The sequence below is a fragment of the Rhinoderma darwinii genome, chromosome 4, assembly GCF_050947455.1.
Source record: "Rhinoderma darwinii isolate aRhiDar2 chromosome 4, aRhiDar2.hap1, whole genome shotgun sequence".
In the NCBI taxonomy this organism is placed as follows: Eukaryota; Metazoa; Chordata; class Amphibia; order Anura; family Rhinodermatidae; genus Rhinoderma; species Rhinoderma darwinii.
Window position 1 is genome coordinate 258733657 of NC_134690.1, and position 72089 is coordinate 258805745.

Consider the following 72089-nt stretch of genomic DNA (forward strand, 5'->3'; position numbering starts at 1 on the left):
TACTGCCGATCAGTTAACTGTTTCAGCACCCTGGACAGTGACTGACGTAGACTAGCCTCATCTCTATGATGGCGGCTGCGCGAAAATCACGCAGCCGCGCATCATACACTGATGACACACGGAGCTGTCAAGTGCCTTTTGCGCACGCAAAACGCTGCGTTTTTTTGCGTGCGCAAAACACACACGCTCGTGTAAATCAGGCCTAAAACATGGTGGAGGCAGTGTGATGGCATGGGAATGTATGGCTGCCAAAGGCACTGGGTCACTAGTGTTTATTGATGATGTGACTGAAGACAGAAGCAGCCGGATGAATTCTGAAGTGCTCAGGGATATACTTTCTGCTCAGATTCAACCAAATGCAGCAAGGTTGATTGGACGTCGCTTCACAGTACAGATGGACAATGACCCAAAACATACTGTGAAAGCAACCCAGGAGTTTTTTTAAGGCAAACGAGGAATAATCTGCAATGGCCAAGTCAATCTCCAGATCTCAACCCGATCGAGCATGCATTTCACTTGCTTAAGACAAAACTTAAGGCAGATAGACCCACAAAGAAACAACAACTGAAGACAGCTGCAGTAAAGGCCTGGCAAAGCATCACAAAGGAGGAAACCCAGCGTTTGGTGATGTCCATGGGTTTCAGACTTCAGGCAGTCATTGCCTGAAAAGGGTTCTCTACAAAGTATTAAAAAAAACCATTTTATTTATGGTAATGTTAATTTGTCCAATTACTTTTGAGCCCCTGAAATGAGGAGGCTGTGTAGAAAAATGGTTGCAATTCCTAAACGTTTCACAGGATATTTTTGTTCAACCCCTTGAATTAAACCTGACCTTTTGAAATTTTCTTGAAAATGTTAGAAATTTCTACTAAAGTTCTAAGCCTTGTAACGTCCTAGAATAATAAAAGGATGTTAAAAAAAGCAATGCAAACATAAAATAGACATATGGGAAATGTTAATTAGCGACTATTTTGAATGGTATTTCTATCATTTTTACAAGCAGATACATTTAAATTGATAAAAATGCTAATTTTTGCAATTTTTTGCAACATTTTTGTGTTTTTCATAATTAAATATTGAATGTATAAACCAAATTTTATCACTAACTTAAAGTACAATGTGTCACGAGAAAACAATCTCAGAATCGCTTTGATAGGTAAAAGCATTCCAAAGTTATTACCGCATAAAGTATCATGTCCGTGGAAGTTGGCCGTCAGGTTCACTCTCCTCCTGATAGCCACAGCCATGGGTCTGCGAGCGCTGGCCCCAGTCTCCTCCTCAGGAGATGCCAGCGCTCACTTCCAATCACCTTGGCCGGGTCCCGTAGGGTGCGCGCGCACGCTTGTGCCCGCTCTTAAAGGGGCAGCGTGCGCACCGGACTTTGACATGTAATCAGCCCATGAGTGCCCTGGACTATAAGAGTGGCCCAGCTCCTTGCTTAGATGCCTGAACGTTGTTTGTCGTATCCTAGTTTGTCTAAGCAAATGGTCTCCCAGTGTTATCCAGTTCCCAGTGTTTCCTGTATCCTGTATCCCGTGCTATCCTGGTCAACACATCGTTCTTTCCAATTATTATTATATTTTTTTTTTAATTACGTGGGGTCTCCCCCATTTTTCATAACCAGCCAGATGCAACACAGCAGCAGCAGACTAGCATTACCAGGGTGGGAAGGGCCACTATGTTTGGCCTTTCCCAGCCTTATAATACCAGTCTACGGCAGCCCCAGTAACCGACCATCACTGCAGAGGTAGGCTTAGATACAGGGTCCAGCAGACAGTAATCTTATATAGTATAAGATTACTGTCTGCTGGAGCCTTAAATCTAAGCCTATCATGTGGTAGTCTTAAATAGTCTTAAATACAGGGCCCAAGTGCATGTGTGATACTGCTTGTTGGACCCTGTATCTAAGCCTAAGAATTTTCACATAGACACAATAGAACTACACACAAACCAAAATGTCAGCATGGATCCAATAGCCCAGAACATATAATTAAATAAACAATATATATAGTATATAAGGGCTGATCCTAGGATGTGATCCCAAAAGCATCATAAATATAAAATGTAAACCTATAGAAAACAGATGCCATAAAAACAAGAAGTATACAAAACATAGAAAAAACCTTTATTGAATTACATGATTAAAACAAAATAGGTAGAATAAAAAATCCATAACCGACAGATAAAAAGATCGATGCGCTGTGCAACTCCAAAAATAAACAAAATACAAGATATACATATGGACCCAGATATAATGACCATATATAAATGCAAAAAGGTGCTATGCAAACACATAGAGTATAAAATAATAACAGCAATATAGCTTATAACAGGTCAATATAGAAATGGAGGAAGATAATAACAAAACTAGTACATATGCATATCTGGAGATATAACATGCCCATAATGGATGCAGGAGTGTTTACACAGCGGACGTCCGCCACAAAGCGCGTTTAGGTACTAATGCCTTCGTATGAGAGTGGCATTGAATAATGAACACATTATATTTGAATGGGCCCCGACCAATCACAAGGACATTCACTCTTGTGATTGGTCGGGGCCCATTTAAATATTGTTTGTTCATTATTCAACGCCACCCCCAGATTAAGACATTAGTGCTACTGTTCTGAAGACAGGAGTATGACGGCAATATACCAGAGTCCTGGTAGGAGACCTGACTTCCATCATCACTGAAGACATCAGCGAGGGAACTCAAAATCTTCACCCGAAGAGTAAAGTGAAGAACATGTGCCATGTTACAAAACAGTCTCCCTTCAATATAGTTCCCCACAGCAGAAGAAAATATGGAGCGATAGGAGTCAAAAAGTTGGAGTACCTGACGTAGATCAGAAATTTGGCACAGTTCTCAGTCCCCATCAGTCCTGAAATCTTTGGTGAAGAAAATCGAGAGCTTCAGCAAGGAGCAAAATCAAGAACATGTTTCATGTTGCAGAACAGTTTCCTCTGTGGTATGTCTCAGTCACATGAGGAGATACGAAAGTACAGGAGTACAGACACCAGAGTCCATGAAGTTCCAAACTAGCAAAGACCTCTTCCGGCTTCGATAGGAAAAGTGTAGAGCCGTTATGCACCATTCTCAATTTGTTTCTCCCATTTCTTTGCCTCCGTAAACCGCTGCCTGTTTTTGTACCTTCAACGAGTAGTCTGGAAAGACTCACACATCCTGATTGGTATGTTTGAAACGCTCTAGTTTCCTCACAAGTTCCAGCAACTTATCTCGGTCTTTGAAATTTAGAAACTTTGCAATGAAAGTGCGTGGTGGCGCTCCAGGTGGAGGAGCTCTAGTCGAGATACGATACTCTCGTTTCACACAGAACATAGGAGAAAAGGCAGTATCCCCAAAACAATGACTTGAGCCGATTTTCCAAGAATGCAGCAGAGTCAGGCTTTTCCACACCTTCAGGCAGGCCAACGAAGTCGATGTTGCACCTCCGCAAATTTTTCTCCATATCATCAACCTTAGCTAGCCATGTGGATTGCTGCGTTTCTAGTGTGTCAATCCTTGATCTCAAAGGAGCCACTACATCCTCCAAATCAGAGATGATACACCTCTCAGACTCAGTAGCTCTTTCACGCAGTGTGTGCAGGTCAGCTATGAGAAGACCAAAATCCGTCTGAAGAGCATCGTTCTTCTCTGTTATAACCGTTCAAGATTCTGTAATAGCCTTCAGTACATCCAACATTGACGGTTCAGAAGGAGAGTCAACAGGAGTGGAAGTAGAGGTGGAGGACTCAGAAGGCCGTGAGGCATGGGGCCCAGATGTAGGACTGGTGGATTTATCCATCTTGTCTGTAATTTTGGACTGTTTGGAGGGGGCCATTTGAGGAGTACCCCTAGTTGCAGGATAGAAAATCACCTCAGAATGGTGCACGGCTAAACACACTTAAAAAACGTAGAAACATAGGGAAGGGAGGGGATCATCCACGTGTCTCCTTATATACAGATTACATCTTTAGCAGTATAGGGAGGGACAGCAGGGAGGTCAGACCACATCCAAGTTACATTGGCAGCAAGTTTCTAAAGTCACTCACCACTCCACAATGGCTGCCGCATCCACAAGAGCTATCCTCTTCTTAGAGCGTCCTCCCTGTCACAACCAGAAGCCAGGGGTTAGGACAAACAGCGATGGGCTACATCCGGGGTCCAAGCTGAGGTACAAGGGGTCTGTGGTATGTCTAGTCCGGCCGGAATTAGCCTGAGTCCGACCTCTGTAACAAATTCAGGCTGGTTCTGAAAATTGGGGGGAACCCCACATCTATTTTTCCTATTTAAGAAGACAAATGACTTGGGGTTCCCCACATTTTTCATAACCAGCCAGATACAACACAGCAGCAGCAGGCTAGCATTACTAGGGTGGGAAGGGCCACAGTGTTTTGCCTTTCCCAGCCTGATAATAGCAGCCTGCGGCTGCCCTAGTACTCGACCATCGCTACAGATGATCGGGAACTGGATCATACCTGGCTCATCCCGGCACCCCTGATAGCGGTGGCTACTAGGGTAATAATGGGAGTTAGTGCTAGCCTCTACACTGGCTAACACTAAGCCACGCCTTAGTAATGGACACTGTCAATCAGCCAGCAGCCATTACTAAGGTGGTAGTACTGAAGTTTCTAAAAAATACAGAGATTTTTTAAAAAATGTTTGACATAAAAAGCCCCCTCACAACCCTCATTAACCCCTTGAGGACGCAGCCACTTTTGGACCAAATGACAGAGCCTCATTTTTTAAATCTACCTTAGGCTTAGATTCAGGGTCCAACAAGCAGTATCACACATGCACTTGGGCCCTGTATCTAAGCCTACCATATGTGTTAGGCTGTGTTCACATCAGTGTTGCCCTTCCGTTGAAAGGTTCCGTCTGAGGTTTCTGTCGGGTAACCCCTCAACGGAAAGGCAAACTGAAACCTCAGCTTCCGTTTCCCTCACCATTGATCTCCATGGTGAAGGAAACATTGCTAAAGGTTGCACTATTGATTCCGTCAAAATAACGGAACCCTGTCACAAAGGTGACAAACGGAAACCTTTAGCAACGTTTCCTTCATCATGGAGATCAATGGTGAGGGAAACGGAAGCTGAGGTTTCAGTTTCCCTTTGCGTTGAGGGGTTACCCGACAAAAACCTCAGACGGAAGGGCAGCGTTGATGTGAACAGGCCCTTACTAATGTTTTTGTGTTTGTGTTTCTTTAAAGGTCGGTCGTTGGACTACTTTGGATTCGAGGACTACTTCGATGACAGCTTTTTTTAAATTATCAATAAAATGGTTAATGAGGGTTGTGTGGGGGGTTTTTATTTCAATAAACCTGTTTTTTCTATGTCTTTTTATTTTTTTAAACTTTATTACTACCGCCTTATTAATAGCTACTGGCTGATTGACAGCGTCCATTACTAAGGCGGGGCTTAGTGTTAGCCGATTAAGAGGCTGACACTAACCCCCGTTATTATCCCAGTACCCACCACCACCAGGGGAGCCGGGTACGATCCAGTCCCCGACGATCTGCAGTGATGGTCGGTTACTGGGACGGCCGTAGACTGGTATTATAAGGCTGGGAAAGGCCAAACATAGTGTCCCTTCCCACCCTGGTAATGCTAGTCTGCTGCTGCTGTGTTGCATCTGGCTGGTTATGAAAAATGGGGGAGACCCCACGTAATTTAAAAAAATAAAATAATAATTGGAAAGAACGATGTGGGGTCCCCCCATTTGTATAACCAGCCAGATACAACATAGCAGCAGCAGGCTAGCATTACCAGGGTGGGAAAGGCTACTGTTTTTGGGTTTTCCCAGCCTAATAATATCAGCCTGCCACCGCCCCAGTACCTGCCACCGCCCTCACTACGGATGGTTGGGTACTGGATCACACCCGGCCCTTCTCGGTACCCCTGGTTGCGTTGGGTACAGGGCTAATAATGGGGGTTAGAGTTATCCTCTGCACCGGCTAACACTAACACTGTCAATCAGCCAGCAGCCATTACTAAGGTGGTAGTACTAAAGTTTCTAAAAAATACAGAGATTTTTATAAAAATGTTTATTGACATAAATTGCCCCCTCACAACCCTCATTAACCCCTTGAGGACGCAGCCACTTTTGGACCAAATGACAGAGCCTCATTTTTTAAATCTGACGTGTGTTACTATATATGGTAATAACTCGGGAATGTTTTTACCTATCCAAGCGATTCTGAGATTGTTTTCTCGTGACATATTGTACTTTATGTTAGTGAAAAAATTTGGTCGATATATTCAATATCTTTGTGTGGAAAACACCAAAAATTAGGAGAAAATTTGCAAAAAATGTGCATTTTCTCAGTGGAGGTCCTGACTCCATCCAGCGTTTTAATGTCATGACGCAATGAGACGTCTGGACCTCCACTGCGCTCAGGAACGAGAAGGCGAAGTTTAATGTCATTTACTATTGTAACAGGGGCCTGCCTAGTTTATTGCATAGACCCCAATTACTATATTTACTTATACAAGACGTGGTGCGCGGTGCCGTGGGCCCCCCTAGCTTCGGGGCCCGTCGCAGTTGCGACCCCTATAGTTATGCTGCATGCTTCTATACTGCGCATCCGTCCTGTGTGAAACTCAGTCTATCATGATTGCAGTTTTTTTCCATAAAAAAGTGGAAATTTGACATATGTAATGAGGTATTGGTATGTATTTCTGCACACAATACTTTAATCAATACCCACGTCAAGGGTCCTCATTGTCTTGCGAATCCCTAACTAATAACTAAATCTAGAAACAACTAACTAGCTAACAAAACAGTCTAGAACCAAGACAGAAATGACAACTGTCCATATCCAACTATCAACCTCCGTGGATTTTGCTTTCCATTTTTTGACAATTGACTTGGTGCGTGTCCTAAGAGAGGTGCCCCAGGATTGGATCATTACAGCTACCGTGACATCACTAATAAACCAGCCGTTAGGGGGACTACTACCCCCATCAGGTCCTCTCATAACATCTGCATCCTCTGGGATACAAGTCGATTTCTGGCATCACGAACAGGATGCACCTCAGTGTGCCTGCTACATAGACTTTTGCAAGTGTCATTAACCCTTTATTTGCCAGTAATATCTGGATTGAACTGTTTACTGTGTTTGGCTGCTGCTGACTCTGTGTGTGCTGTGCATTGTTACGGTCAGGCTGTCCGCCTGCTTCACACAACCTGCAACATCTTTTCTGCGCCATTTGGTCACAAGGCACCGCCAGAGCAGGCCGCAAGTGGTTAACTCCACCCACCTACATTTTGAGCCTGTCCAAGGCTGCTTCAGCTACCAGGAGGAACCAAAAGCCACCACCCTGTGTTGCACAGGGGGACAGAAAAGCCAGCCGGACCCACAGGAGGAAGTCTCTGGGTGCCGCCATCTTGCATAGGATTCAGGAACCTTCCAGCCCTATAACACTCCAGCTGTCTCCTCAGTATCCCTGCTCCTTCACCTGTCTCACCGCTGCTCCTACAGTGCCTGTTGCTGCTGCCAAGCATCTTTACCTGTCCTCCAGCAGTGAGTCCAGCTGCAGAGTGTGCATCAGCTACAGTGGTGAGTGCTCATCATAAAGAGGTGGAGCACTTCTGTCAGGTGTGCAGTCATCAGGGACTGAGTTATTACTTGCTGCACCCCCTTTCTTAAAGAGACAGTAACCTCATTTTTGCAGCCAAGCTTTTCTTAAAGGGACAGTGTCACTTATCTTCACATTGGTGCTCAACAACATGTTTGACCCTAGCAACAGTGACCAGCCTGGCACCGGCGCTATTCCACCAACCACAGCCTGTGCCATGCCCTTCAGTATGTCGTTTTACCTGGGATCACCATGGTTACCACGCTACAAAGGAGATCCGCACACCCTCAGGGACTTTAGGGAGAAAATGACTGCTTTATTCAAGTTTTATCCTCTCTCTGCAGAACAGCAGGTGCAATTGCTCTTGGGCCAGCTTGAGGGTGCTGCTACCAGGGAATCCCAGTCCTGGCCCCCATCTGACAAAAAGACTGTCGACCAGATCCTAGACAAGTTGCAGAACGACTTTGAAACCCAGTCCATCACCGCGGTCAAGATGAGATTCTTTGCAAGGCGACAAAAGCCAGGTGAGACTCTCAGGGACCATGCCTTAGCCCTCCAGGAGACTTTCAAAGCTGTGCTGCAAGTGGACCCGCATGATGCAGCGAAAGCTGATAAAATCCTTTGTGAACGCTTCATAGAGGGAGCAGGGTCCCAGCTGCTACAGACTCCGCTCCGCATGCTTGCAGTCCAACATCCTTGCATCACCTTTCCCGACTTCAAGACCTTAGCCATCCAAGTCCTGGGCACAGATCAGTCACCAGGGGGCACTTATCCCTACAGCCTCCTTCCAGAACCTGCTGCTGGTACCCCTTCAACTCAGGTAAGGCCATCAGTGGGTACCCCACAAGTCACCCAAGCGGCTCAAGCTCTAACCCCAGATGCAGTGACCCAACTGGAGAATCGAGTCGACAGCCTAACACGGAGCCTGGAACAGGTGTGTCAATAGCTCAAGAACCTGACTGCCCAGTCGCCACCGCCCAGCAAACAATCACGGAGCAGGGATCTCTCACCTGAACCTTGTCCTAACTGTCCAGGTCCTGGAAAGCCACCTCCGGACAGAGCTGCCCGCTGTGAGAGACCCATCTGTCAGCATTGCCGTAAATATGGACATACCAAGGCCCAGTGCCCAGTGCCATCAGTTAAACGGGCTACCCCCGAGGCAGAGGGCCGCCCCTCGGGAGGAAAAGAAGCAGGTCCAAACAAGTCATCAATGTGGGTGCCAAGGTACATCTCGCCCTGCCCACACATAACTGTTCAGCTGAATGGTGTCCCATTTGTAGCTCTAGTGGACACTGGTTCTCAGGTAACAACAAGGCTACTGGGAGCCCAATATTCAGATTGGTGACTGTAAATTTTCTCGTCAGGGTGTCATTGTAACAGATGTAGATGATCCAGGTTTTGCTACTGTGGTGTTAGGCATGAATGTCTTAAGAAATTGTTTTGCTGAAGTGCTAGATGCTTTGCAGTTTTCTCTTCCCACAGCTCCAGCAACAGAACAGCGGGTAATCCAGCATGCCATCCGGGTGCTCACTGCTCAGCAGAAGTTCGCCAACAGCAGAGGCGGAATCGGCTGCATCCGCATTAGAGATGCTCGACCAGTGATCTTGCAGCCTGAAACAGAAACCATGCTCTGGTGTCAAACTCGTCCTGGCGTGGAGAATCAAGACTACCAGGCCCTCGTGTAACCCATTGTACTGGATGGACATCCGCTAGTGAAAGCTGCTCACAGCATTGTGACTGTCTCCAATGGCAGAGTGCCTGTACGTCTGATCAACCTTGGTGACGCTCCTGTTGAACTTCACAAGTTCCATCCTGTGGCTCATTTGCTCCAGCTTGCCCCAGAAGACATCCTCACTGGTGAGACGACTGCTCGTCAGCAGACTACTCAAGCCACTCAGAAGAAAAGAAAAGCCTCTAAGGAGCTCTGGTGCACTGAACTTAACGTGGGGAATGTCAACATGCCCGTAAAGCAAATCAATGGAGTCCTGAACGTTGCTAAGAGGTGCCACCAAGCTTTCAGTAAGCATCCTCTGGACTTTGGCAAGACTACTCTGATCCAGAATACCATTCTAACAGATGACCACCCTCCAATTAAGGCGCGACATCGACCCATACCACCTGCGATGTACCAGCCGGTCAAGAAGCTTCTTCAGGACATGAAGGATACTGAGATACTGAGGTTATCCTGGAAAGTCAAAGCCCATGGTCTGCACCCTTGGTCCTTGTCAAAAAGAAAGATGGCTCCATCCGCTTCTGCGTGGACTACAGGAAGATTAACAGCATCACCCATAAGGATGCATATCCTCTGCCACGCATTGAGGAATCCTTGACTGCCTTAGGCTCTGCCGCCTACTTCTTTACCTTGGACTTGACCAGTGGGTACTGGCAGGTACCTATGGTGCCCGAAGATCGGGAGAAGACCGCCTTTACCACACCTATGGGGCTCTTCGAGTTTAACAGCATGCCCTTTGGGCTCTGCAACGCACCAACCACTTTCCAACGGCTAATGGAGAGATGCTTGGGCCACAAAAACTTCCAGAGCGTGCTCCTATACTTAGATGATGTCATTGTTTACTCAAGGACATATCAAGAGCACCTGCACCACCTGTCGGACGTCTTTCAAGTTCTCATCCAGCATGGCTTAAAGCTCAAGCCCTCCAAGTGTCACCTGCTCCAACTGCAAGGGAAATAACTCGGACACGTGGTCAGTGCAGAAGGTGTACAACCTGACCCAGTGAAGATAGCCGTGGTACGAAATTGGCCAACGCCAAATACCGTCAAGGAAGTAAGAAGCTTTCTAGGTTTTGCGGGCTACTACCACCGCTTCATACCTCATTTCGCTCAAGTGGCTGAACCACTGACTGAACTGTTAAGGGGATGTCCCAGAGAGCAGTACAACCGCAAGCTTCCCATTGATTGGAAAAAACGTCAAGAGAAGGCGTTTCAAAGCTTAAAGGACTTGCTCACCCAACCACCTATTCTGGGTTACCCAGATTACAGCCAGCCATTCAAACTATACACGGATGTAAGTAATTAAGGTCTGGGTGCTGTGCTATCCCAAGTACAGGACAATAAAGAACGTGTGATAGCCTACGCCAGTAGAAGCCTCAGTGGTGCTGAGAAAAATGACAAGAACTACAGCTCATTCAAGCTTGAAGTCCTCGCTCTCGTCTGGGCTGTAACGGAGAAATACAAGGACTATCTGGCGGCTACACCTTTCACTGTCTACACAGACAACAATCCCCTAGCACATCTGAATACCGCAAGGCTGGGAGCTATTGAACAAAGATGGGCTTCAAGACTGGCTAATTAAAAGTTTACGGTAAAATACCGAAGTGGCAAGTCAAATATTAACGCAGACGTGTTATCTAGACTACCCTCTGGAGAAGAACCACCTCAAGATGATGAGTGGGAAGAAGTAGAAATGCCACTGTAATGACGGGGAAGGGAGACAGATAGGTGGGCCCTAATCTACCCGCCACTCAGTCCCTGCCTACTTGCAACGGCCCGTCCTAGGCGACGGCGTACAACTGGGCGACGGTCCCTACACTCAATAAGTGCACGACAGACAAACAGACAAGGGTACACAGAAGCTAAGGGAAATGGGGCAGTTGCCCACGGCAACACCGTGAGCAACAAGACTAGTGAACGAACCAAGTCAAACCAGGAGTGTACGAGGTACCAAACGCAGAGCAGGAGAGTAGTCCGTAAGCCAGGGTCAATATGAAGCAGGGACAAATAGTTCAAGCAGCAGAGCCAGGAAACAGGAGAATCACAGGCAAAAGAGGGGCAGGAAGTGAAGGTATAAATAGACAGAGGGCGGGAGCTAGCTCCGTCTGGCCAGGCTGTGATAGGCTCTCCCACTCCTCAGCCTCCCAGCCTGATTGGTAGAAGCCCTCCAGGCTGGCGTACAACTGGGCGACGGTCCCTACACTCAATAAGTGCACGACAGACAAACAGACAAGGGTACACAGAAGCTAAGGGAAATGGGGCAGTTGCCCACGGCAACACCGTGAGCAACAAGACTAGTGAACGAACCAAGTCAAACCAGGAGTGTACGAGGTACCAAACGCAGAGCAGGAGAGTAGTCCGTAAGCCAGGGTCAATATGAAGCAGGGACAAATAGTTCAAGCAGCAGAGCCAGGAAACAGGAGAATCACAGGCAAAGGAGGAGCAGGAAGTGAAGGTATAAATAGACAGAGGGCGGGAGCTAGCTCCGTCTGGCCAGGCTGTGATAGGCTCTCCCACTCCTCAGCCTCCCAGCCTGATTGGTAGAAGGAGGGTTCACTCGATCAGACTTAGGAGCAGGTGCAGACTGACTAACCACGGGCATCGACACAGAAGCTGCGTCTGGCAGATCCTTTACAGTACCACCCTTTTATGAGGGGCCACTGGACCCTTTCTAGGTGGACCTGGCTTATTGGGGAACCGAAGATGGAACCTCCTGAGCAATACCCCAGCGTGAACATCCCGGGCGGGTACCCAAGTCCTCTCCTCAGGCCCGTATCCTCTCCAATGGACCAGGTACTGGAGAGAGCCTTGGACCATCCTGCTGTCCAAAATCTTGGCCACCTCGAATTCTACCCCTACAGGGGTGAGAACAGAGACCGGAGGTTTCCTCGAGGGAGCCAAGGACGGGGAGCAGCGTTTCAGGAGGGAGGCATGAAACAAGTCGTGTATTCGAAAAGACGGGGGTAACTCCAGTCAAAAGGAGACAGGGTTAAGGACTTCAGTGACCTTGTACGGCCCTATATACCGCGGAGCAAACTTTTTGGATGGGACTTTAAGTCGCAAATTTTTTGAAGACAGCCACACCAGATCCCCGACCACAAACAAGGGGTTAGCAGAACGTCTTCTATCTGCCTGAGTCTTCTGTATGCTCTGGGACGCCTCTAGGTTCTTCTGAACCTGGGCCCAGACTGTGCACAGTTCCCGATGAATGACATCTACCTCAGGATTGTTGGAACCACCAGGTGAAACGGAGGAGAACCGTGGATTAAACCCAAAATTACAGAAAAAGGGGGAGACCCCTGACGAGTTACTGACCCGGTTATTAAGGGAAAATTCGGCGAGGGAAATGAAGGAGACCCAATCATATTGACAGTCAGAGATAAAACACCTTAAATATTGTTCTAGAGACTGATTAGTCCTCTCCGTTTGGCCATTAGTTTCAGGATGGAAGGCTGAGGAGCTAAGGAGAAGGAGAGATCAATCTTCAACTTTTTACAGAAGGCTCTCCAAAACAATGAAACGGATTGTACCCCTCTGTCAGAAACAATATTGACAGGAACACCCATGGAGACGCAGGATGTGTTTGACAAACAAGGTAGCTAACGTCTTAGCATTGGGTAGCTTCTTGAGGTGCACAAAATGGCACATCTTACTGAAGCGGTCTACTACAACCCACACCACCGACTTGCCTTGAGATGGAGGCAAATCGGTGATAAAATCCATGGAGATATGGGTCCAAGGTCTCTGAGGAATGGGCAAAGAACATAGTAAGCCCGCTGCTCAGGACCTGGGAGTCTTGGACCTAGCACAAATTTCACAAGCGGCCACGTAGGCCTTAACGTCTCTAAGCAACCCAGGCCACCCATAGTTTCTGGCAATGAGATGCTTGGTACCCAGGATGCCTGGATGGCCAGATAGTGCAGAGTCATAATTTTCCCTGAGTACCCTTAGCCGGAATTGCAGGGGAACAAACAGCTTCTTCTCAGGAAGGTTCCCGGGAGCTGAACCTTGATCAGCCGCAATTTCGGAGACTAGGTCAGAATCAACAGAGGAAATGATTATACCTGGGGGCAAAACACAAGCAGGATCTTCCTCCGAAGGATGGCTGGACATGAACCTATGCGACAGTGCATCAGCCTTAATATTTTTAGACCCAGCCCTATAGGTGACCAAAAAGTTGAATCTAGTAAAAAACAACGCCCATCGAGCTTGTCTCGGGTTTAGCCTCCAGGCAGATTCTAGGAAAACCAGATTCTTGTGGTCAGTAAGGACCATTACCTGGTGCCTAGCCCCCTCCAGGAAGTGGCGCCACTCTTCAAATGCCCATTTAATGGCTAAGAGTTCGCGCTTGCCAATATCATAGTTACGCTCAGTGGGCGAGAACTTCCTGGAGAAGTAGGCACAGGGACGGAGATGGGTGAGGGACCTGGTACCCTGGGACAAGACAGCACCCACTCCCACCTCGGAGGTGTCAACCTCCACGATGAATGGCTCCATTTGGTTAGGCTGAATCAGCACTGGGGCCGAGATAAAGCACTTCTTAAGGACCTCAAAAGCCTGGACCGCCTCAGGAGGCCAGTGGAGGAGATCAGCACCTTTGCGAGTAAGATCCGTAAGAGGCTTAGCGATGACCGAGAAGTTAGCAATAAATCTCCTGTAAAATAGTTCAAGCAGCAGAGCCAGGAAACAGGAGAATCACAGGCAAAGGAGGAGCAGGAAGTGAAGGTATAAATAGACAGAGGGCGGGAGCTAGCTCCGTCTGGCCAGGCTGTGATAGGCTCTCCCACTCCTCAGCCTCCCAGCCTGATTGGTAGAAGGAGGGGTCACTCTCTCAGACTTAGGAGCAGGTGCAGACTGACTAACCACGGGCGTCGACACAGAAGCTGTCTGGCAGATCCTTTACAGCCACCCTTCTATTCCAGGTTCGCCCAGCCGAATAACATCACTGCTTCAACTGATGGCGAAAATCCTCCCTCAAGTCCTCCATCTGACCCACTGCAAGAGTCTTCGGTGTGGAAAGTCCTCCAGGAGGAGAGCCGAGTACTTGGTGAAATCCAAGACTACCTCGAGAGCGGAAGAGTTTCAACACGACTTCGGCGGAGTTAAACTGATCCAGAACTCACTCGCTTATGGAGGCAACGCAAGCGCCTGTTTATTCAAAAGGGCTTTCTGCTAAGGAATACCTTAGACCCTGTTACCGGAGATAGATTCCTTCTGATTTTCATCCCGAGAAGAGATGCTAGAGTGGTCCTAGAAGCATACCACGATCGCTCCGGCCATTTTGGAGTGCAAAAGACCGAAGCTACCATCCGAAGACGATTCTATTGGATTGGTACGCGAGGAGACATCGAGAATTGGTGTAGAGAGTGCCCAGCTTGTGATCTAAACCGAGACAGATGTTGTGAGCAAAAGGCTCCACTCCACCCTATCAAGTCTCACAAACCAGGAGACATTGTTGCCATGGACCATGTGAAGCTGGCCCCAACTCGTTCTGGACACACATATGCACTGACCATTGTGGATCACTATTCTAAATTTGCCATAGCGGTTCCAGTAAAGGACCTTTCGGTTAAGACAGCCGCCAAAGTGTTCTGGTCAGAATTCATTTATCATTATGGGTGTCCCAACCAGCTTCTCACAGACAGAAGATCTGCTTTTGAGTCCCAATTGTTCCAGAAACTCTGCAAATACCATGACTGCAGAAAACTGCGGACAACCGCCTACCATCCTCAGGGAAATGGACTCAGTGAGAGGATCAACCAGATCATAATTGGAATGCTACGAACAGCTTCCTTGGATCGGAAAACGGAATGGCCTGAACTGCTCAAAGAGTTGATGTTCTGGAAGCCATGAAGATGCCAGCATCCGAAGACATCCCATAGGCCCTTATATCAACAATAACAAACCGGTAGTCACTGTCAGCCAAGGCCAACAGCACCACCGAGAAAAACTGTTTGTAATTGAAATATAGGGCCCCTGAGTGAGGTGGCTTCTTTACACGAATGTGTTTCCCATCTAGCGCGCCCACACAGTTGGGAAGCTGTGAAGATGTGTAGAAGCCCCCAGCAATTCAAAGCCAGTCTTGTGCTTTGGGCTCTGGCACAACCGACCCATGCTCTCAGATGCTCCTAGATGGCTTTGCAGGTCAGACGGATTATCTGAGAAATTGTTGATGAGCCAAGCAGAAACTCAAAATGCAGGAATGCAATTGAGTTCCCAGTTAACAGGAATCTAAAATAAAAAAATAAAAATAGAGCTAGTTGTAGGTTGGGTGACCTGGCGGCAATGGGCACAAGGGGCAATTACGATTATGCTACTTGTAGCAGGCTGACATGGCGGCAATAAGCATAGGGGACAACTACGGTTATACTAGCTGTAGCAGGGTGACATGGCGGCAATGTGCACAAGGGCCAATTACAGTTATACTACTTGTAGTAGGGTGACATGGCGGCAATGGGCACAGGGGACAGGTTTTCTTACCTGAGGGTGACATTCAGCCGTTCCTCCGGAGAGATGCACCATCTAATGTTGGTGTCCTGGAAGGTGATTCCGAGATGGAGATCCGACAGCAGACGGTCAAAGTTTGAAATTGAAATGCGGCAGAAGTTGTGAAACTTCTCCGGGTGCTGCCGCAGGTCATCGTAAAGAGTATGGAAATGCCCCTTCCTGGGCCTTTGGGAAACAATGGGGTGAACACAATACCTCCTCTTCTTCCTCAACGGTTCTTCTTCCAGCATAGCTTGCTGTCTGAATCGCCGCGAGACAAGCCAGCACAGCAGAGCATCATCTGCACGAGTGTATGACATCCTTGCAATGAAAGAAACGCCAAAAACCAAAGCTATATCAGCAGAGGAATCCAACACAGCTCTCACAATACAGAAATGCCTGAGAAAATGGCGCCAGAGCGAACAAGTGACCGATTTAAGTGGTTGGGATATGTTTGTGACATAATTTGCAGCCTCCCTTTTTTTTACAGATCCGTAAATAGGGATCAAATACGGAAGCACTACCGTCCGTATTTACGGATACAGGTCTGGAAATACGGCTAATTTACTGATGACTAAGGATCCTGACAGTACTTACGAAAGGTTGAAAATACGGTCGTGTGCATGGAGCCTAGGGCCAAAAGTATGTGGACACCCTTTCTAATTATTGAAAAAAACAAACATGGCTAGTAGTATAAGGGTATGTGCACACGACAATGCCAAATACGTCTGAAATTACGGAGCTGTTTTCAGGAGAAAACAGCTCCTGAATTTCAGACGTTTTTACAGGTGCACGCTTTTTTCGCGGCGTCTTTTACGGACGTAATTGGAGCTGGTTTTCATTGGAGTCAATGAAAAACGGCTCCAATTACGTCCCAAGAAGTGTCCTGCACTTCTTTGCCGCGGGCGTAATTTTACGCGCCGTCTTTTGACAGCGACGCGTAAAATGACAGCTCATCGGCACAGTACATCGTAAGACCCATTGCAAGCAATGGGCAGATGTTTGCCGACGTATTGGAGCCGTCTTTTCAGGCAGAATTCGAGGCGTGAAACGCCTCCATTACGTCTGAAACAGGTCGTGTGCACATACCCTAAGTCGTACTGAAGAGCTTAGGCCTCGTGCAGACTTCCAACACCGTTTTCACGGCCGTGTGCACTCTGTTTCCGTTTCCGAGCGCCAAGCGTGGTACTGTCCAGGGTGCTGAAAGAGTTAATGGGCTGCACTGATCGGCGGTAACTCTTTCAGCACCCTGGACAGTACCATGCTCGGCGTTTGGAAAATAAAATTTTAATGAAATGAAAAAAAAATTATAAGTACATACTTACTTTCCTCCTGTCCGGCCTCCAGGGGTGACGTTTCATCCATGTCACCGCTGCAGCCAATCAAAGGCCGTAGTGGCGGTCACGCAAGTCAGGATGACGTCAGAAGGCCGGCCTCCAGCGATGACGCTTCATCCCACATGACCGCCTCTGCAGCCAATCACAGGCTGCAGCGGCCTCTGCAGCCAATCACAGGCTGCCGCGTCATACAGGAAGGTTGGACTGGAGGAAGAATAGGGACTCATCACCAAGACAACGAACGGGTACGTATGAACTGCTTTTTATTTTATTTCTAATCAGCAGCCTCTTTTCTCTATCAGTGATTGATAGAGACAAGTGGCTGCCAATTAGTGTAATATATCTGTAATGTATTCCTGCCCGCCCGGCCGTTGCTAGGCAACGGCTCCGTCACACACGGACGGCACACGGATGCCTTCCGTGTGCCTTCAGTTTTTTTGACGGCCCAATTGACTTGCATGGGCCGCACGGTCACGGAATCTCGAACCAAAGTAGGACATGCTCTACTTTGGATCGGAATGGAGCAACGGGACAGTCAAAAAAACTGAAGTGTGCATGGCCCATTGAAATGAATGGGTCAGGGTGCTAGCCGTCAGAAAAACGGCTAGCACCCTGAAGAAAAAGACTGAAGGGGGCATGAGGCCTTAGTGGGATGCCACAAGTCAGTTAATAAATGAATCTGCTAGATCTGTCCCGTTTAACTGTTAGGACCCATGCACACGGCCGTGCCCGTAATCACGGCCCGCGATTGCGAGCACGGACAACTGCTGACTGCCGTGGGCCGCATTTTCGGTCTGTGCTCCCATAAAAAGTATGGGAGCATGGCCAGTAAAAACGAAAAGTAGGACATGCTCAATAATTCACGGCACGGTTTGTTGGCAAGGACATCCTTCTGTAGTGATAAAGAAAGGTGCCTGCGACCAATAGAACCGGGCAGGTCCGTAATTGAGGACCTTATTGCGGTCCACAATTACGGAGATTTTTTTACGGTTATGTGTATGGGGCCTAAGTGCTATTATTGTTGTGTCCTGCATTGAGCCCTGACCTCAACCCCATCCAACACATTTAGGCTGGGTTCACATGAGCATGTTACGTCCGTAATGGATGGAACGTATTTTGGCCGCAAGCCCCGGACTGAACACACTGCAGGGAGCCGGGCTCCCAGCATCATAGTTATGTACGATGCTAGGAGTCCCTGCCTCTCCGTGGAACTACTGTCCCGTACTGAAAACATGATTACAGTACGGGACAGTTGTCCGGCAGAGAGGCAGGGACTCCTAGCGTCGTACATAACTATGATGCTAGGAGCCCGGCTCCCTGCAGTGTGTTTGGTCCGGGACTTGCGGCCGAAATACGTTCCGTCCATTACGGACGTAACATGCTCGTGTGAACCCAGCCTTAGGGTGAACTAGAACCGAGGTTGTGAGCCAGAGCTTCTTGTCCAGGAGCAGCACAGAAATAAAAAATCGTCATGTGTACGTATTCTCCTCGCTTTCCGCTCTTGTTCATTGCGCTGCTGCACTGGGTCCTCACATCGTCCAGCGCCAGAACAGTGTGTGGACTTCTGGGGTCTACGAACATATTTAGTGGCAGTGGTCTTAGGGTTTGAATATATTTAGGGGGTCTAATATTAACTTTTGAGTCAGATATTAATATAGCGGATCTTAATATATTGAGGGGGTCTGGTGTGTGGTCTGAAATTTATTTAGGGCTCTGATATTAATATAGGGGTCTGATATTAATATAGGGGGGCTGAATACATTTAGCCATGTCCTTTTATATAAACCACGCCACTCAAAAAGGCCACTCTTATTTTTGCTGTGACCAGCGGCTCCAGTATCACCCTGTGAAGGGCTCTACCAGGTTGACATATCTACGAATGCTCTTCCCATAGACACACTCCAAAATCTTGTAGGAAGTCTTCCGAGAAGACTGGAAGCTGTTTAAAGAGACTCTGTCACCACATTATAAGTGCCCTATCTCCTACATAAGGAGATGGGCGCTGTAATGTAGGTGACAGTAATGCTTTTTATTTAGAAAAACTATCTATTTTAAACCACTTTATGCCCAAGTGGGCGTGTTTTTACTTTAGACCAAGTGGGCGTTGTACAGAGGAGTGTATGACGCTGACCAATCAGCGTCATGCACTTCTCTCCATTCATTTACGCAGGACATAGCGATATAGCTATATCGCTATGTGCAGCCACATACACACACTATAACGTTACTGCAGAATCCGGATAATGAATATAAATTACCTCCAACCAGGACGTGATGTGTATTCAGAATCCTGACACTTCTGTGAGATTCCAGCAAGGCAACCGTAATCTCGTTTGAAATGACAGGTTACATCGTAATCTCGCGAGATTACGCTTGCCTTGCTGGAATCTCGCAGAGACGCTACATGCATGTCAGGATCAGGGGCGTAACTAGGAAAGACTGGGCCCCATAGCAAAGTTTTGACTGGGGCCCCCCTCCCCTGGGTGTCACACAACCCCCCCTTGTAGATAGTGCCTTTTTTACAACCCCCCCTTTTGATAACGCCATACAGCCCCCCTGTAGATAACGCCATACAGCCCCCTTTGTAGATATCTACAGAGGGGGCTGTATGGCGCTATCTACAGATGGGGCTGTATGGCGTTATCTACAGAGGGGGCTGTATGGCGTTATCTACAGAGGGGGCTGTATGGCGTTATCTACGGAGGGACTGTATAGCGTTCCCTACAGGGGGGGACTGTATGGCGTTCCCTACAGGGGGGGACTATATAGCGTTCCCTACAGGGGGGGACTGTATGGCGTTCCCTACAGGGGGGCTGTATGGCGCTATCTACAGGGGGGGCTGTATGGCGCTATCTACAGGGGGGGGCTGTATGGCGCTATCTACAGGGGGGGCTGTATGGCGCTATCTACAGGGGAGGCTGTATGGCGCTATCTACAGGGGGGCAGTATGGCGTTATCTACAGGGGGACTGTATGGCGTTATCTACAGGGGGACTGTATGGCGTTATCTACAGGGGGACTGTATGGCGCTATCTACAGGGGGGGCTGTATGGCGTTATCTAGAGGGGGTACTGTATGGCGTTATCTACGGGGGGCTGTCTGGCGTTATCTACAGGGAGTCTGTATGGCGTTCCCTACAGGGGGGGTCTGTAGGGAACGCCATACAGCCCCCCCCTGTAGGGAACGCCATACAGCCCCCCCCCCTGTAGGGAACGCCATACAGCGTCCCCCCCTGTAGGGAACGCCATACAGCGTCCCCCCCTGTAGGGAACGCCATACAGCGTTGTCCCCCCTGTAGGGAATGCCATACAGCGTCGTCCTACCTGTAAGGAACGCCATACAGCGTTGTCTTCCCTGTAGGGAATGCCATACAGCGTCGTCCCCCCTGTAGGGAACGCCATACAGCGTCCCCCCTCCCAAAAAAATGCGACCTACAGTGTGTCCTAATAAAAGACATGTATCCCCTATCCACAGGATAGGGGATACATGTGTGATCGCTTGCAGCGATAGGGAGAACGGGGGACTGAAACCTCTGACTTCCGGCGTCTGTGTCGGCAGCTCACTAAAAATGAAAGGAGCGATGGTCACGCATGCGCACAAGCGGGACCGGCGCTCCATTCATTTCTCCGGAGCTGCCGACACAGACCACGGAAGTCCGAGGTTTGTCATGGAGAACTTCAGGGAACTTTCAGTCCCCCATTCTCCCTATCGCTGCATGCGATCACACATGTATCCCCTATCCTGTGGATTGGGGATACATGTCTTTTGTTTAATGGCAGAGCGGGGAGATACCTCCCTGCTCTGCCGTACTGTTCAGTGGCGTCGCGCTGTAGCAGCCATAGCGGCTGCTAGCGGAGCCTGCGGCCATGGTGGGGGCCCGTGCAGGCGGGCGACACGGGCCCCCTCATGCCGCGGGCCTGTAGCAGCCGCTACTGCTGCTACGGCGGTAGTTACGCCACTGGTCAGGATTCTGTGTACACATGACGTCCAGGCTGGTAGTGATGTATATTCATTATCAGGACACTGTAGTAATGTTAGTGTTTGTGTATGTAGCTGCAAATAGTGATATAACTATATCGCTAGTGCAGTGTAAATGAATGGAGAGAAGTGTATGACGCTGATTGGTCAGCGTCATACACTCTTCTGTACAACGCCCACTTGGTCTAACGTAAAACACGCCTACTTGGGCATTAAGAAACTCATTAGCATAAAGCGAAAAATCGCTCATCAAGTGGTTTAAAATAGATTGTTTTTCTAAATAAAAAGCATTACTGTCACCTACATTACAGCGCCGATCTTCTTATATAGGAGACAGGGCACTTATAATGTGGTGACAGAGCCTCTTTAAGCAGCAAAGGGGGATCAACTGCGTATTAAAGTCTATAGTTTTGGCATGGGATGTCCGCCATGCTTTTACAGGTGTGACGGCCAGGTGCCCACATACTTTTGGCCGGATAGTTTATTTAAATGCAGTATGTCTATAGGATTTATTGTTTATATAACGCTAACATAGTCCACAGTGCTGTACAGAGATTGTCGCCATCCACATCATGTATTACATCATTATTGCAGCCTATATGGACACTGTATGTAAACAATTCTGTCATCCCCTCACCGAACATTCCCCACATGAGTTTCCAGTACTCTCCGACATTCCCACCCAGCAAGTCCTGTCACATTGTATATCAGTCCTCAGTGCGCATGTCCCCTCATACAAAATACAGGGGATGGATAGCCACGGTGTTTTGTATGAGGTGACATGCGCACTGGGGACTGATATAGAATATGACAGAACTAGCTGGGTGGAAATGTCTGAGAGTACTGGGAACTGATGTGGGCATCAACCCGGAGTACCCCTGTGGCACTGCAGGCTCACTATGTACTAGTGCCACACTCCTCAATGCTGCGGGGTGACTACCGCTAGACTCTATCTTCTGCAGCGCTTCCACCTCACTCCACAGCTCTGTGTTCCGTGTAAGCTCCTCCCCTCCAGTTAGGTCACATGACAGCTACTAGTGTACGGTGCTCAGGTTGCTATGGAGACGCGGTGTCCCTGGGAAACGTCGCACTACAGAACATAGTATAAGTTGTCGTTATCCGGAGACTGAATCCCAGCCGAAAGAACTCAGCGCTGAGGACCCTGACGCCGCATGTAAGGGCAGGTGAGAAATGTGAAGCACCCCAAAAACAGCCATCTTCTAAGCCCGGGTCCAACAAGCACCCGGAAGATTGGTCAGGGTGTTGATAAAGTAGGGGCACTGGACAGGCCAATTGTTGTACTACTACTCCCATGGTGGCATACATCATGCGAGCTGAGTAGTCTCCTCGATGTGACTGAGCAGTGTTGTACCTGATACTAATTCATAAACTAAAGAATACAAATAGTCACCAAGCTATTTTATTTGTTTTTTCCATCGTCGCATTCAAAGAGCTATAACTTTTTTATTTTTTCGTCTACATAGCTGTATGAGGACTTGTTTTTTTGCGGGATTAGTTGTACTTTTTAATAGCACCATTTTTGGGTACATATAATTTTTTTATTAACTTTTTTTGGGGGGATTATAAAAAAAACCTGAAATTCCGCCATTGTTCTATGCGTTTTTAAATTGACGCCGTTCACTATGCGACGTAAATAACATGTTACCTTTATTCTATGGGTCGGTACGATTACGGCGATACCACATATGTAGAGGTTTTTTTATGTTTTACGACTTTTGCACAATAAAAACACTTTTGAACTAAAATTATTTGTTTTTGCATCGTTGCTTTCAAAGAGCCGTAACTTTTTGATTTTTCCATCAATGTAGTGATTTTTTGGGCTTGTTTTCTGCGGGACGAGGCGTAGTTTTGATTGGTACTGTTTTGGGGTGCATGGGACTTATTGATTCATTTTTATTATGACTTTTTTGGGGGGCAATGGAAAAAAATTGCAATTTCGCCATTGTTTTTTGCGTTTTTTTAGTGTTCACAATGTGGTTTCAATTACATATTAACTTTATTAATGGAGTCATTACGGTCGCGGCGATACCATATATGTGTACTTTTATTTATTTTTTACACTTTTACTAAATAAAACCACTTTTTATGGAAAAAAATGGTTTTATTTATTTTTTTACTGTAATTTTTATTATTAATCTTTATTTCACATTTATTATTTATTTCATTAGTCCCACTAGGGGACTTTACTGTGCGATCTTCCGATCGCTGCTATAATGCTTTGGTATACTTCGTATACCAGAGCATTATTGCCTGTCAGTGTAAATCTGACAGGCAATCTGTTAGGACGTGCCTCCGGCGCGTCCTAACAGGCATATGTCCAGGGCAGACCTGGGGGCTTTTATCAAGCCCCCGGCTGCCATGACAACCCATCAGAGACTTGCAATTGCGGGCCGCCGATGGGTGACAGAGGGAGCTCACTCCCTCTGTAAACAAGTTAAATGCCGCCGTCGCTATTGACGGCTGCATTTAATGGGTTAAATGGCCGTGATCGAAGTAAACTTCGATCGCGGGCGTTGGAGCAGGAGCTCAGCTGTCATCAGACAGCTGAGCCCGGCTCCAGCCTGCACGGGAGACCCGTGCAGGACTTAGACTAGGCTCACGTGAAAAGGCGTCAGCCTAGCCTAAGGCCCCTTAGTGACGAACGTGAAAAGGCGTATTGTTGGTCACTAAGGGGTTAAACAGCCTCGGACCCTTTCTATCCGTGCTGGGCATATGACAGTGAAAATGCGGCGCTGTGTTATAAGTACCCTTAATGAACCATGTGGAAAGGCATTAGGGGTTAAGAAGGCCTTGTGTTCTAACTGAAGACAACCCCTATACACAGGCCCTTCTAGAGCATATGGGGAGTGAAGTGACCCGGTGGTCACCTGCAAATCACTTGGGAATGGTAAAGCCACTTGGTTTGAAGATAAACTACACAAGTACTTCAATTAATTTACTCTTTAGCGCGCACTCACTTCTCTTTTAGACCGGCCATATGGCTAAGCTTAACCCCTTAACGACCGCCAATACGCTTTTTCACGGCGGCCGTTAAGGGTACTTATGCTAGACCACCGCCTTTTCACAGCGCTTTGACATAAGCCCGGCACGGCTAAAGCGGGTGTCGGTCTAAAGACAGCCGGACACCTGCACTAACGGTGCCAATGGCTTCTATGGCAGCCGGGGGCCTAGCAAAGGCCCCCAGGTCTGCCTGTAGTATATGCCCGCTAGGCCATGCCTGAGGCTTGACCTAGCAGGTGCTTGTCAGTTTTACACTATTGCAGTGTATTATAAAAGCGATCAGAAGATCACACAGTGAAGTCCCCCAGTGGCACTAAAAATAAAGTTATAAAAAAGTTTAATAAAGTTAATAATAAATAAATAAAAATCCCAAATAAAAAAAATGAAAATCCCACTTTTTCCCTTTTAAAATTAAAACATTACACATATTTGGTATTGCCGCATCTGTAACGACCCCACCTATAAAGCGATTATGTTATTTAAACCGCACAGTGAACGCTGTAAAAAATAAAATAAAAAAAACTGCCAGAATTGCTGTTTTCTATTCATCCTGCCTTCAAAAAAATGTGATAAAAGGTGATCAAAAAGTCGCATGTACTCAAAAATGGTACCAATAAAAACTAGAAGTCGTCCCGCAAAAAATGATCCCTCATACAACCGCATCGGCGAAAAAATAAAACAATTATGGCTCTTAAAACATGGCGACACAAAAACAAATAATTTTGAAAAAAATTTGTTTTTACTGTGTAAAAGTAGTAAAAAATACAAAATCTATATAAATTAGGTATCGCCAGAATCGTAACAACCCGCTGAATAAAGTTATTGTTTTATTTTATACCACACTGTAAATCTAAGACGAAAAAAGAGTGGCAAAATTGATGGGTTTTCTTCATTACCCCCCCAAAAAAGTTAATAAAAATTAATCAATAAATAATATGTACCCCAAAATGGTGCTATTAAAAAATACAACTTGTCCCGCAAATAACAAGACCTTATACAGCTATGTCGACGCAAAAATAAAAAAGTTATACCTCTTGGAATGTGACGATGGAAAAACGCAAAAAATATCTTGGTCATTAAGGTTTAAAATAGGCTGGTAATTAAGGGGTTAAAAGGGTATTCCATATCGTTAGGGTAAGGCCCCACGGATCGGCATTGATGCGACCGACAGCTGCTCCGGCATCCTATTTGGCAAGGCTGTCAAATTGCTTGTTAATGGCCATCTGTTGTTGCAGGTAAAATGTCTGTTAACAGCGCTGCCTAACCCTTAGTTAAAGAGGCTCTGTCACCAGATTCTCAAACCCCTATCTCCTATTGCATGTGATCGGCGCTGCAATGTAGATAACAGTAACGTTTTTTTTTTTTTTTAAAAACGTTCATTTTTGGCCAAGTTATGAGCAATTTTATATATATACAAATGAGCTTTTCAATGGACAACTGGGCGTTTTTATTTCGTTATGTCCAACTGGGCGTGTATTGTGTTTTTAACTGGGCGTGTTTATGTGTATGACGCTGACCAATCAGTGACCAGTCAGCGTCATACACTCCTCTCCATTCATTTACAAGCAGCACAGCCTTCTTACTAGAACGATGTGCAGCCAGATACACAAGTGTCCTGATAATGAATACACATGAAATCCAGCCTGGACGTCTCATGTATTTAGAATCCTGACACTTCTGAATCTTTTCTGTGAGATTCCAGCAAGCCACGCGTAATCTCTTGCTAGAAATCTCAGAGAAAAGAGTCAGGATTCTCAATACACATGACGTCCAGGCTGGATGGTCATGTGTATTCATTATCAGGACACTTGATTAACGTTAATCTAGTGTCCTGATCATGAATACACATGACCATCCAGCCTGGACGTCATGTGTATTGAGAATCCTGACACTTCTGACTCGCAAGAGAAACAAAATCTCATTTAGCTCCGTAATCTCGCGAGATTTCGTTTCTCTTGCTGCAATCTCAGAGAAAAGATTCAGAAGTGTCAGGATTCTGAATACACATGACGTCCAGGCTGGATTTCATGTGTATTCATTATCAGGACACTTGTGTATCTGGCTGCACATCGTTCTAGTAAGAACGCTGTGCTGCTTGTAAATTAATGAAGATGAGTGTATGACGCTGACTGGTCACTGATTGGTCGGCATCATACACATAAACACGCCCAGTTAAAAACACAATACACGCCAAGTTGGACATAACGAAATAAAAACGCCCAGTTGTCCATTTCAAAGCTCGTTTGCATATATATAAAATAGCTCATAACTTGGCCAAAAATGAACGTTTTAAAAAAAACAAAAAACGTTCCTGTTATCTACATTGCAGCGCCAATCACATGCAATAGGAGATAGGGATTTGAGAATCTGGTGACAGAGCCTCTTTTAAGTCCAATAATACCTTAATTTTTGTAGTTTTTCCAGATCTTGCTCCATTTCCACCTTGAGTTCCCCTCTTTGTTTGTAGCTTGTTGTCTAGGGTTACGGCCACCACAGGGGTTTTGCAGTGGTGTCCGCAGTTTTGCAGTGTCCTCACATTCCTTTATTGTAAAGAATGGTTGGTGTCTCGGGATTGCACCTGTTGGCGCAAATGTTCCGCACCTGGCCCCGTTTCTGCATTTCTATAGAGATATATGCACAGCTCCAGGGCATGCACATTAGCCCTAGAACTGTTCAGTAATGTTGCACACTGTACGTTCAGCGCATCATTACATTACCGCTGGCCGGAACAGTCAATCATATAGAGGAGTACCGTCTACCACAGAGAGCAGCGAAGAGGGGAGTGGCAGACAGCGACGGTACTGGAGTGAATGTAAATGGGGAAATGGGAACACCCCTTGTGTAACTAAACGTTCGAAAAACCTCTTACATGTCATAGTGACATGTCAGAATATTTGATTGGTGGAGGTCCGAGCACTGAGACTCCCACCAATCGCTAAAACGAAGCTGCAGAAGTGTGAGTGCTCAGCCGCTACGTTTCTGTTCGGCTTTTTACGGAAATCAATGTATCGGAGTACGGGCTCAATAGAATGTCTATGAGCCCATACTCCGATACATCGGCTTTCCGGAAAAAGCCGAACAGAAACGAAGCGACTGAGCACTGACACGAGCACCTCTACCGCTTTGTTTTAGCTGTTGGTGGAGGTCTCAGTGCTCGGACCCCCACCGATCAAAACTTCTGACACGTCACTATGACATGTCAGAAGTTTGAACGTTTAGTTACGCTTTAAGGCTACGTTCAAACATCTGAAATGCTGCAGATTTTCTGTCCGGATTTGCGGATGGAGAATCCGCAATGGAATACAGTAGCAGCAAAGTGGATGAGATCTCAACCAAACGCTGCTAACATTTTCCGCGCAGAAGTTGTCCTGCGGTGCAGATATTTAAATCCACACAATGTCAATTCCTGTCACGTATTGGTTGCGGATTTGATCTTACATTTCCCCTGCAGCAGCCGGGTTAGAAAAGCTGGACACGCAGCGATCGGCTGAAAAACGGGTTGTCTGCATGAGACAATCCCTTTAAGTAAAAGGGGCGTTTTGGTTCCTCTTGGCTCTTCTCATCCTAACCTTGCTAGTCTAAAAACATGAACCGCTTAAAAGGAGTTTACATAGTTCACTAAGAGGGAAAATACCTCAAGAAGAGGGGCCAGGTACATGTAAATGGTCAACTCTGGATCCAAGGCCACTAGTGTTTTGTACAGACTGTCTGGAACTACAGTTGATTCAGGTTTTTGCCTTAATCTTGATAGGTACATATGTTGACATCCTGATGTTTTTGTTTTTTTCCGAAAATCACCTCTAGGTGCAGCTTACAATGGAATGGTTTTCTGTTACATGTACGACATACTTTGAAAGGATTTTCTACAACTTATATAAATATGATACTGACAACGTTTTCGCTGTTTTGTTCCTCGCCTTTCTAGCGGCACGAACTTCATATACTCTTCAAACCACTAAAAGGAAGACAAACTGCAGCCATGACGTCTGTATTACCCAGCCAGAAAGAAATGGGAAGTGGGACATATACTTTCTCCAGTCAACCTAGGGTGGTTCAGAACCGCAGGAAGTACAGAGGAACACAGCCACCTATGTGAGTATAATATACGTGTCTACACAGCCTATGTTTATTACAGATGGTGATAATAGGGAAACCTGTTAAAGCTAACCATTGATATAAACACGCACCTATCACCCCCATTTTGCAAGTTACATCTTACGGTGAGACACCACCAACACCTGCTGAGCATTTCAACAACCCCTTAAAAAAGCACTCCGGTGAACTTATTTTCCACCCCTCCACCCCCGTTATTAACATGCGTATTCTGTAGGAACTGGGGGTCAGACTCTCATTGCAAGTCTATAAGACTCACATTGAGACGCTCATAAACTTGCATTGAGAGCCTGACTTCCAGTCCATACAGCATATACTGTAGGATTCAGGGAGTCAGAATGGAGATCACGTGACCTCCGGAGCACCTATGGGTACAATAAAGAACCAGGTAAGCTTATACACAACATTACACCACATGTCAAGATGGGGGGTTGGGGGATTACTTCTTTAAGTCATCTTTTGTTTAATTTTTGCATGTTCCTTTTTTTTTTTTGTATTTAACCCCTTAACCCCTTCCCGACATTTGCCGTACATGTACGTCATGGAAAGTACTGACTTCCCGCATCTTGCCGTACATGTACGCCAAATGTTTGGGACCGGCTCAGAAGCTGAGCCGGTGCCATCATCACCGGATCTCAGCTGTATCTTACAGCTGACATCCGGCTGTAACGGCGGGGACCGAAATTAGCTTCGATCCCCGCCATTAACCCCTTAAGTGCAGCGCTCAAACGCGATCGCTGCACTTAAGGTGTTTGCAGCTCATCGGAACCCCAGTAATGAAATTGCCGGGGTTCCGGTGGCTGCAATGGCAACCGGAGTCCTAATACTGGCCTCCCGGTCTGCCTAGCACCGAAGCCGGTCAAGATCCGCCCGGCGGCGGAGCCTGATCGGCTTCCGTAGCTGCCGGCAAGATGGCGCCGGGTCAGGAGCTGATCCGGCGTCATCAGCGGTGGAAGTCAGCTGTACTGTACAGCTGACATCCACCTGTAACGGCAGGAACCGGAGCTAGCTCCGATCCCTGCCATTAACCCCTTCGATGCAGCAATCGAAAGCGATTGCTGCATCATAGCGGTTACTAGCAGATCGCCAGCCCTGACAGGCAATCGGGACTGGCGACTGCTGTTATGGCAACAGGAGACACAATGGTCTCCTGCTCTGCCATTACGGAAGCCGATTTAGGCCCCGCCGGGAGGCGAAGCCTAATCGGCTTGCTGTCAGTGAATGACTGACAGATCTAATACATTGCACTACATAGGTAGTGCAATGTATTAGAAAAAAAAAAATCTGACCGTTGGACCTTCAAGTCCCCTAGTGGGACTTGAGAAAAAGTGTAAAAAAAGTATAAAAAAGTGTAAAAAAAAGTGCACAAAATAAAAGTTTGAAAACAGTAAAAGTTTCAAGTATCAAATAAAAACACAATCCCCCTTTTACTCTTATCAAGTCCTTTATTATTGAAAAATAATAATAAACCATATGTATTTGGTATCGCCGCGACCGTAACGACCGGAGGTATCAAAATATTATATTATTTATTGCACGCGGTGAACAGCGTAAAAAAAAACGTAAAAAACGTTACCAGAGTTTCTGTTTTTTGGTCACTTTGCCCTACAAATATTAGAATAAAAAGTGATCAAAAAGTCGCACGTATCCAAAAATGGTACCTATAAAAACTATAGCTCGTCCCGCAAAAAACAAGCTCTCATACAGCTCCGTCGACAAAAAAATTAAAAAGTTATGGTTCTCACAACTTGGCGACAGAAAAAATACATTATTTTTACAAAAGTAATTTTATTGTGCAAAAAGTTGTAAAACATGAAAAAGTTCTATAAATTAGGTATCGCTGGAATCGTACTGACCCGTAGAATAAAGTTAACATGTTTATTATAACGCAAGGTGAACGCTGTATAAAAAAAACGAAAAAAGCTGTGCCAGAATTGCGTTTTTTTGTTTACCTGGCATCCCAAAAAATATGATAAAAGGTGATCAAAAAGTCACATGTACCCCAAAATGGTACCAATAATAACTACAGCTCGTCCCGCAACAAACCAGCCCTCATACCGCTACGTCTATGAAAAATAAAATTAGTTATGGCTCCAATAAGTCAGGAAATAAAAAAATATGCAGTTGTGCCCGAGGGGAACATTTCTTCTGTTTGAAGAGGCGATTTTTCAAGGACCTAAAATTAGGGAACCAGGAAAGGGAGGGCCCAAACATATCTGCTGGAAGCGACGGTGCCCGTATTATACCAGGACAACACTTCCCAGCAAAATTCCCCAAACTACAAAGGCGCGGAGTGTGGACCAAAAGGGGGATAAGAAATGACACCATTTATCAGTGCGACACCGGCCTGTGCAGAAAGGATTGCTTCACAGCGTAACACACATCTATGGATCATTTTATTGTTTTTTTTACCCCGTTATTATACCACCTGACTATGCCCCTTATATACTCCGCCCGGCTTACATGTACCCCCACATTATACACGGAAACACCAGTAAGACTCCAAACAAAACTACTACCAAGCAAAATCCACGCTCCAAAAGCCAAATGGCATTTCCTCCCATCTGAACCCTACAGCGTGCCCAAACAGCAGTTTCCTTCCACATATATGGCATCGTCATACCCGGGAGAACCCTTTTAGCAATTTTTGGGGTGTGTGTCTCCAGTGGCATATGCTGGGCACGACATATTTGCCACTGAATGGCATATCTAGGGAAAAATATAAATTTTTAATTTGCACCATCCACAGCGCATTCATTTATGGAAAAGATCTGTGGGGTGAAAATGCTCACTACACCACTTAATAAATGCCTTGAGGGGTGCAGTTTCCATAATGGGGTCACTTCCCAGGGGTTTATTTTTATTATTTCACATCTGAGCCTCTGCAGTTGTGAACCAATACTTTGTAAATCGCCAAATTAGGCCTCAATTTTACATGGTACGCTTTCACTCCTGAGCCTGGTCGACTGTCCAGGCAAGAGATTAGGGCCACATGTAGGGTGTTTCTAAAACCAGGAAACCCAGCATAATAATTAGAGAGCTGTCTTGTTATGGTGGCACAAGCTGGGCACCACATATTGTCCACATATCTGTGGAAAAAATCCCATTTTCACTCTGCAACATCGAGTTCACACTAATTTCTACAAAACACCTGCAGGGTTAACATGCTCACTACACCCGTAGGTAAATGCATTGAGGGGTGTAGTTTCCAAAATGGGGTCACTTCTGGGGGGTTTCCAGTGTTTTGGGCCCACAGGCGCCCAGAAACCAATCCAGAAACATCTGCACTCCAAATGGCGGTCCTTCCCTTCTGAGCCCTGCCGTGTGCCCAAACAGCAGTTTATGACCACATATGTGGTATTGCCGTACTCGGTAGAAATTGCTTTACAAATGTTGGGTTCTTTTTTTCCTTTATTTGTTGCGAAAATGAAAAAATTTGCGCTAAAGCTACGTCTTATTGAAGAAAAGGGATTGTTTTTATTTTCACTGCCCAATTCTAATAAATTCTATGAAACATCTGTGGGGTCAAAATGCTCACTACGCCCCTAGATGAATTCCTCAAGAGGTGTAGTTTCCTAAATGGTGTCACTTTTTGGGCGTTTTCATTGTTTTTTCCCCTCAGGGGCTTTGCAAATGTGACATGGCCGCCGCAAACCATTCCTGCTCAATGTGATCTCCAAAAGCCAAATAGCGCTCTCTCCCTTCTAAGCCCTGCCGTGTCTCCAAAAAGCCGTTTATTACCACATGTGGGGTATTGTTTTACTCGGGAGAAATTGCTTTACAAATTTTGTGGTGCTTTTTCTCCTTCAGTCCTTGTGGAAATGAGTAAAAATAAGCTAAACCTACATTTTCTTTGAAAAAATGTTGATTTTTATTTTCAGGGCCTACTTCCAATAATTTCTGCAAAAAACCTGTGGGGTCAAAGAGCTCACTATACCCCTAGATAATTTCCTCAATGGGTGTAGTCTCCAAAATGGGGTCACTTGTGGGGGGTTTCCACTGTTTTGTCTCCTCAGGGACTTCGTAAATGTGACATGGCCTCCGCAAACCATTCCTGCTAAACTTGAGCTCCAAAAGCCAAATAGCGCTCTTTCCCTTCTCAGCCCTGCCGTGTCTCCAAACAACCGTTTATTACCACATGTGGGGCATTGTTTTACTCGGGAGAGATTGGTTTACAAATTTTACGGTGCTTTTTCTCCTTCAGTCCTTGTGGAAATGAGAAAAAATTAGCTAAACCTACATTTTCTTTGAAAAAATTTAGATTGTCATTTTCAGGGCCTATTTCCAATAATTTATGCAAAAAACCTGTTGGGTCAAAACGCTCACTATACCCCTAGATAATTTCCTCAATGGGCGTAGTTTCCAAAATGGGGTCACTTGTGGGGGGTTTCCACTGTTTTGTCCACTCAGGGGCTTTGTAAATGTGACATGGCCTCCGCAAACCATTCCTGCTAAACTTGAGCTCCAAAAGCCAAATAGCGCTCTTTCCCTTCTCAGCCTCGCCGTGTCTCCAAACAACCGGTTATTACCACATGTGGGGTATTGTTTTACTCGGGAGAAATTGCTTTACAAATTTTACGGTGCTTTTTCTCCTTTAGTCCTTGTGAAAATGAGAAAAAAAATTGCTAAACCTACATTTTCTTTGAAGAAATGTTGATTTTAATTTTCACGGCCTACTTCTAATAATTTCTGTAAAAAAGCTGTGCGATCAAAATGCTCACTGTACCCCTAGATAATTTCCTTGAGGTGTGTAGTTTCCCAGATGGGGTCACTTTTGGGGGATTTTGACTGTTTTGGCACCGCAAGAGCCCTTCAAACCTGACATGGTGCCTAAAATTTATTCTAACAAAAATAAGGCCCCAAAATCCACCAGGTGCTCCTTTGCTTCTGAGGCCGATACTTCAGTCCAGTAGCACGCTACGGCCACATGTGGGATATTTCCTAAAACTGCAGAAACTGGGCAACAAATATTGAGTTGCATTTCTCTGGTAAAACCTTCTGTGTTATAAAAAAAATTGTACTAAAAATTTATTTCTGCAAAAAAATATGAAATTTGTAAAATTCACCTCTACATTGCTTTAATTCCTGTGACATGTGTAAAGGGTTAAGACATTTTCTAAATGCTGTTTTGAATACTTTGAGGGGTGAAGTTTTTAAAATGGGGTGACTTTTTTGGGGTTTCTAATATATAAGGCCCTCAAAGCCACTTCACAACTGAACTGGCCCCTGTAAAAATGGCCTTTTGAAATTTTCTTGAAAATGTGAGAAATTGCTGCTGAAGTTCTAAGCCTTGTGAGGTCATAGAAAAATAAAAGGATGTTCAAAAAACGATGCCAATCTAAAGTAGAAATATGGGGGATGTTAATTAGCAACAATTTTGGGTGGTATAACTGCCTGTCTTACAAGCAGATACATTTAAATTGAGAAAAATGCTAATTTTTGCAATTTTTCGCTAAATTTTGGTGTTTTTCACAATTAAATACTGAACATATCGAGCAAATTTTGCCAGTAACTTAAAGTCCAATGTGTCACGAGAAAACAATCTCAGAATCGCTTGGATAGGTGAAAGCATTCCGGAGTTATTACCACATAAAGTGACCCATGTCAGATTTGAAAAATGAGGCTCGGTCAGGAAGGTCAAAAGTGGCTAAAGAGGGAAGGGGTTAAAGACCGGGCCTGAAAAGGCCTTAATGACCAGCTACATTTTTCTGTTTTTGCCTCTCTGCCTTTCAGCAGCCATGACGTTTTTATTTTTTCATTGTCGTGGCCGTATGAGGGAGAAATAGTATTTCTTTTTTTTCGCAGTTTGGGGGTAGAAAAAAAGTATTTTACGGCGTGAATACAGGAAAATGCGATACTCATCATAGTTTTTCTTGTTTAATTTTTATCCCGTTCACGTTTACACTAAATAACCTGTCAAATTAATTCTTCAGGTTATTATGGTCGTGTAGATACCTAATATGTGTGGGTTTTTTGTTTCTATGTAATGTAGGGACAATAAAATATATTTTATGCAAAATAATGACAATTTTTTTTTGGGGACATTTAAAAAAAAAATTGGGTTACTTTTTTTTAAAAATCCCATTAAGGGATAACTTTCCTTACAACTTTATTTTTTACTTCTAATGTATTAGCATACTCCTGTATACTAATACATTACACTGTGTCACTATGACACAGGCTTCTGTTTGGGCAGCACATAGTGTGCCCTAACAGCAGGCAAATTGATCAGACAGCCCTAGAGTCCTTTCTAGGTCCCCTGGGCTGACCGCAGAGGGATTCCCTGGTCTTTGATCACGCCACATGGTTTCCGATGACTAGTTTAAAGAGAGAAGTTCCCTTTGATTATGCCGCAGTCACGAACCGCGGCGATCAAAGAGTTAAGCAGTTGGAGTTGGAATGTTTTCTGTCCCTAGCTATATTCAGCAGGCTGCTCTAAGATAAGGAGCTGTAAGTTACAGCTCCTGCTTAGGGCATGAGCGCTCACAGGAGCGCTCATCAGCCTCTTTTACAGCGACGCCAAAAGATGTCACTGTAGACTAAGCACCTGTACTGCCTGCCGTCAAAAGATGGTGGGCAGTCGTTAATGTGTTAAATTTTTTTTTTTACCAGTTCTAAACAATGCAGTAGAGGCAGGATATGTCCCTTTAGGGACTGGCCTATTCTGGACTTTCAGGGACGAGTTATTTTTGAAGATTTTTCATTGCCACATTCTGAGAGCCAAAGGTTTGTTTTTTGTGGGGCGAGTTGTAGATCTTATTTGTACCATTTTGGGGTACATATAATTTATTGTATAACTTATATAAAACATTTTGGGAGGAGATGAGGAAATATAGGCAAATACGCCATTGTTTGTTTTTATTTGTCCCGATTCCTGCAGTGCGACATCTTTTTTTTTTTTTACTATTTTTAAAAAATATATATATATATATATATTTTTGTGTTTTTTTTTTTGTTTTTTTTTGTTTTTTTGAATGGGGAGACTTTTTTTTTTCTTTTCTTTATTAAACTTTATTAATACTTACCATTCCAAAGCATAATTGCCCATCAGTGATAGACTGATATGCAATCTATAAGGCTGCTTGCTTCCTTGCTTGGCCTAATAGGAAGACATCTAAGGCAGACCTAAGGGCCTTTCTTATTCCCACCGGTTGGCATAGTAACCCATCGGTAACCCGCAATGGAACGACAAGCTCTGTCAAGCTCTTTAGACCATTTTTTTACCGTGGCATCTAAGGGCTTAATGGCCTATTGACAACAGGGACATATGTTTCCATGTACTTCCATCTGGCACATCTCTACAGAGATTCGCAAAAATGAAACCAAAGAGGATTTAGTACATTGCATAATTTTTATATTAATTTATGAAAACTGTGACCTAGCCCTTTCCCGACATTAACTGTGCGACATAGCCATGATGGGGGAGAATGGAGCGCGCTTGTCTGCTGCAGCCGCTCCATACTTAGGTGCTAGCTATAACAAAAAAAAGTCACTGCAATGACAGAGATCGGAGGTAACGCCTATCCCGGGCCGTTTAACCACTTAGATGCCGTGGTAAAAAATGACCACGTCATCTAAGTCTTTACAAAAAGCGGGGCCCTCCATCACTCCATCAGCTTCCCTGCGACGGAATCATGGAGTGCGGTTGTTTGCCATGGCAGACGTGGGGGCTAATGAAGGCCCCCAATTCTGACGTCTTTGTACTCCTATTAAGCCCTGCCAGAGGCTTGGCCTAATAGGAGCTGGTAAATAGCACAACACTGCAATACATCAGTATTGTACCAGCGATCAAAGTGGGGCAAAAAAAAAAAATCTAGAATAAAGTTAAATAAAGTTTTTAATAATGTATAAAAAAAAATTATACCAATATTAAGAGTGACTAAAACAAATGTAAAAAATATGTTACGATTTTAATAATGTACATGTTTTACAAATATTGAAATAAAAAAAATTAACAAATGGTATTGTCATGTCTGTAAGAGTCTAAACTATAACCAGATAATATTATTTATACCGCATGGTGAACGCGATAAAAAAAAGTTGCTGTTTTTTTGGTCACCTTAACACTTAAATAATATGAAATATAAACTGATCAAAAAGTCGTATGTACCCAAAAATTGTACCAATAAAACAAGGCCTTACATCGTTCCATCGACGGAAAAATAAAAAAGTTATGGCTCTCAGAATACGACGACACAAAACAAATGACTTTTTTTAAACACATAGTTTTTTCTTTGCTAAAGTAGTATAAAAGAGACCTATAAGTCTGGTGTCACTGTTATCATATTGACCCACATAACAAAGTTAACACGTCGTTTTTACCACACGATGAACGCCATTAAACTAAACCCCAAAAGCAAGGGAGAGGTTTTTTTCCAATTCCACAGAGAATTTTTTTCTAGTTTCCCAATAAATTATATGTTACATATAAACTACAATTCGTCCCGCAAAAAAACAAGCTTTCATACAGCTATGTCAATGGAAAAACTGTAGGAAATGTAGGAAAAAAACAAAAATGAAAAAATAAAAAATGCGGCAAGGGGCTAAACAACACCATAAAAGGTGTGAGAATTAATCATAAATGACATTACCACACATTTAGCACAGTGTTCACACTAAATCGCACAAAAGTTTGCATTTTCATAGTTACATGCTTTTTTTTTTTTGCTTTCACCATAGGTCTGAAGAGACTTACAGTTATGGAAATATTATGTATGACCGAAGGGTGGTACGAGGCAATACTTATGCCCAACAAATATTACCTTTGGTGAGTGGGACACCCTGGATTATTGTAACTTTTTTTCTGCCATGACGAGTGATACCTCTTGAAGTTATGCACAACAAGTACGATTATATTCCCAGTACTTCTTGTATTTATCACGATATTTGTATCCCATGCAAGTGATTGATGTAAATCCTGTTGTAATCAGGTTTAAAGAATTAACAAAGTAACAAATTAATTTTGTTCTGTTTGACAAGAGGTTAATTATACTATATGGGCAAAAGTTTCTGGACACCCCTTTTAGTTCAGGTGTTTCAGCCACATCCATTGCAAACAGCAAACAACCATGCAATATTCATAGACAAACATTGGTAGTAGTATTGGTCGTACTAAAGAGCTCAGTGATATGCCAACTTTGTCATAGGTCAGTTTGTGAAATTTCTGATCTGCTAGATCTACTCTGGTTAACCCTTCTATTATTGTGAAGGGGAAGCATGCCGATCTCTAGCCGATATCAAAGGACCAATCAAGGCACTCAGGATTTCCGCATGATCATAATCAGTATGTATACTGATCATATAGTTATAGTGGGAAGGGTCTGAGACCATCTTTCTAGTGCTCTATCAAGTTTAGTAGAAGAGACACGTAATAATTGTTTGTAGAGTATGAACATAGATTTGATCAATGTCTCCTGTATTACCAAAACCTCCACTGGGGACATGCACAATCTTAGATCATAGTCCGCAAACTGCGACCAGAGGGCATGTCTAAGTTTAAAGTAGTGAAATTTCAGATGCGGTGGAACCTGGTGTTTACTCTTGAGTTGTGCAAAATTGGTAATTTTATCCTCGACCACCACATCCTCCAGCGTTAGTATGACCAGTTTGCCTATGTATTCGTATTGGAGAGTCTCCGTATGTGTGTCAGAAGCGGATTATACCAGAGTAGCGTCCTGGGTGACCAGGACACATCTTCAGATCAAAAAAGGAGGCGTGACCTTTGCTAAACCCTCAAGGATGTATGCACCGAGATTGTGAGCAGATGACCCGGGGGCAGGGGGTTGGCTGCCTGTATAAGAGTTGACTAGGGCTTTATAGGATCCTAGTAAGGTCGCTTCCACATCTGTAGATGGGTTTAGATGTCTATATGTAAACCACCACCAGACATATACTAATTGACTAGCCAGAAAGTACAAATATAAATTTGGTAGATCTGGACCTCCCTGCTCTGTAGGCAGCTGGAGTGCACCAAGAGCCATTTGAGGCACTCCACCTGCCCAAATAAAGGATCTAAGGTCATTGTCCATCTTAGAGTAAAACATAAGAGGTAACCAAACCGGGAAATTCTGGAAGAGATATATGAATTTAGGAAGGGATTTCATTTTTAACAGATTAATACGACCTGTTACCGAAAGGGGAAAGTGGGAAGGTGTCTCCACCTGTCAAAGTCCACCTTAAGTCGCTGTACTAGTGGGGTAATGTTATCGGGAGTTTCTTATGGCTAGAGCAAGGGGTTTAATTGCTACTGCAATGAGTGGGAGATATGACAATTAGATTTGACACTCGCTATGGGTTGTGAATATAGGAGACGTATCCGTTGGATAAATCATTTTCCAAACCCAAATCTACTCAATACTGAGCACAAATAGGACCATTCTACAGAGTCAAATTCTTTCTCCAAGTCCAGGGAGGCAACAATCCGGGAACCAAGGAGGTTAGAGGTAGATGAGAGGTTAGTGAACAACCTCCGCTGGTTAATGCCAGTGGCCTTACCGGGTATAAAGCCAGATTGGTCTGAATGAACAACATGAGATATCACCTTCTGTAAGCGCATTGCCAGAATTTTAATTAGGATTTTAACATCGCAATTGAGGAGGGAGATGGTTCTTCCCTTGGATCTTTACAGGGTTTGGGGATCTGCACTATAAAAGCTTTTCTCATAGAGGGAGAGAGGGCTGTCCTCCCCACATAGAGACTGGAAAAGGGTAAGAAGTTGCGGAGCAATCAAATCCTCATGTAGCTTATACCGTTAAATGGGGCGCCCATGTAGACCTGGAGTTTTCCTATTTGGGAAGGAATTAATGGCTGCCATGACTACTTCTACAGTTAGGTCGGCTTCTAAAAAATGAACATCTTCCACATCTAGAACAGGAAACTCCATAGTATTCAAGTATTCTTCCAGATTAGCCAAAGAATACTTCACTTCGGAGGAGTTTAAAGGCCCTATTACACCGGTCGATAATGGACGGTGCAGCGAGCGCCAATCAACGAGACATAGTTGATCGGTGCTTGTTTGCTCCTGTCGGAAGGATTTGTTGAAGTGGAAAATTGGGACAACGAAAAATTTATAATTTTAAGATGAGGCAAACATCTTCAAATTATACATTTTTCGTTGTTCTTTATTTGATAAATTTACTATTCCCTTGTCTTATAATGAATACTCACAATAAATATGTATAACAATTTATTTTCACCAACGCCGCATGCGTTTGATATATGCGATTGATATATGTTTACATTTGTATTATCCAAATTATGTTCAAGCTATCATCATCGTCATCTTTCATGTTTCAAGCGTTCTTGATCGCCGCACATGTATAATTTTGCTGTAAATATGATAGATATTGTCTTTTTATCTCCGTGACCTTCAACCTGTTTGTTTTGGCGTTTTTTTCTGCCTTTTTGTGTGTATAAATGTGCTTGAACCGCACAGTATATATTGGCCTGATGAAGACACCGGTTCGGTGTTGAAACGTGTAGCCTTTTGACAATAAAGTCCTTTATCTTGATGCCCGCCTAAGTCTCCATATTGCTCACTGTTCCACATAGCAGCGCCGGTGGTCCCAATTTTCCACTTCAACAAACTTCGTTTGCTGTGTTATGGACCTGGCTGCAGCTTTTCACGCCTTTATGACACCCACCGGTGTCCATTATTCAAGGTGAGCGTAATTGTCACATCAACTGTGCTCCCTTGTTTCACCTTGCTTTTATTTTGCACTATGTGGCGCCGTGTTTCTTTTTCTATTCCACTTTAGTTCCTGTCAGAAGGAGGTATGGATGTGCACGAGCAGTCGTTACTCCGATCACTCCTCTCCATACATTATTATCTTGTCGGCAGCGCGTCTCCCTGTTTACACAGGGAGATGTGCTGCTGACAACGATAATATTTTACTTTTTTAAAACGATACGATCAGCAGATGATTGAGCGTTTGCTCGTTCATCTGCTGATTGCTGCCCTGTTTATAAAAGGAAATTCTCGGCAACGAGCGTTCTACGCTCGTCGCCGAGAATTTCCTTTTATAAACAGGGCAGCAATCAGCAGATGAACGAGCAAACGCTCAATCATCTGCTGATCGTATCGTTTTAAAAAAGTAAAATGTACGCTCGTCTGCCCGATAATCGCCCAGTGTAAAACCCCCTTAAGTCTGAGTAGAATAGGGCGAATATCTGATTAATGGCTAGAGGGGGTCTTACCAGTACCCCTGTGGGGGACATGACATCCATGATGGAATTCGCTCTTGTGTCACGTCTAGTTAGATATGCTAATAAGAAACCGTTTGTATCTCCTTGATCAAAGCACCTTTGTTGGGAATATAGAGTTTTCTTCCTAGTTAATTCTGTCAAGATTAGGTGGTATTCACGTTGTTTTGCTGAGAAGGCAGAGAAGTTTGAGGGGTTCCTGGTTGTAAGATACACTTCCACCGCTTTTGCCAGATCAGTCTCTAGTTCAACTTGGTGAGCTGCCAGACCATGTCTATTGGAGGAGACGGCTCGTATAATAACTCCTCTTGTATATGCTTTAAAAGTATCCAATACTAAACCGCACTCAGCCTTGTCAGCATTAACTTCCCAAAAGTCAATTCTATTTCTAAGGAGGCTATAACCTCTTTACAGGAAAGCCATATGGGGACTTAATCTTCAAATTTTACTTTGGCCACTTCAGGGATTCTTAAAGTGATCAGTAGGGGGAATGATCCTAAATACCCCTCAGAAGATATTCAGCATCTACTACAAATATAAGAGAGGCCATATTCCCAAATGCGAGATCAGTCTTTGAAAATTACCTATAGGCCAGAGAGTGGCAGGAGTAGCCCGAGGCAGTGGATGGCGCATGCGATATAATATGTATCAGCCCATGTAGTTAGGTGAGAAACATTACCCACCATCCCCCCCCCAGTCTATACAACTCCAGACGAATCTGGAGATTAAAATGACCAAGGAGTAGGCAGGGTGCAGGGCTGAGGCCCATCACTAATACCATCACTTCATGTAACATGTGGATCGATGCCAGAGAAGGGTTATAGATATTCACAATAATGAAGGAGGTAAAGTATATCTGGCAACGTATAATAACGAATCTGCCTCTAGGATCAGTATTCACAGAATTAATCACACACTGTAGAGATTTGTGGACCAGTAAAGAGACCCCACAGGAGTAGCTGGAAAAGGAGGCATGATATCCATTTCTCATCCAGGGCTTATGCATAGCCTTCAGTTTAAAACCCATGGGTCTCCTAGAGTAGTATCATATGCAGACTGTAGGTGGAGATAAAGTTGAAGACCAGGGATCTCTTGAGCTCCTCATTGAGTCCCCTAACATTCCAGGAGATTATTTTAAGGTGCTGTAACTCCTCCAACATTGCTATAGAGAAAATAGGCCATATCTACATCACAAATATGGGGAGAGGGAGCAGGAAAATGTAACTCACACGAGGGACTATAAATTCCAGCCGACTGAATGGTCAAATCACTGATCCACCCAAAGTTATACATTACATTTAGATAGTTGAAAAGACATGGAAAGCTATAACAAATAAACCCCACCCCTACCCATCCCTCCAAGCATGAGACAGGCTTTATTCCCAATTACATTAACAATCCTGCTTAAGGTAAAGGCCAAACTGGGATTAGAAAATATGGTTAAACGGTTAGATGAATGAGGGGGTAATCCCCTTCCCTGAGATGAATCACAAATCTAATAAATATAGAAATTAGGCATAATAAATCACAGGATCGAAGATATCGTTGGAGGAAAAGAAGACCCTAGGAGATGGTTCATCTCCTCTGAGCCTCAGAAGATCTGAGAGAAAAGTTAGTTCTCACTCCACTCGGCAAACAGAATTATAGACATAATAGTCTTCCTGAGAGATAAAGTGGAGTGTAGTTCGTATCCATATTGGGCCTTTGCACAGAAAGATACAGTTCGTCATGAGTTAACGCGTTATATCCCACAGTGTTCCATCCAGGCAAAGACATCCTCCAGTTAATCCAAAAATACTGTAGAGCTGTTGTGGACTAGCCTGAGCTTCGCAGGGTAGACCATGGAATAAGGGATTTGTTTTTGTACTTCCATGGAGTAATCAGGGAAAACTCGTACAGCTGGATATCATGCTTCAGAGGACATTGTTTGCTGACAAAATCTTGCAACTTGTCTCTATCTTTAAAGTTGAGGAAGTGTACGTAGAGGTGCTCCAGGTGGAGGATCTCTGGTTGGGATACGATGTGCTCGTTCCACGCTAAACATGGGAGAAAAGGCAGTTTGTCCGAAGGGCGATTTAAGCCAGGTTTCTAAGACAGCAGGATCCGGCCTCTCAACCCCTTCCGGCAGACCCACAAAAATGATATTACACTGTCTTAAACGATTTCCAATGTCATACATTTTGGCTTTCCTAATGGATTGCTGGGACTCTAGAGTATCAACTAGAGAATCTAAGAGGAGTTACGGTATCTTCCAGGTCGGACATGCATCATTCAGACTCTAGCCCTTTCACGTAATGTGTGCACATCAGCTCTAAGGTGGCCAAAGTCCGTCTGAAGAGCGTCAGTCTTTTTCGTTAGTATTGTACGGGATTCCATGATAGCTTTTAGGACATCTAACATAGACGGTTCAGTAGGAGAATTCGTTGGGGTGGAAGGAGAGGCAACAGCCTCTGAAGGCCGTGACGTTCGCGGCCCAGGTGCTTTTCCCTCCGATTTATCCATCTTGTTGGTAAATTTGGACTGTTTGGAAGGCGCTATTACCGCTAGACCTCACTCCATAAGTATGCATAGGAACAAAGAAAGTAATCAGGCTAGTGCACCAGGAGTATAATTCACAATATTGTTTGTATAGGGAAGGGGGAAGACTCCTCCAGATGCTACATCACAGTCACATATTTAGAGAAGATGTGGTGTGTGGGGGTCCCAAGCAGAGTGAGTAGTATCCCCAGGGAGTTGATTAAGCCAAATAGCAAGGCACACTCACCACACCTCAAGGGCGTAGGTGGAGTCCCACAGAGAGCCTGGAATGATGGTCCAAAGATGGTGACCGCCTCTTTTCGCAGTCAAGTGACTGTGTCCAACGGCCCAAACAGAGTAGGAGTCCAGGAGGGCCCTAGGGAGGTAAGGCAGGTCGCCCCAGAGGAACCGCTCCCACCAGGGAGTGTCAATAAGCCTCACAAGGCCTCCGAACGCCCGGCTGGAAGTGTGGCCCGCAGACTTCCGGTATTAACTTTAGGCCCGGGATCCGGCTCACAGATTAGGCCCCGTTGCTCCGAGGCCACCGATTGGTCCAATACTGGCCTCTAAATGTAGTGCCACACGGAGAGCACCGCTGTGTGAAGCGCTAAGAGGATACAGCCACTGTAATAGGGAGGATGGAGGCAGATGGTAACAATCGCTGGCGGCGCTCTCCCTTCGCACGTCCACTCCCCTATTTCATTATTTTTTACATATTTTTTTAAAGTACTTATGAGACTTGAATGTGCGATCTTCTGATCGCTTCAATAAGACACTGAATTGCAGTGTATGATTGCCTGCCTGTGCTTTACTGACAGGCAAGCTATTAGGCCCTGCCTTAGGCAGGGTCTAATAGTCAAGTCACATAGCAGACATGGGGGCCTTTGTTAGGCCACCGGCTGCCAGGTCTATTCATTGTAACCCTGTGGTCGGGAGGGAGGGGGTGCCGATGGAACGACAGAGGGAGCACCCTCCCTTTGTCTAACCACCTAGATGCCACTTTCCCTTTTGACCTCGGCATCTAAAGGTCCTTTTACACTGATCAATGATCAGGCAAACAATAATTTATATGAATGCTCGTTCCCGAGCATTGATCTGTGTAGTTTATGCAGCAATTAAATATTATCGTTGTCGGCAGCACAACTCCCTCTGTAAACGTAGTAAAGATCTCTCGTCCCCATACATAACCAAGCATTGCTCCTTATAACAGGAGCAAACGTGCGCTGATCAATGTGCTTCCTCGTTGATCTGCGCTCATTTTCACTCCACATATAGGCCCATGTAATAGGACCTTAAGGTGTTAAATGGCCGATATCGAAGTTTGCTCCGATACTAGACTTGGCAGCAGGGTGTCCTCTGTATGTTACAGCTCAAACCCGCTGCTGGTGGTGTGGACACAGTTTGGGAAGGCCCTCTTCTGTTGCAGCAGGATTGTTTACCTGTACACAAAGCGAGGTCCATAAAGACATGGTTTGATAGGTTTGGTGTGTAGGAACTCTAGTGGCCTGTACAGAGCCCTGACCTCAACCCCATCAAACACTTTTGGGATGAATTAGAGCGCTGCTTGTGAGCCAGATCTTCTTATCCAACATCAGTGCCTAACCACACAAATCCTTTTTTGGCTGAATGGGCACAAAATTCCAGGCACACTCTAAAATGTTCTTGAAAACCTTCCCATTAGAGGGGAGTCTGTTTTATAGCTGTAAAAGAAGGACCAACTCCATATGAACACACATGGTTTTGAAATTGGATGTCCATCAAAATAATATAGGTGTGATGGTCAGGTGTCCATATATTTTTGGCCAGATGCAGCATTTTCTGGTTTGGAATTTAATTTTGCTAGTATGAGTATAGAACTAACATCTGTTTTTCTCACTTAGTCTGCTCAGCCAGATCCAGTGGAGATTCAGAGGAATCAGGAGGTCCGCAGAAGAGCACTTGCAAAAAAACGTGCAAAAGAACTGCTGAGATCCAGGTCACCAGAACCTGTGGAAGGCAGGAAACACATTGAAGTGCAGACAGGTGGGAAGAATATTATTGCTTGTAACAGGGGCATTTCTAGGATCTAAAAAGATCAGGAGCACGAGTCCCCAGGCATATCTTTAGCCCCTCCACCCCAAAAAATATATTGAAGACAGCATAGCTATAAAATAACTTTTAGAATACGATAGGTTTAGCTAAACCAACTCATCGGTACATTGTCCCTGGTAATTACTTTATTATAAAACCTGTACCCAAAGAAACATCAGCCTTTCCCTCAAATAATTTGCCCTATAATAAACACTTATGTATATATAATAGCCTATCTCTAAATAATACAGTAATGCATTTACCAAATAATACAAATAGCCAACACAAAGACCAATATAACCAATAATACCATTCAGTGCCCATACAGTGGTCACATAAGAGTTCTACGATGGCGATCTACAGAATATTATCACACTGTAAACCATATATAAGTGAATACAGTAAAAATTACATCCAGAGAGTAACAGGTGACGTCTTCTCAGAGTCGTTGACTTTCCTTCTCTATCCGGCTCAGTCCTTTATGACTATGTCTCCCGGCCACCACTTATTTCTGCAGAGTTTGCTGCCCCTTTAGTTCACAACACACACAAAAATAGTGGCTCCTTAGTACCCACCATAGTAGCAGTGCCCCCTTGAGAAATGGTGTCCCCTCTGTACCTTCACTCAGTAATGGTGCTGCTCACAGTAATGGTTCCTTCTAAGTCCCCCCCAGTAAAAGTGCCCCCTTGTCTTGGTGCCAACTTAGTGCCCTCCACACGGTAACTGTCCCCCCCACCACTCAGTAATGATCCCACATTGGTGCCCCTTTTTCCCCCCACTTAGTAATGTTGCCCCGTCAGTGCTGCCCCCATAGTGCACCCCACTAAGTAATGCTGCCCCCATAGTGTAACTCATACTTGATGACTACATCGCGCCAGCCTTCCTAGTGGTCCCATCCTGGCATCTCTTAAGCTGCAGGCCTAAGGTGACTGTTCACTGCCCCACTATAGTATTTAAGTGTATCTGCTCCCTGAGGATCAGAGGACATTGAAAGTGGAGGTCACCCAGAGATCCGGGGCACCGGGCCAAAAATCTGGATGCCCAGTTCCAGCGCCGCTCCTAGCTTGTAATATTGTATAATATGATAGAAATCCTTAGTTGCTTGTAACTAATACTGAATTGTATGTGTGTCTCATTTTGGCATGACAGAAGATGTCACTAATGAAAATCTGTGACTATAAACACCCAGCAGTCATTAGAGCGAAATCACATGGTTCTATGCCATGCACCCTTCACCCCCGCCATATCTTAAGTACATGCTTATCGGGAGAGTTGGCTCACAGACCACCCTCCCCACCCACTAATGACATCGTCTGACGTTTCTCAGTAACATATTTTAAAAGATGTTAAATTTAATGTTATGGAGTGATAAATTACTTTTTGTGGTTAAAGAGTTTTTATGGTTATATTTAAATTAAGATTAATTGTATAATGATAAGTTGTGCAATTTTCTTATATAAAGTTGAGAATTCATACAGACTTAATGTCCCTCAGATGAGAATTCACTACATTGCATCCAGTCTAGGCATGATCTGTGTGCAGTTTGGACTTAAATGGGTTTTCCTACGAGGGACGTGACAGGATATGTGAGATAGATGTGGGTCCCTCTGAGACCCGCACCTATCTCTAGAACGGGGCCCCTAAACCCCGTTCTACCTCTTTGTGTGTCAGCTGATTTCCGACCATGAAGGTGAAAACAGCGTAGCTCGCTGAGCTACGCTGTTTTTGAAAGCCCCATAGAACTGAATGGCAGTTACAGAAACAGTGAACAGTGTAGCTCGCAGCTATGCACTACTATGAGAGTTACGGAAACAGTGTAGCTCACCGAGCTACACTGTTTTCGTAACTCCCGACCATAAAGTCAGGAAGTGGCCGGGAGTCAGTGATAGCAGTCAAAGCTAGATCAGAGTTTAGGGGGCGCCGTTCTAGACATAGGTGCGGGTCCCAGAGGTGGGACCCACATCTATCTGACATTTATGGCTTATCCTGTGGATATGTCATAAATGTCCCTCGTGAGAAAACCCCTTTAAGGCTAATACACTTCACGTGTATTTATGTTACAGAGGATTGTCTAAACTGGATGCAATTGTAGCCATCTGTCCGCTGTGAGAAGTATAACATCTGCACCATATTCAGCCTCTTAATTTAAACAAGAACAGTCCCATGCAATGATGACAAACCACGATCTTGAAAATTGTTAAAAATTAAAAATAAAACCATACTTAGACTTTATTTACTTAAAAATGGTAATCCCCCTTTAACACCAAATTCTGAACCTGGCATCTTTTTTAACAGATTTCTTAGACTATATGGCATTTTTTCAATCTTTAAATGTGTTTAGATTTTGTTGTTCTAAAAAGCTGAAAGGAGTGGAACCATATTTGGTCTTATTCTTCAGGGTTTGATGTGCTGTGCATTCAAAGATTCTTGTCTGCGCACCACAGTTGTAACGTGTGATTGAGTTACTATTGCCTTCCAGTAAGTTTCAACCATTGTGGCCACCCTTCTCTGTCCAAAGTATTTTCGCCACTGTAACTGGTTCCCAATAGTTGTTTTGCGCACCGTTTAAACCGCCGTCTGGCACTAATAATCATTCCTCTGTCACTCCCAAAAACGGTAGCAAATTAACAGATGTAAAAGGATTGTTGTAGTGAAGAATTAGGCTCTTTTTACATCACATTAAAGCCCTACATCTGATGTATACCTCTGATAGAAAGCTGCGACATATGGCACTGTATAGGCATATGTTACTAATAGGCTACCACAAGAAAAATACGTATACCACTCGGTATACAGTTTGTTCTCTATCAATCTGTATAGAAAAGCATAGTCTACTACACTATTCTTTACAGCAGAAAGAAAAGGTATGTTGACGCGTATCAGCCCGGTGCATGCCAAAAGGACACTATTTTGGCGTGGGGCGGGTGAATTGGTGCCTATCGTTACCTTTTGGTGCATACCCCCAATGTACGGCTGTAATAGATTTAAGCCCTTTTTTTTCCTGTCAACCAAGAACTAGGGCAAAACTAATGAATAAAATGGAGATGGTAGATGGATGACTTGTTATCTCTGTTGTATGTGGTCTTTGTTTCAGAGCTTTACTTAGAAGAGCTTAGTGATCGTGTTGAGGAGAAGGACATGGAATGCCAGACCGATGCTTTCTTGGACAGACCTCCCACACCTCTCTTCATCCCAGCTAAGACTGGAGCTGATGTTGCAACTCAGATCTTGGAAGGAGAAGTAAATATCTATAACCAGTTTAGTGGTCTATAAGAGGGCTTCTTATTCTTTTTCTACCAGAGCCTTACCAGCCAGAACATATTGATGCCTGGACCTTTAATTTTTTTTAAATTCCTACAATTTATCTTAAAATTTGCCTCCTGAACCCAGTAAAGCTTAAAAAAAAAGGCACAAACGGAGTGAATTATGTTGCTAAACCAAAGACTGGTGCAACCATAGAATAGCCTGTGCAGCTAATAATCACCTCTGTCAAATATGTCTCCCCAACAACTGAGGGGCGTTGTACCCAGAACTGGTGATGCCTCATTAGTGAAGCCCGTTTGAGAAGCACTGGTCTACAACATCTAGCCAACCAGAGGATCTGCTATAAATGTCAAAAGTGGGAAAACTCGTTTTAATCTTCTAAACAATTGCCTTGTGTATGGCCGGCCTCTGAGAAAAGCCTGATTTTATCTTGCAGACTTAATTCTTTACCAATAGTGAGCATTTACTGCAAAAAACAAGTTTTTCTTAAACAATTAGAACAATCCTAGACCACGCAATATATTTAATGGGTGAAATCTGATTCCTTTGCTAGGCTCACCTAGGTCAGGGGGCCCCCGTTCTAGATCTAGGTGCAGGTCCCAGTGGCGGGAACCGCATTTACTGGACATTTACGGCATGGATATGCCATAAATGTCCGAGATGGGAATAACCCTTTAATTACAGTTGGCATCTGAAGATCTGAAATGTGAATTATTTTAGATTAATTAATGATATTCTTTCTAAAAAAAAAAATCTCTGTACTATTTTTATAGCTTTTTGACTTTGATCTGGAGGTAAAGCCAATACTGGAAGTGTTGATTGGGAAGACAATTGAGCAGGCTCTATTGGAAGTAATGGAAGAAGAAGAACTGGCAAACCTAAGGGCACTGCAGCGTGCTTTTGAGGAACTACGTAATGCCGAGCTTGCTGAAGCACAGCGACTTGAAGAACACGAGAGACGGCATAGAGAGGAAAAGGTACAACTGGATCATTTGAAACTTATTTTATAATCCATGCTTGTAGCTGAATACGTCTCTAAATATATGAAATACAATCTAAAGGTCAAAACTGCAGATTATTATTTTGCTATCTTTGCAGGATCGGCGAAAACAACAGCAAAGGGAAACGCTTCTGAAAGAAAAGGAGACCGCAGAGAAGGTGGCAGCTAGGGCCTTTGCCCAGCAGTACCTGGCTGATCTTATTCCTTCTGTATTTAGCAGCTTAAGGGACAATGGATATTTTTATGATCCTGTGGAAAGAGGTTTGTAAATGTCAAACAGTGCATTATATATTCTCTATAGTCTTACTGTTGCTCATTAGACTAAGGCTATGTTCACACGGTGAGGATTTCCGTGCCGAAATCCGTCTCCCATTGATTTCAGTGGGAAATTCGTGTGTCTGTACAAATGTTGTGTCACTTATTGTAACAGATTCCACCCCGAAAAAGCCGACGGTTTGTATATTATCCATGTGCAGTTTGTGTTGCTAGTTTCTTGCAGTCATTCTTGCTTTTTCATTTTGTATTTTTACTTAAACGTTCCACTTAACAAAATATTTATGTGTTTAAAAGATGTTGAGACGGGATTCATGCCATGGCTAATGGATGAGGTGAAGAAAGCACTAGAGAGGAATGAACTGGGCAGAACAATGCTTGACCGTAAGTTATTTCTTGTGGTGAATATGTTAAGAAATATGTATTTTAGGTTTATGAAAAAGTGTCCTTTATGGGGTTGTCTATGGTATTGTGGCATATGTAAGTAATAAAGTCCTTGCTTGGCACCATGTCTATTATCAGAGCATTATTGATTATATGGACAGCCCATTGATTTCAGTGAGCACTGTGTAACACTTCATTTTTAGGGAAATGAGTCACACTTTTCCCGCAGGTTGTGTCTGGTATTGCAGCTCAGCCCCATTCACTTTAATGGAGCTTTTCTACAATACCAAACAAAACCTGCGGACAGTTGTGGCACTGTTTTTGGGTAAAAATAGCCATGTCTTCCTAATCCTGGACAACCCCTTTAATCGTTACTTTATGCTCTGAACATTGGTAACAATTGTTAACAATAACTGTTCATGTCTATGGTAGTAAAAAGTTAAAGTTTTAGAAATACTTCCAGTCTGTGGCCAGTTTCAGTATGATTGCACAGCATATTTCATATCCAAAAAAGTGACTATTCATTGGGACATTGGCTTGCAATGAAGGTGAAATATACTATAAAATTTTCAGTTTTTTTATTTTATTTTTGTTTGTTTTTTTAGTTGCAGTTCGCTATCAAGAAGTGTGCTATTAAGCCCAAGTTTAACATTTTGTGTAGTTTTACGTTGTGTTTAGGAACTTATGCAGACATAATATTAGCAAAGCAAAATGCCAGTGCATGGTCAATAAAGTTTGTAACTTTTTTTATTTATCGATTTTAATTTATTACATTTCTTCTAGTATTGATTCGTGAAGTAATGGAAAAGCGGATTGATGATTACAGCAAGTTGGAGCTAACAGAGACATCTGACATATAAGAAATATCTACAGGTACACACTTAGTAAGACTGGTGACTTAAAATGTTTATTCAACATATACAGTACTGTAGCTATAACCAGGTTCATTCTTTTACATAGATGTCTTAAAGGGAAGGTGTCACAAATTTTTTTTTTCTATATATGTAATTGCTTTTAGTATTTCATTAAAATAAATTTCATTTATTTGTGTTTTTGTGTTGTACTTTTTTCTTTCTTTTACTTCTCTATGGGGGCTGACATTTTTTTTTTCATCTCTGTATGTGTCGATTAACGACACATACAGAGGTGGAATACGGCATATACATCCCCATAGAGAATGCGAATGGGAGCCGTTCCATTCACTATAGCGTACGCCGTCTGTGTGTGAACGGCACATTCGCCGCTCCCACACAGTCCAAAAGGAAGGTCTTCGGTAGAGCGACATCCGGCGCCATTTTTATGTGGACTGGAAGCCGCGGCCGGACAGTAAGATGATGACTTCAGGTCGCAGCTTCCGTCCATATGTTCAGACTAGGAGCGGAGGCAGCGGCGGCAGGAGCAGGTAAGTTATGTTTGTGTATGTGATGTTCGTGTATGTTCGTGTTATACTGTCTGATTACCACTGTATCTAATCCTCCTAAACTGTGCATACGCTCAAAAAATGGGGGCACACAGTGTAGGAGGTTTGAACATTCAATCCCCTCCTTTCTCCTGGCACTAGCCAGGATAAAGAATGGGGGATTGTTTGAGGACACTAGAGCGAGTGTGTCTTCTCCAATTTTGCTACATAAAGCAATGAGGTTGCTTTACCAAATGCCAATGCTGCAATTTTGGGAATTGCTCCCTCTAGTGACCAGCACATGGAAATGTTATAAATTAGAATCTAATTTATAATATTTCCTGACTTGTGAAAAAATAAAAAATAAAAGAACAATGTGTAATCAGTTATATACTAACCGTTTAACTAAAAAAATATTATTTTTTTTTCTATCGACACATTCCCTTTAAACCCATTGCATAAAATGGACAAATCTGAGCAGTATATATAATGATGACATAAAGATAGGATATACCATGTATAATGCTGAAGCCGCATAATTTTTGCAATCGGTGGGGATCTCAGTGGTAATTGCCAAACTGATCAGATATTTGACATATCTTATTGAGATAACATAAATGTATCTAGTAGGAAAACCTGTTTAGGGAATTTTTACAACTGGTACCTAACTTCTACAGTTTCAGGTTTGAAACGTTTTTCTTCTAAATTTATAAAACTGGAATTTTAGCTTCTATGTGAGTTAGTTGCAAATGTAAGATTGTTTACTTTGCATATTGCAATTCTCACTGCATATCTTAAGAGCAATACATTACAAAGATATATTTAGAATTCTGCTGGTTTTCTGCTACACAGGGAAGTGTATTGTGGGAACTCATATTATAGGTACAGCTATAGCTAATTTCTTTGGTCACATGACCGTAAAGTCCCGATAAACCTCTGTCTGTTTCCAAAGGCAACCATTTAGGAGGCTGTTGTCACGGATGTGGGGAATGTGGACCCACAGGGCCACTCCACCGTAACCGAGTGGCAGCTGGTCAAACAAAATGTCAACGACAGTCACTAGGACGAGAGTACCTGGATAGCTGGCTTGTGCCAGACTATTGTAACCTGGCTTGTGCCGGACTATCGTAAGCTGGCTTTTGCGCTGGACTATTGGAAGCTGGCTTGTGCCGGATACTTGGACTTGCCTCGGAAATAGGACACAGGAACTGTAGTCATCTCGGACACTGGACTTGACACAGATACTGAAGTCGTCCCAGACACTGGACACACCGGACATTGGACTTGACACTGAACGAGGATACTGGATTACGCTAGGGAACCTTTGCAGACCAACACAGGTTTAGACACAATATTGCTCAGGCAATGGGGAAGTGAGTTATTTTTAGGGCATGGCCACACGTGGCGGATTTCCTCCGCAACTGTCCGCATCAATGCCGCACAGAATCTGCGTTGCAGATTCTGCTGCGGATCTGCACAAAATGTGCAGTAAATTGATGCGGACTAGCTGCTGCGGACTGCGGTAAAAGTACTTCCCTTCTCTCTATCAGTGCAGGATAGAGAGAAGGGACAGCACTTTCCCTTGTGAAAGTCAAAGAAATTCATACTTACCGGCCGTTGTCTTGGTGACGCGTCCCTCCTTCGGCATCCAGCCCGACCTCCCTGGATGACGCGGCAGTCCATGTGACCGCTGCAGCCTGTTATTGGCCTGTGATTGGCTGCAGCCGTCACTTAGACTGAAACGTCATCCTGGGAGGCCGGACTGGAGACAGAAGCAGGGAGTTCTCGGTAAGTATGAACTTCAATTTTTTTTACAGGTTGCTGTATATTGAGATCGTAGTCACTGTCCAGGGTGCAGAAACAGTTACTGCCGATCGCTTAACTCTTTCAGCACCCTGGACAGTGACTATTTACTGACGTCTCCTAGCAACGCTCCCGTAATTACGGGAGCCCCATTGACTTCCTCAGTCTGGCTGTAGACCTAGAAATACATGGGTCCAGCCAGAATGAAGAAATGTCATGGCAAAAAAGCAAGACGCATCCGCAGCACACATAACATGTGCATGACAGCTGCGGACTTCATTGCGGAATTTAGAATCTCCATTGAAGTCAATGGAGAAATTCCGCCATGAGTCCGCCACTGCTCCGCAACAGACAGAGCATGCTGCGGACACCAAATTCCGCTCCGCAGCCTATGCTCCGCAGCGGAATTTTACGCCTCGTCTAAACGAACACTTCTAAATAGAAGTGGAAGGCAATGGAGAAACGGCTCCGTTGCGGATTAACGCTGCGGAGTGTCCGCAGCGGAATTTAAGTGAAATTCCGCCACGTGTGAACCCAGCCTTAAAGTCCTGGGTGTGCTGGGATTGGTTAGTGGTGGTTTCTGGTGTGCACGCCGGCCCTTTAAGACCGGGGATGAAAGCTCGCGCAACCTACGGGCATCGGCTGGAAGGGAGAGCAGTGTGCACCAGCGTTTCAGAGTCCTGCGGCTGCCAGTAAGTGGGGGATGCCGGCGGTCAGCAACCGCTGGCATCACAGCAGTTATGTATAAGAATTTAGAAAACATGAAATAACTCCATGCAATGAAAATTTCACTGTATCCAAATAATATGCAAGTCCAATATAGACATGTTAAGGGTAGGTCTAACATCTGCACCCACTGTTTACCAGGATGACGGGGGATACACCATTTAGTTTTTTTTACATGCCATATTGCGGGGCACACAGATTCTAGGAACATTTCTTTGAATCATTTCTTTAGGAATGCATATATACCTTTAAAACACCATTTTTATCTCTGGTGATTAATTTCATAATATGTCATTATAATCTTGATAGCTCCATTTCAAATCTCCTGTATAGCCATAGAGTAAAATGAAATAATTCTGTCTGCCTCCACTAGGGGAGCACTGACCCAATATTCAAAATGGGTACCTCAGTTTATTAAAGCAGAATGAACATACAGACATATTCTATAGATGAGTAGTTCCGACATCTGTCTTCAGCTTACAGCCACCTGGAATTTAGTGTTCATGAATAATGCAGTACTTTAGCCACAAATGCTTTTTTATTCTAAGTTATCTGTGAAAAAATTCTAATAGTAAAGTTATTAAATTAATACATGTTAAATTCTATTTTGCTTCTTTGCAGGGGGCATTTCAGCTACATGCATGCAGCATCAAGGAAGCCACAACGTGTGCATACAATGAATTTGACTAGCAAGAAAACAAATTAAATTATATTATTTTAGTGTCACCAATTATTTAATGATGTTTACTAACGATGCTCAATCGGAGTGAGATCTGGGGCACCTGGCTGTCACATGATGTAAAAGAAAACGTGATTCATCAGACCAAGCCACCCTCTTCCATTGCTTTATGGCCCAGTTCTAATGATCACATTCCTCTTGTAGGCGCTTTCGTTGCTGGGCAGAGGTCAGCATGGGTACTCTAACCGGTCTGCGGCTATGCAGCCTCAAAAACAGCAGGCTGCTATGCTCTGTGTGTTCTGACACCTTTCTATCATAGCCAGCATTACCTTTTTCAGCAATTTGAGCTAAAGTAGCGCTTATGCGGGATAAGCTAGTTTTTACTATCCACGCACATCAATAAACCTTGGGCACCCATGATCCCGTCTCCGGTTGTCCTTCCTTGGACAATTTTGGTAGGTACTAACCACTGCATTCCGGCAAAATCCCACAATGCGTTCAAATCCTTCCGCGTATTTTTCTTCCATCACATCAACTTCAAATACTGAGTTTTACTTGCCTAATATATCACACCCCTTGACAGGTGCGATTTCAAAAAGATAATTAATTTTATTCACTTCACCTATCATCTTGCTGACTCCTGGTCTCAACCAGGCGTGGTTGAGACGATCCCACCTCTGTCCCTACACAGTTTTATCTGGCTAGTCATCCACCATTTCAATGACCCCCTGTGTAGTCTGCTGTGCTTGCACACTGTTTTCCCCTTTTTCTACTGTAAAGGATGGCCGGGGTCTTGGCGCATGCGCTTTGGCTCCTAGCTTGGCCAACTCTCTCTACACCATGTTCCAAATTATTATGCACATTGGATTTAAGTGTCAAACATTTAATTATTAGTTTTTCAATTAAACTCATGGATGGTATTGTGTCTTAGGGCTATTTGGATCATTGTAATCAATCTCAGACACCTGTGATAATTAGTTTGCCAGGTGTGCCCAATCAAAGGAAAACTACTTAAGAAGGACGTTCCACATTATTAAGCAGGCCACAGGTTTCAAGCAATATGGGAAAGAAAAAGGATCTCTCTGCTGCCGAAAAGCGTAAAATAGTGCAATACCTTGGACAAGGTATGAAAATATTGGATATTTCAAGAAAACTTAAGCCTGATCATCGTACTGTGAAAAGATTTGTGGCTGATTCAGAGCACAGATGGGTTCGTTCAGATAAAGGCATAATGAGGATGGTTTCTGCCAGACAAATTAATAGTATTAGGAGAGCAGCTGCTAAAATGCCATTGCAAAGCAGCAAACAGGTATTTGAAGCCGCTGGTACCTCTGGAGTCCCGCGAACCTCAAGGTGTTGGATCCTCCAGAGGTTTACAAGTGTGCATAAAGCTATTATTCGGCAACCCCTAAACAATTCTCACAAGCAGAAACGGTTGCAGTGGGCTCAGAAATACATGAAGACTAATTTACAAACCGTGTTGTTTACTGATGAGTGCCGTGCAACCCTGGATGGTCCAGATGGATGGAGTAGTGGATGGTTGGTGAATGGCCGCCATGTCCCAACAAGGCTGCGACGTCAGCAAGGAGGTGGCGGAGACATGTTTTAGGCTGGAATAATGGGGATAGAGCTGGTAGGCCCCTTTAGGGTCCCTGACGGTGTGAAAATGACCTCTGCAAAGTACGTAGAGTTTATGACTGACCACTTCCGTGGTACAAAAAGAAGAACCGTGCCTTCCGTAGCAAAATTATCTTCATGCATGACAATGCACCATCTCATGCTGCAAAGGATACCTCTCTGTCATTGACTGCTATGGGCATAAAAGGAGAGAAACTCATGGTGTGGTTCCCATGTTCCCCTGACCTCAACCCTATTGAGAACCTTTGGAGCATCCTCAAGCAAAATATCTGAGGGTGGGAGGCAGTTCACATCAAAACAGAAGCTCTGGGAGGTTATTCTGACATCCTGCAAAGATATTCAAGCAGAAACTGTCCAAATACTAACAAATTCAATGGATGCAAGAATTGTGAAGGTGATATCAAAGAAGGGGTCCTATGTTAACATGTAACTTGGCCTGTTAAGTTTTTTTTGATTGAAAGAGCTTTTGATTTCTGTAAATATGACCTCCTGATGCTGCAAATTCAACAAATTACCATTTTAGTTCTCTTTACAACCTCTAAAATGTTTTGATCTCTGTTGTGCATAATAATTTGAAACAGTGCATTTTGCGTTTTTTACTTCTAAAAAAAATCTGTTATCGTTAGGAGATTTGTTCAATAAAATTTGCATTATCCTCCAACGGTTGATGGCTTGAAGATTATACTGACTGTCATTTGCATCGACTATTTAGGAAAATCAGCGAAAAAGAACATTTGCATAATAATTTGGAATGCGGTGTAGCTCTATTCAGATCTGTGGACAGCTCTCCAGCTACTTCTAGTATGCCACAGGCCTAAAACAGCCTGTGGCTTTTTAGAGTTAGTTGTGGGGCAGAAAGCTAATGGCTCTCTGCTCCACCTGAGTGAACTAAGCGCTGCCCGCAAAAGGGCTGGCGGGCCCCCTTCACCTCCGGGCCCGTGATCATTACACTCCTGCATGTTATTGCAGAGGCTCTGCTCTTTCCAGGGCAAAGCAAAAAGCTATTTATTGGCTGCTCTGCAGTGAACAGAGGTTCACTGGTTGTGGACAGAGTGACTAAGCATTGTCAAACACCAATAACTCTTCAATGAATTTTTTTTTAAATTGAGTTTAAATACAAATGTATTTATTTAGAATTTGGTGCTTTATTTAACCCCTTAATGACCGACCTTGAAAAGACCTTAATGACCAGCTAAATTTTTCTGTTTTTGCCTCTCTGCCTGTCAGCAGCAATAACATTTTTATTTTTGCGTTGACGTGGTTGTATGAGGCTTTGTTTTATGCGAGAGAAATAGTGTTTTTTTTCCCCCCCACAGTTTTTTTTTTTTACAGCGTCAATATAGCAAAAAGCGATTCTTGGCAATTCTTCAGGTTATTATGGTCGTATAGGTACCTGAAATGTGTAGTTTTTTTTTGTTTTATTTAGTGTAGGGGCAATAAAATATATTTTATGCAAAATAATGCCTTTTTTTGGGACTTTTTTTATTTATTTATTATTTTTGTTACTTTTTTTTATATCCCATTAAGGGATAACTTTATTTATAACTTTTATTTTTTACTTATACTGTATTCGCATACTCCTGTATGCTAATACATTACACTGTGTCACTTTGACACAGGCTGCTGATCGGGCAGCACATAGTGTGCCGAACAGCAGGCAAACGGAACAGACAACCCTGTGCTCCTTTGTAGGTCCCAAGGGCTGACTGCAGAGGGATTCCCCTTGTTTGATCGCATCACCGGAATCCCGGTGATGCGATGAAAGAGGGGAATTCCCTTTGATCATGCCGCGGTCACTGACCGCGGCAATCAAAGGGTTCAACAGCTGGGGTCCGAATGTTTTCTGACCCCAGCTGTATTCAGGAGGCTTCTCTAGGATCAGGAGCTGTTAGTTACAGCTCCTGCTTAGAGGATGAGTGCTGACACGAGCGCTCATCAGCCTCAACTACAGCGACGCCAACCTTTGCGACATATTTTTTTGGAGGACCTTAGGTGACCAAAAAAACAGCAATTCTGTCTTTTTATAAATGTATTTACATTATGCCGATCACCCTACGGGTTAAATAATGTTGTATTGTTCAGACTTTTACAGACGTAGCCATACCAATTATGTTAATTTGTTTCATTATTTTAGGGAGGAAATAGGAAAAGTTTTCTCTTTTAATAGTTTGGGGGATTTCAACAAGCAATCGTTAGATTGCTGGTAAAATAAACTGCAATAATTATGTACTTAGATGCCGCTGTCGCTATTGATTGCAGCATCTAAGCGATTAAACGGCTGGAAATTGGAGTTCACTCCGATCCCGTCCATTAGTGCGAGGTGTTAGCTGTAATATACAGCTGACCGCCATGGTGTTTCAAGCCGGCTCAGTCCGTGAGCCCACTCCATATTTCCCCCCTACTGACTATGATGTACATTTACATCAAATGTTGGTAAGGGGTTAAGTGGATGTTCTGAGAGCGAATCAAGAGAGCACCTGAGGGTGTTATAACAAGTATATAACAGCAATGTCTAGACCAGGGGTGCACAACCTTTTCTGGTCCAAGAGCCTCATTGTCAGATTGCTCCCAAAGGCCGCAATAAAAGGTTATACAGTCTGTAACATTTATGGCATATCTACTGTATAGTAGGTGGGCTTCCACTTTTGGGGGTGTTTCACAACTCTCATAAACTACAATGAAGAGAACAGTATGAATGCGTGGCAACGTCTTCACCTCATCTCATTCTCTGTGAAATGCTGATTGGTATAGGCCATAAATGTCTTAGCTTGGAATACCCCTTAGAGGGGTTGTCTCATTTCATATATTTGGACACCTGACCATCACATGAGCTTTTTGGACATCCCATTCCAAAATATGGAGTTAGGGCCCCTTTTGCGACTATAAGAGCCCCCACTCTTCTGGGAAGGCAAGATTTTGGAGTGTGTCTGTGGGAATTTGTGCCCATTCAGCCAAAAGAGCATTTTTGAGTTCAGATACTGATGTTGGATGAAAAGGTTGGTCTTGTAATTGGCGTTCCAATTCATCCCAATGGTGTTCGATGGGGTTTAGGTCAGGGTTCTATGCGGGCCACTCGAGTTCCTCCACACCAAACTCATCAAGCCATGTCTTTGTAGACCTTTGTGCACTGGGGCACAGTCATGCTGAAATAAGAAAGGGCCTTCCCCAAACTGTTACCACAAAGTTGAAAGCATACAATTCTCTAAAATGTCTGCATGCTGTTGAATTACCACAAACCTTCTCTGGAAATAAAGGGCCTACCCCAGAATCCGCAAAGACAGCCCCAGACCATTATTCTCCACCAAATTCTACAGTAAACACTATTCATTCTGGTAGGTAGTGTTCTCCTGGTATCCGCCAAACCCATATTCATCTATCAGACTGATGATTCATCACTCCAGAGAACACAATTCCACTGGTCCAGGGTCTAGGAGCTGCAAGCTGTACACCACTCCAGCCGATGCTTGGCGCATGGTGATCTTAGGCTTGTATGCAGCTGTTCCAATGGAAACCCATTTCAGGAAGCTCCCGAAGCAAAGTTCTTGTGCTGATCTCACTTCAAAGGTTGTTTAGAACTTTGTAGTAAGTGATGCAACCGAGAATAGGAGATTTTTACGCACCACATGCTTCACCACTAGGTGGCCCTGCTCAATGAGTTTGTGTGGTCTACCGCGTCGTGGTTAAGCTATTGTCACTCCTAGATGCTTCCACTTTACAATAGTAGTACAGTTTACTGGGGCAGATCTAGCTAGGAGAACAGGAATATCGCAAAACAACTTGTGGCAAGCTATGATAATGCCATGTTTAAAGTCACTGAGCTCTGCAGTACTACCTATACTATTAGCAATGTTTGTCTTTGGAGATTGTATGGATGTGTGCTTGATTTTATGCACTGGTTTTCAACAGGCCGGGCTAAAACTCCTGAATTTAATTCTTCTGAGTGGTGTACACATACTTTTGGCCTTACAAACACATAGGCTCCATGATTTCACCCAAAAATTGGCGTTTTACTGCGATTTTGCAGCACTCGCAGTAATATACCGAATTTTACCGCACCGTGTGACTAAGAACATATACTAAGAACATAACTGCAGAGCTTTCATGGCTCCGTAACAAGCCCAGTAGATTCAACTGAGATAACTGAGCTAGGGGTAATGCCCGTACTGGAGTGGGGAAGGGAATGACAAATCCCACTACCAATTCTACCTGCCATTACATAGAAATTAGCCCCTAGAATCACAATTTACAAAAGCTTTCCTGGATTCCTTTATCTCACCCGTCTCAACAAACTGAGGGCAAGGGCTGGCTGGCAAATTATAGCCTGGGGGGCCAGCACATATCACTGGCTCATGATCAGCAGTCCATCCTCATCCGGTTTACCTCTTCCTGCTGTATACAGGCGGCAGAGGTAGCTGGGCTTTAAATCGTTAGCTACTTGTGGAATTTCACTTCGCTATTGAACTGAATAGGGAAAGTGTGCAAGAAATATGCAACTATTCCACAGCATAGTGTGCTGCGGATTCTAAAATCTGGACTGCAGGCTAATTTCTGCCCAGAAATTTTCTTCAGCGTGTGGATGAGATTTTTTAAATCTCATCCAATTTGCTGCTACTGTAATATGCTGCAAATTTTTAATCTGCAGCAGTTACGCTACGTTTGTACGTAGCCATAAAGGGCAATGTGGACATCGTAGGGGAAGGGGCTCACCTGCTTGGGACCCCCACTAAACTAGAGCTGAGAGCTGTTAAAGGAGTTTTCCCATAATCCTTACTTATCACCTAAATACAGGATAGGTGATGGTTGTCTGATCGCTGGGGGCCCTGCTGCTGGGACCCCACCGATTGTCAGAACGGGCGTCCCAAAACGACAAGATCCTCCTCACTGCTTGACTACAGAGAGGAAAAAATTGATTGGAGCATAGGTCGGGCATGCGTGCTGCTGCTCCATCCACGGTCTATATTAACAACAGAAAGAGACAAGTTTCAGTGCTCAGTTGTTTCCGTCATTACGATAGACTTTGAATGGAGCAGCACTACACATGCCTGACTGCCGCTCCATTCAATGTCTTCCTCACTGCAGTCTAGCTGGAAGGAGGATCTGGGGGTTCGGGACCCCCATTTTTACAATTGGGTTCCAGCAGTGGGGCCCCCATCGATCAGGCAATTATTCAATATCCTGTCAATAGGTGATAATTTATGATTGTGGGAAAACCCTTTTTAAATTTCAGGGGCTCTGAGGGCCTCGACCCGTATAGTACATGGACGACCATTTATTTTAATACGGCCATGTATTATTACATTGTATTATCGCTGTACACAACTATCTCCGCCGGGGGTTTCTGAAGGTGGACCTGTGGCAAACCTTGGATACAGCAGCACTCATCTGATCCCAAATATCACTTTACTTCACATATGCATATATACATTCGACAGACACACAAACACTGCACACATGCTACATATACACAAACTGCACACATACTACATATATACATACTACATGTACACACTGCATACACACTGCACACATTAATTATACACACAATGTACACAAACTACATATACACTACACAAACACTACATATACACACATTGCACAAACATGCAGACACTACATATACACACATTGTAGACATACTACATATACACACTGCACACATACTACATATATACACACTACATACACTGCACACATTAAATATACACTGCACACAATACATATTCACTCAATTGTACACATACTATATATACATACACTGCACACACACACACACACACACACTACATATAGACACATATACACACACTACATACAGTGAAGGAAATAAGTATTTGATCCCTTGCTGATTTTGTAAGTTTGTCCACTGTCAAAGACATGAACCGTCTGGAATTTTTAGGCTAGGTTAATTTTACCAGTGAGAGAGAGATTATATTTAAAAAAAAAAAAGAAAATCACATTGTCAAAATTATATATGTTTATTTGCATTGTGCACAGAGAAATAAGTATTTGATCCCTTTGGCAAACAAGACTTAATACTTGGTGGCAAAACCCTTGTTGGCAAGCACAGCAGTAAGACGTTTTTTGTAGTTGATGATGAGGTTTGCACACATGTTAGATGGAATTTTGGCCCACTCCTCTTTGCAGATCATCTGTAAATCATTACGATTTCGAGGCTGTCGCTTGGCAACTCGGCTCTTCAGCTCCCATCATAAGTTTTCGATGGGATTAAGGTCTGGAGACTGGCTAGGCCACTCCATGACCTTAATGTGCTTCTTTTTGAGCCACTCCTTTGTTGCCTTGGCTGTATGTTTCGGGTCATTGTCGTGCTGGAAGACCCAGCCACGAGCCATTTTTAATGTCCTGGTGGAGGGAAGGAGGTTGTCACTCAGGATTTGACGGTACATGGCTCCATCCATTCTCCCATTGATGCGGTGAAGTAGTCCTGTGCCCTTAGAGCTCAATTTTAGTCTCATCTGACCACCGCACCTTCTCCCAATCACTCTGAGAATCATCCAGATGTTCATTTGCAAACTTCAGACGGGCCTGTACATGTGCCTTCTTGAGCAGGGGGACCTTGCGGGCACTGCAGGATTTTAATCCATTACGGCGTAATGTGTTACCAATGGTTTTCTTGGTGACTGTGGTCCCAGCTGCCTTGAGATCATTAACAAGTTCCCCCCGTGTAGTTTTCGGCTGAGCTCTCACCTTCCTCAGGATCAAGGATACCCCACGAGGTGAGATTTTGCATGGAGCCCCAGATCGATGTCGATTGACAGTCATTTTGTATGTCTTCCATTTTCTTACTATTGCACCAACAGTTGTCTCCTTCTCACCCAGCGTCTTACTTATGGTTTTGTAGCCCATTCCAGCCTTGTGCAGGTCTATGATCTTGTCCCTGACATCCTTAGAAAGCTCTTTGGTCTTGCCCATGTTGTAGAGGTTAGAGTCAGACTGATTAGTTGAGTCTGTGGACAGGAGTATTTTATACAGGTGACCATGTAAGACAGCTGTCTTTAATGCAGGCACCAAGTTGATTTGAAGCGTGTAACTGGTCTGGAGGAGGCTGAACTCTTAATGGTTGATAGGGGATCAAATACTTATTTCTCTGTGCACAATGCAAATAAATATATATAATTTTGACTATGTGATTTTCTGTTTTTTTTTAATATAATCTATCTCTCACTGGTAAAATTAACCTAGCCTAAAAATTCTAGACTGTTCATGACTTTGACAGTGGGCAAACTTACAAAATCAGCAAGGGATCAAATACTTATTTCCTTCACTGTATACACACATACTACATATACAGCCTACACACATACTACATATACACACACACTGCACACACACACACACACACACACACACACACACACACACACACACACACACACACACACTACATATACACACATTGCACACATACTACATATACACACACTGCACACATACTACATATATACACACTGCAGACATACTACATATACACACACACTGCACACATACTGCATATACACACTACACTGCACATTCACATACTACATATACACACACTGCACACATACTACATATATACACTCTGCAGACATACTACATATATACACTGCACACACTACATATACACACTGCACACACACTACATATACACACTGCACACATACTGCATACATAATGCATATACACACTACATACTATTCACACACTGCACACTCACATACTACATATACACACATACTACATAAACACACACGGCACACATACTACATATACACTGCACACACATACACTGCACGCATACTACATAAACACACTGCACGCATACTACATAAACACACTGCACGCATACTACATAAACACACTGCACGCAAACGACATATACACACGCTGCACACATGATACATATACACACTGCACACACACTACATATACACACACTGCACACATACACTACATATACTCGCATTGCACACACCGACTGCACACATACTACATATACACACACACTGCACACATACGCACACTGCACATGGATTACATATACACACACACAAACACTGCACAATTACTACATATACACACACTGCACACATACTATATATACATACTGCACACATACTACACATTGCACACATACTACGTATACACACGCACACTGCACTTACTACATATACACACTGCACATACTACATATACACACACATACTACATATACACACACATACTACATATATACACACACACTGCGCACATACTACATATATACACACACACACACACACACACACACACACACACACACACACACACACACACACACACACACACACACACTGCACACATACTACATATACACACATACATACAGTAATTGCACACTCCAGTCACTCCCTTAGATACATTGACACTTCTCTCCTTCCTGTAGTCTGTTCCTCTATATTCTCAGCATCTTCAGTCCCAACCAACTTCTTTGGCAGGGGGCAGGGATTCTATGTTAGGTGGGAGGGGCATGCTAACAATGCTAAAGAAGATAGAAGTCTGCAGGGCCACTAGAATGAGGACTGAACTGTGCAGGGGTTAGAAGACATCTTTGCATTAGCTTTAGGCTGAGTTCATACAGGGCGGATACACTGCATAATAGCACGCAGATCATCCACCCTGTAGGCTACAGGGAATTCCGGGTGGAAAAGCACACCAAGCCTGTGATTGGCTGCAGCGGCAGTCACATGGGACGAAGCGTCATCCCAGGGGGATGAAACACAGACTACTAGGTAGGTTTAATTTTTCTTTTTCTGAGTTCTGTTTTTTTGCACCCGATCGCCGCAAATCCGCAGCAAAAACGGAACAGCTGCTATTCAATGCAGGATTTACATCCCCATTGAATACAATGGGGAAATCCTGCAACATATAAGCAGTGTTTAGACAATTGAAATGCTGCGGAATGAATTTCAGCACCGCAGGTCAATTTCTGAGGGGTATTTCCAATCAGTATTTACGCAGCGTGTGGATGAGATTTGTTTTACCTCATCCGCTTTGCCGCTACTGTATTTGCTGCGGATTTTCCGCTACAAATTCTGTTGCGGAAAATCTTCAGTATTTGCGTGTGAACTGGCCCATTCAGGTCAGAGGAGCAGATACAGTGAAGGAGCAGTTTGCTGCTGACCTGTACAGCTTGTAGACAGTGAATTAGATGCAGATCAGGAGCTTCACACATCAGCAGTACAAGCTGAAGTAGCGGCCGCCCAGCAGTCCCGCCTGATATATAGTCTACTGTGCCACCTGTCGTGTCCCAGCCAAGCCCCTTTCCCTGCTGCTGCCAGATTTTCTGCTCTCCGGTTTCTTCCTTCTGCCCCACTATGGCGAGCATTGTCAGGGGCGGATCTTCTTTCAGACGTACCTAACGTTCAGAACGTCTACTGAATTTATAATTATTTTGTGTGTTGCTGTCATTTAGTAGGAGGTATTATATACAGGAGATAATTGATTTATTTATTTTTCTTTAAAGGTGTACCGCGGCTGTTAGCTAGGAAAACTTGTGTTTCATGCTGGGCGGCCCTAAACAGTAATTGAGGAACCGGCCCGGAGGGAACATGCCCCCCCCTGACTGTCTAAGATTTAAGCCCCTACCAGTACTTTTCCTTTATCGGGCTTACACTATACAGTGGCATACATCATGGAATACTCCTAATATATACTGCTGACATATTCCTGATATGATGTGAACAGAGCCTTAGCTGAATATTATATCTCAGTAGGCCGGGGAAGGTTTAATATAAATGAGTGAAAATTTAAGGGATGGTGTTATCTATGGAAGAAAGCGAGCGACACGCTTTAGTGTTCTTCATTTTTCACCAAAGAGCGAAATTTTAAAGATTCTTAGATCATAAATTTGCATTGGAGTTGGAAAGAGGTAGAGCATTTCCATATAGTGCAGTCAGCAGCATACCAGATACACCAATAGAATAGAGTCCATTCTGCAGACTATTCACACAGTGCTGTCAAATCTCGGTTTAATTCCATTATTTTACTAAATCGTGGCCTTTTGCCGTGATTTACTAGCATATGTATACCTTCGACATATTGCTCTGGCATGATATAAACAAAGCCTTAGATGTATATTATATAATAGTCCGAGGAAGTCATATCTCTACTGTGAAGGCTCAATGTCAATTAGTGAAAGTTTTTATGGTAAATTTGATGGAATGGTGTTATCTACGGGAGACAGAAAGCGACCCGCTTTAGTTTGTGTTCATTTTTTACGAAAGAGCAAAAGTTTACAGAATTTTGGATCAGAATTTTGTAATGGAGTTGAATAGAGGGCACATAAAGTGCAGCCGGGGACAAACCAGATAGCCAACAGAATAGAATAACAATTTGTTAATCAGAGAGAAAGTTTTAACAATTTGTCTTGAATTTTGCTTTGACAAACTAAACTGCTAAATCTTTTTTAAAGCGATACTAAAAATACTAATTTGTGATAGTATGGCCCATAGCAACCTGTCGCATAGTATTTTTTTAAATTTTTAAACATGCCATAAAAAAATAAATCTTGAATCTGATTGATTGTTTACAACGGGCAATACTGAAATCCTATTGTCTGAGACGTGTCCTAAGAAATGTGTAATATTGTTTTTGTCCATTAGATGGTGGTACAACATTGATCAGTGCACTATTTTGTGATTGCGAGAACAAACCTACTTCTAAAGCCACAGACATTGCCTGATTGAACTTTTTCTCTTTATTGACACTTTTCTTATACTGTATGTAGGGCAATTTCCTAATATATACCCATAAGCTCAATTTCTCTCTTCACTAGTAGAAGGGATTTGGGTAATAAGATAACATGTTCTGTCAACAGAATACAGGCTTCATTTACAGGCCCTGTATTCTGTCAGGCTGGGTTCACACGACCATGTTACGTCCGTAATGTACGGAACGTATTTCGGCCGGAAGACCCGGACCGAACACAGTGCAGGGAGCCGGGCTCCTAGCATCATAGTTATGTACGATGCTAGGAGTCCCTGCCTCTGCGTGGAACTACTGTCCCGTACTGAAATCATGATTACAGTACGGGACAGCTGTCCTGCAGCGAGGCAGGGACTCCTAGCATCGTACATCACTATGATGCTAGGAGCCCGGCTCCCTGCACTGTGTTCGGTCCGGGTCTTCCGGCCGAAATACGTTCCGTACATTACGGACGTAACATGGTCCTGTGAACCCAGCCTCAATGGCATTGTGACAGCCCTCCACCTCTCTCAACTAACAAAATACAGACTTCGTTAAAGTAAAATACTGGATAGGATAGGCCATTAATATCTGATCACCCGGGACCCCCGCCAGTCAGCTGTTTTAAACGGGTCGCAGCTCTCGTACGAGCGCTGCTTCCCTTTTATTCCTTATCTGCTTGTACTCTGAATCGCCGTTACACCTGTAGCGGTGGTTCACAGTACTACAGCCTTCTCCCATTGACGTCAATAGGGCAGATTTACTAATATTGTCTACATTTTATTTATCAAAGTGGTGCATGCTGTATGCTAAATTTGGCGCATGTAGCTAGACATGCTAGACACTTTTTCTTATACTACCTATTAGTTGCCTTCGTTTACACCAGTTTTTTTTTGCGCATTTTTAGCGCATGCTGTCACATTTAAACCACACCTCTTTCCCATAGGCCACACCACCTTGTTGAGCGTGTCGGAAAAAGTGTCTAAAATAGTTAATAAATTTGAGCATGTACACCAGAATTCTGGCTCAATTGTGAATAGCGAGGTCTTGTCCACACGTAATGGAATTGCTGCAATTCTGCAGAAATTGCACTGCGGAAAAAAAACGCAGGAGTTCCTGCATTTTTTTACTGCAGAAAATGGTGCGGATTTTGCTGCGTTGTTTTCAATGCTAGGAGATGGTGAAAAATGCAGCAATTCAGTCCACTTTCTGCAGCAGGAATTGACATGCTGGAAAATTTACGCAGCACGTGGATGAGATTTGTCAAATCCAACGCAGTTTGCTGCTACTGCATTCTGCGGCGTATTTTCCATCAGCAATTCCGGACGGAAAATATGCAGCAATTCTGTTGTGTGGACAAGCCCTAGATCTACGGGTGCTGTCCGTAATTACTGAAGTGCCCATAGATTTCTACGGAGATTTCCTGCCGTAATTACGGACAAGAACAGGACATGTTCTCTATTTTACTAATCATTTCTACGGAACGGACAGCCATCCGTAAATATACGAAAAGGTGTCCGTAGCCCATAGAAATGAATGGGTCCGTAAGTACGGATAGAAAATACGGTCGTGTGCATGGGGCCTCAGGCCCAGAACACTTTATATGAGGCAAGTTTTTCCATACATTTTTCTTTTTAGCCAAAGCCACGAGTGGATACTAAAGGAAGAAGTGATTGTCTAGTTTTAGCAAATGGCACCTCTGAAACTTGCTTTAGTACTAGCTTGAGGGTGAGGGCATGTTCACACGCAGTGAGCAAAAACGTCTGAAAATACGGAGCTGTTTTCACCTGAAAACAGCTCCGTATTTTCAGACGTTTTTGTAGCAACTCGCGTTTTTCGCTGCATTTTTACGGCCGTTTTTGGAGCTGTTTTTCAATGGTGTCAATGAAAAACGCCTCCAAAAACGTCCCAAGAAGTATCCTGCACTTCTTTTGACGAGCCGTCATTTTACGCGCCGTATTTTGAGCGACGTGTAAAATAAAGGCTCGTGAGAACAGAACACCCTAAAACCCATTGCAAGCAATGGGCAGATGTTTGTAGGCGTAATGGAGCCGTTTTTTCAGGCGTAATTCGAGGCGTAAAATGCCCGAATTACGCCTGAAAACACTGCGTGTGAACATACCCTAAGAGGAAGGTCACTGTCTCTCTCTGCCTTTCTAACATTCGCTTATTCTACATAGTCAATGCAGAAAACATGTAAATCCATACAGAAAGAAACAGATGGAAAATGAGCTGGCTAAATTTAATTAAACTGATTTTACAATTGCAATTGGTAAACTACTCATGAAATTGTTACTCATTATTTTTCCACAATTTCTTTTTTTCGTCCTTTATTATCCAATGCCAAATGTTCAAAGTGTGATTTAATATTAGCTTTGCATAATAAATGCCCAATTAGGACATTTTCTGCTGAAGTTATACAGTATGTGCCGTGAAGCAGAACGCATGACCCCATCCAAAGTCTGGAACGGGTTTACTTTAAACAAGAGCTGGGTAGAATGTGTAAAACTGCTGTGGCCATTACCTCAAAAGTACAATAAGCAGTAATTCCACATTTTGCCGTAGTTTTACATATCTAATTTAGGGAATACATAATTGAAAAAAACACCACAATTAAACTTCAAGACTAAGTACTTGCTATTTCTTGCAGGTCATGAAATGTTGATGAGCAACTAATAAGAGCTATTGTGCCCTTTTTTGTACCGAATTTATTGCTGCTGTCATCTTAGGGCCCCTTTTACATGTGTCATGTGATACAGGTTTTATAAACCGGAGGTAAACAGATGCCAGAACAGATCCCATGCTTTCCTTTCGGGTCCGTTTGGCATCAGTTTTATTAGTTGCCATGCCGGAAAGAAAAAGTTGCATGTCATCTGTTGTTCCTGGCTCAGACATAAAATATCTGGCTGGACACAACTTATATACATGAATCCAGCCTTAGGCCCCATGCACGTGATCGTATTTTTCATCCGTAATTACGGTCCTTAATTATGGACTGTAATTACGGACCCATTCATTTCTATTGGCCGCGGATACCTTTCAGTATTTTTACTGATGGTTGTCCGTGCTGAAAAAATTATACAAATTGTCCTATTCTTGTCCGTAATTACGGCACGAACTCTCCCATAGAAGTCTATGGGAGCTTCCGTAAATACGGACAGCTACGCATGTGCATCCGTAAGCCATCCGTATTTACGGAAGCAATGCTAGGCAACATGTTGATGAGATCATTTACAACCTCCCTCTTTTTTATGGATCCTTGTATACGGACCAAATAAGGATGCAATACGGACTACTTTTACGGATACCAATCTGTAAATATGGATGAATTACGGATGCCTACAGATCCGTATTTACGGACAGTATTTACTGATAGATGAAAATACAGTCATGTGAATGGGGCCTAAGGCCGGGTTCCCACGGGTTGGATACACTGCGTAAAAATCACCTAGCGTGTCCAACCTGGAACCTGCAGTGCATTCCGTCCGAAAAATCTCACCACGATTGTGGTGCGGTTTTTCAAACGGAATTTCCCCTGTGGAAGAAAGCGGTTCATACGTACCCACCTCCGACTTCTCTGCAAGTAGTCCGGCCTTCTACAATGACATTGCAGGCGATGTTACACTGCAGCCTGTGATTGGCTGCAGCGGTCACATGGGATAAAACGTCATCCCAGGAGGCTGGACTGCAGGAAGAAGCAGAGCGTTCTGGGTAAGTATGTTTTTTTTTTTTCCGTAGTCATGATTTTTGCCACGTAATCGCTGCGAATGCCCTGCAAGAGTTGCAATAATTGGCTTTCTGTTGAGGGATTTGCACCTCCATTGGGGGACCTGCAACGGAAACACAGCATGAATTGACATGCTGTGGAATTAAATTCCGCACTGCAGGTCAATTTATTAATGTTTACGCTGCGTTTTTTTCCGCAGCGTGGCCATGAAATTTTCAAAATTTCATCCACTTTGCCGCTACTGTAAATGCTGCAGAATTTCCCCACATAATTCTGTTGCGGAAATTCCGCAATGTTTACGCTACGTGTGAACCCGGCTTTAGAATCCTGAGTTGTGAGTCCAGCCAAATACAGATATTATGTCCAATGGACATTTTATAAAGTAAATTTTTACATTAAAAAAAGTGTGTAAAAAACAATTTATTTTTTTTAGCTGCATAGTACGCATGGGGATTTTATTACTTGCAAAATACGCTTCACTATGGCTGGCTCTATTAGGGTCACACTGTAGCTGGCTCTGTAATAGGGGGGTTTGGATGACACTCTTATGGAAACATTTTGAGTAGGAACACACCAGGTGTAAACACTGTGGATTTTCCGCAATGGATTTAATTGCGGAAAATCCGCAGGGTATTACAGTAGTAGGAGTGTGAAAAATCAGCCGAAAAAAAAATCATAAATTGACCTGCGATGAGATGTTTTTTTAAGCCGCAACATGTCAATTTTCACTGCGGAATCGCTGCTCTTCTGTTGCAGATTTTTTTGCATTGAATTCAATGGGGAGGTAAAATCCGCAACAAAGAGCTATGTGTTGTGACTTTTGCGGCCGAAACGCTGCGATTCTGCCGCAAAAATCGCAAATTAGATAAAAAACAAAAAACTTTTTTTGTTGTAAAATTAATCAAAAAAAGCTTAAACTTCCCACTGGCCGTAGTCCTAGGTGACACGATCCTCTCTTCTGAGCACAGCCTGGCCCCCTGGGATGACGTTTCATCCCATGTGACTGCTGCAGCCAATCAAAGGCTGCAGCTGTCACATTGATTACAGCATCATCCCAGGAGGCCAGGCTACACTCAGAAGAGAGTGACGCGTCACCATGACTACAGCCATGGTAAGTATAAACGTCTTATCTTATTTTTTTATTCCTGCAGTATTTTCGCAGCGAACATGTCGTCCGTTTTATGCAGTGTATCCGTCCTGTGTTTTCGTACCCTTTATCTGCAACTGTGACGGGGCATTGTATGTGGCTTTGTAATTGAAGCACTGGGCCACACTGTAAGGCTATGTTCACACGCTTAACAAAAAGCGGCTATAAAATACGCAGTGGTTTTCAAGGGAAAACAGCTTCTGATTTTTCAGTCATTTTTTATGCATCAAGCGTTTTTTGATCTGTTTTTTTACGGCCGTTTTTGGAGCTGTTTTTCTATTTAGACAATGAAAAAC

At 43.9% G+C, this 72089-nt stretch overlaps 1 protein-coding gene across 2 annotated transcripts; it reads left to right on the top strand.

Annotated features, from left to right (window-relative positions):
* The first annotated feature begins 21920 nt into the window (after positions 1–21920).
* RSPH3 (radial spoke head 3) lies at positions 21921–54606 on the top strand. 2 transcript variants are annotated; one of them, XM_075862421.1, is made up of 10 exons: positions 21921–22293; positions 28056–28222; positions 36923–37010; positions 44842–44983; positions 48126–48271; positions 49069–49272; positions 49394–49556; positions 49866–49952; positions 50736–50825; positions 54502–54606. In XM_075862421.1, exons 2-9 carry the CDS (start codon positions 28110–28112, stop codon positions 50810–50812), a joined length of 1020 nt encoding a protein of 339 aa, XP_075718536.1. In that variant the 5' UTR covers positions 21921–22293; positions 28056–28109; the 3' UTR covers positions 50813–50825; positions 54502–54606. The 2 variants fall into 2 exon arrangements, with proteins under 2 accessions (XP_075718536.1, XP_075718537.1); XM_075862422.1 differs by having other exon boundaries at positions 21921–22283.
* The last annotated feature ends 17483 nt before the right edge of the window (positions 54607–72089 follow it).

Coding starts and splice junctions, on each gene's coding strand:
- RSPH3 (XM_075862421.1), top strand. CDS start 28,110: ATGACGTCTGTATTACCCAGCCAGAAAGAAATGGGAAGTGGGACATAT. Junction 49,273..49,393: donor GACGGCATAGAGAGGAAAAG/GTACAACTGGAT, acceptor CTATCTTTGCAG/GATCGGCGAAAACAACAGCA. Junction 49,557..49,865: donor TTATGATCCTGTGGAAAGAG/GTTTGTAAATGT, acceptor TGTGTTTAAAAG/ATGTTGAGACGGGATTCATG.